Consider the following 72089-nt stretch of genomic DNA (forward strand, 5'->3'; position numbering starts at 1 on the left):
ATAAAAATAAGAGAGATTGGTTTTAACCGCCTCAACCCCAGCATCCGTACTGTGGGGAAAGCTTCCGCAGAAAATAGCAGATTTTCAGCAAAAGCTTTCCCCACAACAAGAGAAAACAGAGAAGACACTAGTACAGAGCCCTGAGGGACTCCACTCAACCACATACACGGGGTTGAAGTGGTTTAACCAGAGGCGTCATTTCAGAGATTTTTGTTTTAAAACATTACAGGGTGGCAAAAAAAGTGACCACGTAAGCCTTGTTTCAAAAATAGTGAAAATTTTAGATAAACTCACAATGTGTCGCGATGTGACATGAGTTGAAACATGAGTCTGTCACATGATGGCACGTGTAGATGGACGGGCTTGGATTGAGATGCATTAAAACAATATATAGGTGGAGAAAATGTTTTGAATTTAACACGTTCAATCCGGGAACACAGCTACAGATGTCTTCTAAATCCTACCAGTTTTCAGAAAACCGTATGTTGCTATAATATCAGTGGTTCTCAAACTTTTTCATGTCAAGGACCATCCAAAATTATATGTATTTGGTCGCGGACCCCCATCTCAAAATATTTTGTTCCAGGGACCCCCCCTCCCCCCAGAAGCAAGGATTTGATTTACAAATGTTCGCTTTAAAATATATATATTCCAAAAACAAATCATGATTTAAAAAAGGTTAAATGCACACACTAGGGGGTCTTCTTCACGTTGCTTGTAAAGAGGACGGCGTGTGCGAGTCAGTGGATAACACACATTCACATTTGCGTCGTGTGCTTGGTTCTTGTACCAAACATCAGCAATTCAAGATTTGAACGTGGTCCATCTCACTCATACAGAGATATTATATGCACTACAATAATCATTGACAGTATAGGGTGTGGATCAAAACGTTTGATCAAAGCATCAAAGCATATTATTATTTGGAGCGCCTACTCTTCAATTCTTAGTAGAGATGTTTTGTCTGAACACAGCATTTGAATTTATTAAACGTATTCCTTCTCTCATCGCTCTCTTCCTTCCTTTGATACATTTCATTTTCGTCTCATGGAGAGATGAATAGAATAGTATGAACAGTCAGTGGTGGAAAGTAACTAAGTACATTTACTTAAGTACTGTACTTAAGTACAATGTTGAGGTATTTGTACTTTACTTGAGTATTTCCAATTTCCAATACTTTTACTTCTACTCCACTACATCTCAGAGACAAATATTGTACTTTTACTCCACTACATTTACTTGAAAACTTACTAGTTGAAAAGTTACTAGTTACTTTTCAGATGTAAATGATGATATAATGAAACATACATTAACCACTTTAGCCCTATTTTATACATAGGCTATTTGAAAATAGCCGACCTACAAGCTCACAACGCGTCGCGATGCGACGCGTTGTGAGCTTGTAGATCTGCTATTTTCAAATATTTAGTACTTTTACTTTTGGTACTTTAAGTACATTTTGATGCCAATACTTTTGTACTTTTACTCAAGTACATTTTTAATTCTGGACTTTTACTTGTAACAGAGTACTTTTATATTGCAGTATTGGTACTTTTACTTAAGTAAATAATTTGAGTACTTTTTCCACCACTGTGAACAGTATTAGTAATATATGGATGAACAGAATAGTATGGACGAACAGGAGGTACTAATGTAAATATACATATAGTACATTATTGTACATTGCCACCCATGCTGCGTTTCGAAGCAGACACTTGAGTGGAAAAGTCAAGACACAGAGAGGAGAGGAAGAGGAAGAGGAAGCTGAATGAAAACATGGCCGGCTGGTCTCGGCTAGACGGCGTCCTCGACCACCACGCTGGCCGTGTGCGCGACGACGTCCTCCGGCTCCGACTTCTTCACCTGCTTGGCAGTGGTCATCACCCGCCAACGCTGTGTGAAACAGGAAGCAGGTCCAGTGGTACTCAAACTTCTTTAATCTCAAGGGCCCCTGAATTAATATGCATTTGGCCGCATAACCCCATCAGAAAATATCTTGTGCCAGGGGGAAATATTCCACATTTTCCCACATCAAATAGCCTATGTGTGTGTAGGGTTTAAAGGAGAATTCCGGACATTTTAAGTGTTATCTTTGATGTCTCGTTACTCACCTACCGACGTAAAAAGTGGCATTGTTTTTTTCCAGAGATTCCCCTGTCGTCATTTTTTCAACCCCCTCCGTTGTCATAATGGGAGCGCGTGGCTTAGGGAAATTCGTCTATTATAACCGATGCAAAGTTATTTTTTTCTCTACTACGACTCATTGTAGAGTCTCATGATAGTCAAACATGCGCTGAAAGTTCCTGAGAGGCTACCGGTAACGCCGAACGATTTAACACTGGTTGCTTGTTTCTTTCCAGAACCTGGCAACTTGGTGTTGCCAGGTAGAGAAACAAGCAACCAGTGTTAAATCTAAGCCACGTTCCCATCTAAGCCACGCTCCCATTATGACAACGGAGGGGGTTGAAAAAATGACGACAGGGGAATCTCTGGAAAAAAACAATGCCACTTTTTACGTCGGTAGGTGAGTAACGAGACATCAAAGATAACACTTAAAATGTCCGGAATTCTCCTTTAAGTGGTTAAACTGATTTTGAAGCTATATTAACTAATATATTGTGCTGGGGATTCCATGGAACTGCCTGAAGGACCCCTGTCCAGGACACTTTGAGAACCATTGTCTTTATAGTCAGTCTGGTGAGACATAGAAGGTGAAACACTGAGGTGAAATATTGTGAAAAGTGGAAGAAGCACTCAGATCCTTTACTTAAAGGTATGGGTAAGTGATTTACTTTGTTTAAAATAAGTGTTAAATATCTCTATATTATGATTAGTACTCATTGCTATAGAGTGCTTGTTCAGTAAAAGGAGTCTCCCATGTCTCTCCAGCTGTTTATTAAACAGAAAATGCATTTTCAGTGCTCTCTCCTGATTGGCTTACATTTTGTCACCTACCTGAAAATGTACTATATTCTGTTTACTTAAGAGCTGGAGAGACCCCTGTGACTGAACAAACACTCTGTAGCAATGATTACTATCAGAATATAGTACTTTAACCTTTTAACAAAAAAAACAAAAAAATATCACTTACCCTACCTTAACTCTTTCACTGCCAAGAGTATTTTCATAAAGTACTCCCCCAGTGCCAGAAATTTGCGTTTTTTTTTATTTTGTAATTTTGTAATTTTTCATTCAAATAAATGATCTGATTGGGGTTTTAAACCCATAATACAGTTCTACCAGTAGAGAGCAACAAATCGACACATTGATGATCTCGCTGGCTCACTCGCCCCCTCCCAAACAGGCTCACGTCATATCCGGTCCTAACCGGATGTTGACATTTTTGACAATCGTTGATCAGGCTAAATTACGATGCGATACACGACTACGATGACTGATCGTCACCCAGACCAAAGAGAGTAGACGTGGACCTCTCCGTTCGTTTTTTATACCGTGTGAAAAAACGTGACTTTCCCTATTCTGGCCGAAAATCACTGGAGAAAAACAACGTGACCCGGAAATGAATTTTTTTTTTTACATCCGGCTCCGGGTGAGTCTGAAGGAGTCAGGAAGCGAAAGTGATCATGAAAAATAATCAGAATAGCGCGACCCCAGTCAAAAGTAAAAACTCGGGATTTCTCGTGCTGGCACTGAGGGTACTCGGGAAAAACTCGGGATATGTCGGGGCGAGTTAAAGGGAAAGACCACTCATGTTCAACATTGAACTATGTCTTTAATACACCTTAGAGCTGTTGTGTGGAAAAGAAAAAAAAGTCCCCCCCCCCTCTATGTTGCCTAGAACTGGATAATTGATTGAGGTCATGTGATCAGTGACATACACAGGGTGTACTTTTGGCTTCTAGGCCCCCTCCTGTTTTGGCGCTACACGAAATATATTCACAGAAGATTGCAAATCTAGCTCATAGATCAGCTATTTCTGCAGAACGTCATAACCCCAATAATCAATTACCTTTGCAGGTGAGTATTGCCGCACTCACCTGCAATTGATCCTTACTTTCTTAGGAAACCAACAAAGGAGCAAAACTAAGTGGAATGTTATTAATCTGGACTTCAGGATTTCTTCTGTGACTGCAGCTACTTTTAACATCGGTCTATGCCGGTTTTCTCTCAAAATGGAAGAGTCACATGGAAGTTTCGTGTTGCGTTTTGAGCTTGTAGATCTGCTATTGTTGCTATGCTTGGAATTTGAATCCTGAAAAGTAACAGTTTTGCACCCAACAGAAACCATTTACTGTACATGAAGTGCAAAAGTAGCAGATCTACAAGCTCGAAACGCGTCGCTTCGCGCCGCGTTTCGAGCTTGCGGATCAGCTACTTTTGATGCTTTCGTGTGACACCGCAGTATGTTCAAGTAGGGCGTCATTTATTTTACGAATAGAAGCATATTGAAATCCAAGGCTGGACGTGATGTGTGTGTACCTGTTTGATGGATCCTCTGGTGGTGCAGAACATGTAGATGACGTAGCCAGGGATCAGCACCATGGAGGACAACGCCATGAGCCAGCCAATCACCTGGCCCCACAGCGGGTACACGTACTTCCCCAAGGTCAGCGGGGTCATCTCTATGGCACTGAAGGTGAACACGCCCTGTAAACCATGATGCATGTGTGTCCAATAAATAACCCATTTAGACCCATGAGGCCGATTCTAAAAAAACGCCTTCGAAATCCTGACCTAAGTTTTCTGAAAAACTTCAAAAAATGTATTCAAAAATTACAACAAATGTATTTCTGACACGAGTTTTGACCTGATGGATTCAATTCATCCCCTGAGCAAGCAAGGGCTCTATTAGCTCAATGGGGGAAAAAAGTTACATTGTGCAGCTTTAATGCACGTTTTCTGCCTTTCAAATGGCTTTGACCCCAAGCTGACCCCAAGTTGCAGCAATTCATTATCGGGCGAGTACACACGCAACGCTACAACTAACTGTCCTTGCTCTCCTCCTCGGGAGGGCGTGGACGAGGCTAAGCTTTACAGTAAATATACTGCCTCTGGCTATTGTGCACGTAATATGTATTATCTTTGCCGCTGCTCAATGTTCACAATGGAATTTTGAGCGACTGCTAGCTCTTTGTTGTTGTCGTAACTTTGCTCCATTCAATCCACAGACATGAGCAAGGGAAGGGAGCATGCTCTTGAGCTTATGCTCAAGGTTGCATTATTGTTTGCACGTGTGAAGATGAAATAATGTAGTAGACAGGTGAATATTATTCTCTCCGCCAGGCCGAAGGCGTGGCCTAGACTATGTTTTGCACCCCGTCCGTCCATCCGTCTGTGAAAAGGTATTCACCACCTAACATTTTTTTATATCACTCCAACAAACCTGGTCCAAACCTCACACAAATCAGTAAACATTATCTCAATGGTCATGTGCTCAAGACGGATCTGTCCGATCTTTCATATTCAATCCTGATTGGTGAATACCGAACATTGCTGGCCCACAATAACCTACCTGACCTGGCGGAGACCTGTGCTCCGAGGAGCACTTTTTCTAGTTGTCTTTATGATAATCTGTGTGCTTTTGTTACATATTCAGAGGTGAATATGATTAAGTCGATCTTAGGCTAGATTTGATTACACTCAGTTGGGCTCGTTTATCAAGAAGATAAACAAGATGTAACAAACATGCCTTGCCTAGTTGCAATTAAAAAAAGTGCCGGGTCTGAACATTGATTTAGTGAGCATTATGAGCAAACATGTTTGCCCTATATTTGATTAGCACCTTTCAGTGCTGCAAAGACACCGAAATATTGATAAACTAGGGCCATTGAACTCTGGCCAATTAGCCAGTAAAACAATAGACTGGGTATAAACTGCAGTCATCATGGCAGAATAGCTATAATAACATTCCAGTGATTCAGCTTCATTTAATGTTAATATCTTTTCAACCGATACGGCTTAAGTAGAAAGGTAAATACATTGGCATTGTAAATCAACTCAAGACAGAGGCAATCAATTCAATCACAACTAATCAACCTCAGCAGCAGGGCCTCCAGATCTGATAGAACTTGGTGGTGGACTCATTAATCTGTCAGCAGTTTATAATTCAGTCATCTTAACTGATCATTGCCCTAAATACCCTCATATCTGACTAACTACTTCTCCAAAGTGAGTGACACTCACAGCCACGATACTAGAAGGAGCGACAACGATCTGGTACCACCCAAATATAGAACAAACACAGGGAAGTTCTCATTCAACTACTCTGCCACCAAAATATGGAATGCCCTGACATCATCAGCTTGTGACTAAATAATAATAACTATACATTTTAACAGGGGGTCCCCTGCAATTTATTTTAATTTAATAAAGTAAAATAATTTTAAACACTTTATATTTGATACGTTTGCTATTCAAAAATAGCAGATATACAAGCTTGCATGTGTTTGTGCTGCGCTGTGAGCTTGTACATCTGCTATTTTTCGAAAATTCTTGAAAGTGTTTGGAAATGTTTTAATAATTTTGAGTATTTTGTTTAACCCAAATCTTCAAAATCTTCACAAAAGATATTTTCAGATCGGGGGGTCCGCGGCAAAATATAATATCAATTTGGGAGTCCTTGACGTGAACAAGTTTGAGAACCACTGCTGTAAACAGTGGCACCACAATCTGTCTTTTGTTCCATATCCTGAAAAGCAATTGTTTTGGACACACAAGAATTTCCACCCGACATCAGCGACGATCTGATGTACTGTACAGGGACGTGCACAGATAGACTCTAGGTGGTGCTAGAGCACCTGCCCTTTGCCCTCTTGACCAGAAGCGCCCTTTTGAACAAAACTTTTTTTTTTTTTACAGCAGGGGTCTTCAACAGGGGTCCGGGACCCCTAGGGGGTCCTCAGAGTTACTATAGGGGGTCCGCCAAATCTTTATGTGATATGATTTTTCTTTTTACCATAACCACTCGAAACCTAGCATCCCTTTTCTGAGGAGAACTTTAGCCAAAAATAGCAGATCTACAAGCCCACAACGCCTCGCGCTGCGAGGCGTTGTGGGCTTGTAGATCGGCTATTTTTGGCAAAGAGGTATAGGTGTAGAGGGGAAAAAGAGCAGACCAAGTAAACAAAAAAAAGAATAATTTACTTGAGCACCTGCCCCTCAAAATGTCTGTGCACGCCACTGGTACTGTAACCTGGAGGACTCATCAATGAATCCGTAAGCGGTTCATACATAAGCCGTCTTGATCGATCGATGTCGAGGTGACTAATGTGCTGTCAAGGCCTAACAGATTGATCTCCATAGAGTGAGACGTGATGCAATGATCTGGCTAAGTGATACAGTCTAGCTGCTATATCAGTCAGGGACGTATAGATGAGAGATGTGATCGCCACAGAGGGTAATTTGATAAGGAGGTTCTATCGACTGGCCAGATGGTCCCATACCCAGTGTTGCCACGTCCGCTTATTACAAGCGACTCTGGGCTTGTTTTTTTCACACTCATAAACACGATGCAGGATAATGTAAAATGTCGTGTAATGTAGGCTAATTGTCCACGTTTCCCCATTTGAAAACCTTTTGTGCCTGGGACACCCGTACCAGATTTGTGTTGTTAAAACGCTTAAAAAACATTTCAAGTCTTTCACTTTTTTCACCAAGACTTTTTTTTAAAACAGCCGATCTACAAGCTCACATATAGATCAGTTATTTTCAAATAGCCCAATGTATAAAGGTTTAAGGTGCTCATGTAGCCTTGTCGCTTCTTTTGGCCTTGTTTTCATAGACCTCGTTGCTTATTTCTCTCACGAAATCTGGCCAACAATGGTCCTATCAGTGGTTCTCAAACTTTTGCATGTCAAGGACCCCCAAAATGATATGTATTTGGTCACGGACCCCCATCTCAAATATTTTTTTCCAGGGACCCCCAGAAGCAAAGATTTGAGTTACAAATGTTTGCATTAAAAACATAATATTCAAAGGTTTGCACAAATTTCAACGATTTAAAAAAAAATCACACCCTGTGTGAAGTGGGCGGTGTCTTGCTAGCTAATCACAATACTGAATGGAGTCAACCAATCATGTACAAAAGATAAATACATTTATTGAAACACTCTTTATGATGGACGAAACCATAACTTGAAAAAAAAGTTTTTTTTTCAAGTTATGGTTTCTTATATAGGGCTATGCACATGTGTCATGTGACACTGGCCAATCACAGTCCTGAATAGATTGTGATTGGCCAATCACGGTGCAGGATAATTGTACAAATTTCCAAACCTCACTTATAGGGGCGGTTTCACAGCGCAGGATATTTGTACATTTTTCCAAACCTCACTTATAGGGGCGGTTTCACCGCCCAAAAATCACACCCAGTGTGAAGTGGGCGGTGTGGTCATCACAGTGGTCATCAAAAAGCTCACTTCAAAAAAATATGGATTTTTTTGAAGTGCATAATCCTATTTATAGGTTATTAATGTCATCATGTGTCTCGCTAGCCAATCACAGTGCTGAATAGAGTCAGCCAATAGAGTCAGCCAATCACAATACAGCTAGGGGTGTACTAATGAGCCAATCACAATACAGCTAATGAGGTGTCCCAACCCCACTTATAGGGGTGGCTACACCGCCCAACTAAATAAAACAATCTACAAGCTCAAGTGCTTTTATATCTGCTATTTTTGAGCCAAAGAATAAAAGGTTAAATTGGTTCAAATTATTGTGATGCTATATTAACACATTTTGCTGGGGACCCCCTGGAACTCCCCCAAGGACCCCTGGGGGTCCCCGGACCCCACTTTGAGAACCAATGCTATACATACCAGGCAGATGAGGGGAGTGAAGTACTTCCAGCACAGCTTCCACCAGGCACAGGGACGATAACCGATCATATCTTCAATGTCGTCATAGAACCTGTCCGCTCCTACAGCACAGGTAGAGAAGAAGGTTCACAAGGAGACGGAGAGGTGAGAAGGGTGAAAGGAAGAGTGAGCAGACACTGGGCACTATAAGGAAGAGTTAAAAATGCTAAAAAGTTAAATATTTGGAAAATGATCTTAAAGGAGTAGTTCACCCAAAAAATGACAGATTTTCTATTGATTACACACCCCGTGAAGCCTTGAATTCATGGAGATTTGTTTTGTTTTTGTCGCATTCCTGAGCCAATAAATTGATGGCCGGCAAATTCTCCGGTAGGAGACTCAATGGAGACTGAAAAATCTAAGTCATTTTTTGGGTGAACTACTCCTTTAAGTAATGTACAGTATATATGATAGAACATGCTTGAACATTCGCCAATTGGGTCTAATATTTCTACTATTGCAACAGTACAAAATTGCTACAAAACCTGTGTATCCAATCATTTTAGATTAAACAAGAAGTTAAAGGGTAAATTTAGGCCTGATAAGGATGTACCGTGCATGTTCAAATCATGGATAGGCTACTTTACATTACTTAACCCCATTTTTACAATATTAAAATAGCTGATCTACAAGCTCACAACGCGTCGCATGGCACTTTTGGTACTTTAAGTATATTTTGATGCCAATACTTTTGTACTTCTCCTCAAGTAACCTTTTGGACACAGGCCTTTTACTTGTAACAGAGTATCTTTATATTGTGGTATTGCTACTTTTACTTAAAGTAATACTAGGTAACTTTAAAACAAAAACTAAAGTTAAATTGTATATCTTTTGTGAGTGGCAAATGTTTCACAACACCCACTCCATGAATTTCACCCCCGAAAGCCTTTTATTTATATATTTTCTGTTGAACGGTGTCGGGGGAGACTCTCCCGCGAAAATGACGTCATCTGGCCGGAAAATGCACCGGTTTCCTGTTTGGCCAGGAACTACCGCACCGGTTTCCTGTTTGGCCAGGAACTACCGCGCTAATAACAAAAAGGAACCTCACGCTGATTTTAAGAGAATGCAGGATTGGAATATCGAAAAACAACAGAAAAAGAAAACACAGCTCATGGTAACTAATGCTCCACTGGCTAAGAGAAACGATCCGCAGATAGTATAAAACAATTAAAAGAACGCTTTATGAAACGCTTCCGGCTTCCGGTGAAAACAAATGGAATTCTGGGTAATCGAGGACATGGAAAATTGTATGCAGTGACGGTAGTGACCAGCAGAGGTTGCTAAAAATCGTTATTTGTGAACCTGCATTGTACAACTTTAAGTAAAATATCTGAGTACTTCTTCCACCACTGGAAATCTGTCATTTTAGACTTTTGCGTTGGCTATTAAAAAACATCAGACATACAAGCTCGTATTTGCTATTTTTGAACATTTAAAAATAAAATGTTGAAGGTGTGAGAACTAGTGATTTAGAAGGCATTTTGTAGAATGGGCCTTATAAATGAAACACAGCAGGTGCACAGGGCAGACATAACGACGACCTTCTCTCTCTCACCGTACAGCCAGGCTATGGCGGTGGTCTCGAAGAACACGAGGTAGAGGAGGCACATCCCGCTGGCGGAGTAGTAATCAAACAGTTTGAACACGTACAGACCACCCTGCCGGGGAGACAACACACAATGTTTATATATCACGGCTCTCTCTCTCTCTCTCTCGTTATGGCCATGAATTATGCATGAATGAAAACACCATGAGATTTTATGGAATCCATTTATCAACATGTAATGAAGCATGGGGAGACTGTTCCCTTGTGCCAGGAAAAGTTGTGTGTGTGTGCGTGCGTGCGCGCGTGTGTGTGCGCGTGTGTGTTTGTTACACCAATCACTTACAGAAGAAAGTATAATTAATCGCGGTGACGCAGAGCAGATGAGCATTGAACATAAAAGCACAGACGCCACGCATTTTAAATGCTTTAACTGAATCCACCCCAAAGATATTGTATAATTTGTGTGTAGAAGTTTATTTTTAAGACACCCAAAATATTGAAGAACGGATTTGGCTAAAGCAGTTCAACACACGTACACGTACACGCACACGCACACGCACACGCACACGCACACGCACACACACACACACACACACACACACGCACACGCACACGCACACACACAGTGGCTAAGAGAGCACAACGTGTTGCAAATTGACGCAGCGCAAACTCAGAACGCATTAAGCTTGTTATGTACTAACAGTACGCATGTAACGATTCACTCAACTCACGATACGATTCGAGTCACGATACTAGGTTGAGGTTCACGATACTAGGTTCACGATACGATTTTTTGCACACAAAATTATTTTCCAGACAAATGACCAAATAATCTTGTTTTGTTTTTTTTCCTCTTACACAAGTATTTTCTTCTCTCTTTTTTTTTTTTTTTACAATAGGCCTACTGTGTTTTCTCTTATCCTCTTTTCAATACAGTAGCAAATGACTGAAAACTATTTTTTTAAACAATTCTCTTACAAAGATCCTGGTATTTTCTTTCTTTTTTTTTACGCGCCCTCTGCTGTTTGCATTGCGATTTTTTAATTAAATCGATTTAAATTGTCACCAGTTTAAATTGATTTTAATCGATTTACAACAAATCACATGCCTAACTAACAGTCCATTATCATTTTCATATTTGAAAGCTGTTTTTTCCTATGGTTTTCTATGCTAACTGTGTTGTTTGTTGGTGTGGAACCACCACGCCTGCAGCACCTAATAGGCTCAACGCACAGCAGCCATATTAGAAAGAAATTGAGCCTCTTCCTTACTTCCTTCACAGGTGTTACCAATGATTCTAATGAAGGCTCTGTTCCATTTAGTGTAGCACAGTGGTTCTCAAACATTACAATTTCAAGGACCCCAATAACTCGAGAGAGTGTACAAATGGAACCAAATGTACCTGCCCTTACGGGGTCCATGTGGTTCCGTTTTGCAAACTCTCAGAGTTACACACCCGTATGGGTCCATTTGGAACCCCCCTCAAGGAACCACTAGGGGTCCCTGGACCACACTTTGAAACCCACTGGTGTAGCAGAGTGTTTCCAGTGAGCCAACATGGAAACACTCTGCACCCTGACTCTGTTTCACCAGAATGGAACAGAGCCTTCATTAGCATCATTAACACCTGTGAAAGAAGTAAAAAAAAAAGAGCCCCAATTTCTTTCCAATATGGCTGTGCACAGTGGTGGAAAGTAACTAAGTACATTTACTTAAGTACTGTACTTAAGTACAATTCTGAGGTATTTGTACTTTACTTGAGTATTTCCAATTTCCAATACTTTTACTTCTACTCCACTACATCTCAGAGGCAAATATTGTACTTTTACTCCACTACATTTACTTGAAAACTTTAGTTACTAGTTACTTTTCAGATATAAATTATGATATAATGAAACATACATTAACCACTTTAAACCTATTTTAAACCTAGGCTATTTGAAAATAGCCGATCTACAAGCTCACAACGCGTCGTGAGCTTGTAGATCTGCTATTTTCAAATATTTAGTACTTTTACTTTTGATACTTTAAGTACATTTTGATGCCAATACTTTTGTACTTTTACTCAAGTAAATTTCTAATTCAGGACTTTTACTTGTAACAGAGTATTTTTATATTGCAGTATTGGTACTTTTACTTAAGTAAAGAATTTGAGTACTTTTTCCACCACTGCCCTGACTCTGTTTCACCAGAATGGAACAGAGCCTTCATTAGCATCATTAACACCTGTGAAAGAAGTAAAAAAAGAGCCCCAATTTCTTTCCAATATGGCTGTGCATAGAGCCTACTGTATATTGCTGGGAAACAAACAGTTCAGTACCGTATGCTTAGCGTCTGTGTCTTGTACTTTTACTTGTCCTGCACTATGCTAGCACTGCTGAGCATAGATACTGTAGTGTTTTTCTTTTCTTTTTGCTACTTTACTGATGGTGTTGACTTGACTGTGATGTCTCTCCATCATGTATCTACTTTTTTCCCCCCTTGCCCTGTAATCTGTATCTAACTGCTGTGCTGTCTTTGGCGCCTGAATCTCCCCAGCAGGATCAATAAAATGTGTTAATTTTATACCACAATTATTTTTATATTGTGGTATTGCTACTTTTACTTAAGTCAAATATCTGAGCACTTCTTCCACCACTGCCAAATACCTGTGTGACGTTGGAGAATCCGATGATGAAAGAGATGAAGCACACCACCAGGATGAAGGACTTCTTCCTCTTCCTCAGCACCAGGGGGAACTCGTCCATCAGAGCCGTGACAAAGCCCTCCACCGTACAGAACTGAAACACATTAAAAAATGTATATTGTTATGTGTGGACCCCAGGAAGATTAGCTGTTGTTATGCACCAGCTAATGGGGATCCTAATGAACTCAATAAACTCAATGCGACAAAAAAAAAAAATCTCTTCTGTGTCACGTGTGTGTCTTGCCTGGCTGTCCAGTCCCAGCATCATCAACATGGAGAAGAAGAGGATGGCCCACAGGGAGGACATGGGCAGCTGGGTGACAGCCTGAGGGTACGCAAGGAACGCCAGCCCAGGACCTGGAGGTCACACACACACACACACACGCACACACACACACACACACACACACACACACACACACACACACACACACACACACACACACACAGCACACACACACACACCCTAAAGTAAAATAATAATATAAAGTCCCCGTACCCTTTCTCAAGGATTAACAATTGTTGCTCACACACATCCACATATTACACCCCACACACACACACACACACACACACACACACACACACACACACACACACACACACACACACACACACACACACACACACACACACACACACACACACACACACACACACACAGGCTCATTTACATCTGAATACAGAGTGGATCATGTTGTATTCATGTACACAAACATTACGTGGTCGAGCGTGTTTCGCACCTGAAGCCGCTAACTCCTGCACAGGCTTCTTTGTGAGGTACGACATGAATCCAATGATGGAGAAAATGACCATCCCTGCAAACATGCTGGTGCACGAGTTGATGCAGCACACAATAATGGAGTCCCTGGTGAGAGGAGGAGAGAGAGGAGGGATAACAGGAAAATAATGCAAAGGAGATGAAACTGCAAGAAAGAAGGGAAGCAAGACTGGTGAAATAATAGATAATAGAAATATGTTTGTTTTACTTGTAAGCACTGTTTTGGTATCTGTTGTTGTTCTTACTTAACATAGCTGTGCTCTGGTGGGAAAAGTACTCAAATGTTTTACTTAAGTAAAAGTATCAATACTGCAATGTAAAAGTACTCTGTTACAAGTATAAGTCCGGAATTCAATTTGTACTTGAGTAAAAGTACAAAAGTATTGGTATCAAAATGTACTTAAAGTACTAAAAGTAAAAGTACTCAAATGTTTGAAAATAGCAGATCTTTGTGTTATGTATGTGTATGTGTACTTACTTACACATCGTTGTGGTATGTGTGTGTGTTGTGTACTTACTTGTACACATCGTTGTGGTATGTGTATGTGTTGTGTACTTACTTGTACACATCGTTGTGGTATGTGTATGTGTTGTGTACTTACTTGTACACATCGTTGTGGTATGTGTGTGTGTTGTGTACTTACTTGTACACTTCGTTGTGGTATGTGTGTGTGTGTTGTGTACTTACTTGTACACATCGTTGTGGTATGTGTATGTGTTGTGTACTTACTTGTACACATCGTTGTGGTATGTGTACTGTATGTGTTGTGTACTTACCTGTACACATCATTGTGGTATGTGTATGTGTTGTGTACTTACTTGTACACATCGTTGTGGTATGTGTGTGTGTTGTGTACTTACTTGTACACTTCGTTGTGGTATGTGTGTGTGTGTTGTGTACTTACTTGTACACATCGTTGTGGTATGTGTATGTGTTGTGTACTTACTTGTACACATCGTTGTGGTATGTGTATGTGTTGTGTACTTACTTGTACACATCGTTGTGGTATGTGTATGTGTTGTGTACTTACCTGTACACATCGTTGTGGTATGTGTTGTAGCTTCCCAGGGCAATCAGAGATCCCAGACCCAGACCGTAGGAGAAGAAGATTTGAGTGGCTGCATCCAGCCACACCTGACAGGACGCAAACACAATGATTTGTCCTAAATCATAACCTGAAAATCCATACAGAAATGAGTTTAAATGTTTCCTTTAATGCAAAGCATCACTCAAACAAAGGTACATTGTTTGTTTGACTGACTGACTGACTGACTGACTGATGACTGACTGCTGTGCTGCATTAAAATATTAATTAAAAAAGTTGTGTGTGTGTGCGTGCGAGTGCGTGCGAGTGCGTGCGTGCGTGCGTGCGTGCGTGCGTGCGTGCGTGCGTGCGTGCGTGCGTGCGTGCGTGCGTGCGTGCGTGCGTGCGTGCGTGCGTGCGTGCGTGCGTGTTTACCTCAGATTTGAGGAGCTTATTGAAGTCTGGTGTGATGTAGAATTTAATGCCGTCTATTGCTCCGGGCAGAGTGACCCCACGGACGAACAGGATAATCAGCATGAAGTAGGGGTAGGTGGCCGAGAAATACACCACCTGACACAAAGACGAGATCCATAGAAACACATTGTTATAACCCGTCTTTACTATGGTTAAAAATATTTCATATTGGGCCTTTAAATGAGTTAATGTTCTCTGCTGAAGTCCTGACGTCACTCCGTTATCCCCTGGGTGACGGAAGTATTGTTTCTATTGAAAATACCATAGGGTCATCTACAATCGCGTCATATAAGAACCAGTGGTGTAAAGTAACTAAGTACATTTACTCAAGTGCTGTACTTAATTACATGTTTGAGGTATTTCTACTTTACTTGAGTATTTCCAATTTTCAATACTTTTACTTCTACTCCACTACATTTCAGAACCAAATATTGTACTTTTACTTCATTACAATTATTTGAAAACTTTAGTTACTAGTTACTTTGCAGATTTTTATTATAATACAAAACATACATTAACCACTTCAGCCCTATATACATTTCAGCTATTTGAAAATAGCAGATCTACAAGCTAACAATGAGCTGCGAGCTGGAGCATTGTGAACGGGCTCATTTGTTTATTTTTGGAACAGAGGTATTATATGACACAATGCTATGTGAGACCATATGGTATTTTCAATGGAAGAAATAATACTGTGACCCAGGTGAGATAGCGGCCTCTAGTGGCAGTGATGTCAGACTTCGGTTCTCTATTACAAGCAATTAAGCTATCTGCCTTAAATCATGAAAAATCCAAGGCACAGGAAAACAATGGTAATTGTTTACCATGTCGCACGAAATGAGTGGAAAAAAAATAAAAAAAACGTCACCAGTTCATAAAATATTTCCACGGCTCCCTTCGCCCTAAAAAGCTTCACAGAGCTTGTTCAGCGTAGCTCCCGGCCTTTGAAGCATAACGATTATATTTAATTGCTAATGTCCATCAAGGCCAGGGCCTTGGGGAATTGTTTTTATTCTCTGCTTTCAGCACACACGTTGAAATCCAATTATCCTCGCCGAAGAATGTACAAATGTGATTCTGCTCACGCATGTCTTGCTTAAACGCGGCTGTAAAAAATAATTTAATCGCCCCAACATATTGATTTTTATATATCTATATTTTGCTCTGCCTTCTGCGCTCAATTCATCACCCATGAGTTGGAGTAAATTTAGTCTAGAATGTATGTTTTTTTCTAGGTGAATACAAATATTAGAGAATGGAAGAATGTAGACAGCATTATGACATATACAGAGAAGCAGAGTACTGGAAAACAAATCTATCAGGAAAACGTATTTCCACCTAATCTTACCAAGGAAAAGTGTTGGTTCTTGGTTCTTGTCCTTCATGCTTCTATATTATTGATGATATATGAATATTCAGATATCTGCAGTTCTAGTAATAATGTTGTCAAGGAATTTAAGCTGATGCATTGGCATGAGTCTCACGGCCTGTCCACACCTTCTATCCGTTATGATAGCAAACAAAGCAAAGATTTGTTTTAAAACTGCTTAAAATGCAACCTGAGGAATATGCAGGGAGGATTAGCGTTGGAGTTCATGCAACATGCAATTAAAACGTGGTGCTGATCGGATCCTGCGTTCCCGATATAAGCTTCGTTTTTAACAAATAGGCTCCTCCCACTAACTTCGGAAGCCAATTACGGCCAAAGACTAGCAAGATGATGCGTTTTCATCACATGGGTCCAGAGATCATGTGTACCAACAATTTGTGAGATTTGGACAAAATCTGTAGAAAGTGGAGCAAAAAGTGTTTAGAAGAAAATTCTAAATGGCGGAAAAAATCTAGCCAGAGATCTCCATGTATGGGCATATGAGTCAGATCGGCCCATATAGGCGTGGCCTATATGGGGAGTTGCGTCATGATCCAAGTTATCCAAGGACATTTTTATTCTACGACCTACGGTTCAAGAGTTAGAGGCAGAAACGTAAAGTGGACTGTTATAGCGCCACCATGAGGCCGACTGGTGTAATCCTGCGTAGGACACTGGACCGCAAACCTCTCTACAAAGTGTGGTAACGTTGACTGTTTGCCAGTAAACTGTAATGTTGCTGCTGCTGCTGCCTGATGCTGTTACTTGCGTCATAGTTTGTTATCAGTGTTGCCAGGTTTTGCGAGAGAAATAACCTAGCCTATTTACATCGGCTATTTGAAAATAGCCGATCTACAAGCTCACAACGCGTTGTGATGCAATGCGTTGTGAGCTTGTAGATCTGCTATTTTCAAAAAGGTCTTGAAGAAAAAGTGGAACATTTTGGGACATTTTACACAAATCTAATATGGGAGTCCTTCTCCTTGACATGACATAGTTTGAGAACCACTGATTTAAACAACATCAGACAGCAAGCCCAAATAAGAACACTTTCGGAAGAAGCCCAAAACTATCAATATTTACAAGCAACTTTACAGAAAAACAAGCCTATAATAGCTTATAATAAGCGGACATGGCAACATAAAGAAGCCCAAAACTATCAATATTTACAAGCAACTTTACAGAAAAACAAGCCTATAATAGCTTATAATAAGCGGACATGGCAACACGGCTACACTGTTATGTGTAGTTGTCTTTTTTTTTACGTGACTGTTCTGTGTTTTTCTTTAGAGGACCACAATGGAAATAAGCCTCAGGGCCATGTGTTTTTATCGTGTGTGCTATATGTTGTGAAAGTTGCTGATGTGCTCTGGAAATTTCCTTTTATCACTGTCATGATTAGACTGACCTTGATCTGCTTGACCCAGTTCATACATATATTGAATTACTACTACTTTATCAGATAGACTGACGTCTGTGCTCAGTGAAAACGAGATGCATGTTTTGTTCTCACGCATTCTGTTCTTTTGTCTCATCTGTTCTTTTTTCTCATATCTTCTGGTGACGTCATGTGTCCAATACTGTATATATATTCTCCATATATATATTCTGATGAAGTTCAGAACTTGTGGTGTGATACTGCCTGGTTTCATCTTGTTCTGCAAGCCTGAAGCATCTGAAGCTGAAACATCACTCATCACCTTTATAGCTTCCCGAACTTTTCAGGCTGCGACCCCCCAAAATAATCATATTTGATCTGGGGACCCCCGGCCCTGACAAGCACTTGGAATTGTAGGAGTTGAGGCATTACATTTAGTTTGACTCGGTTCCACTGATAAATATTGTGAAAATAGCCGAACTACAAGCTCACAAGAGAGAGAGAGAGAGAGAGAGAGAGAGAGAGAGAGAGAGAGAGAGAGAGAGAGAGAGAGAGAGAGAGAGAGAGAAGATGAGAGAGAGAGAGAGAAGCAGTCTGACCTTCCCTGTCCATTCGACTCCCTTCCAGATGGAGAAGTAGACCAGGATCCAGGCCAGGGCCAGTGTCCCGACCAGGGGCCAACGCACCTCGCCGGGCTCCTCCAGACCACTGGACAGCTGGTGCATGTTCCGCCTGGACACACGCACGCATGCACGCACGCGCACACACACACACACACACACACATTTGTATGAATACAAGAACGCTCGCCCCAAAACACGCTCACTCCGGGTCAAATCCGGCGACCTCGGAACGGTCGCCACCAGATATTCCTAAACATAACCTCAGTAATACTCTACTTAAATCTAACCTTATTCCTAAACGTAACTACAGTAAAACTATGCCTAAACCTAGCCTTATTCCTAACCTTATCCTCAGTAAAACTATGCCTAAACCTAACCTTATTCCTGAACGTATTCCTCAGTAAAACTATGTCTAAACCTAGCCTTATTCCTAACCTTATCCTCAGTAAAACTATGCCTAAACCTAACCTTATTCCTGAACGTATTCCTCAGTAAAACTATGTCTAAACCTAGCCTTATTCCTAAACGTAACCTCAGTAAAACTATGCCTAAACCTAGCCTTATTCCTAACCTTATCCTCAGTAAAACTATGCCTAAACCTAGCCTTATTCCTAAACGTAACCTCAGTAAAACTATGCCTAAACCTAGCCTTATTCCTAACCTTATCCTCAGTAAAACTATGCCTAAACCTAGCCTTATTCCTGAACGTATTCCTCAGTAAAACTATGCCTAAACCTAGCCTTATTCCTAACCTTATCCTCAGTAAAACTATGCCTAAACCTAGCCTTATTCCTAAACGTAACCTCAGTAAAACTATGCCTAAACCTAGCCTTATTCCTAACCTTATCCTCAGTAAAACTATGCCTAAACCTAGCCTTATTCCTAACCTTATCCTCAGTAAAACTATGCCTAAACCTAGCCTTATTCCTAAACGTAACCTCAGTAAAACTATGCCTAAACCTAGCCTTATTCCTAAACGTATCCTCAGTAAAACTATGCCTAAACCTAGCCTTATTCCTAAAAGTAACCTCAGTAAAACTATGCCTAAACCTAACCTTATTCCTAAAAGTAACCTCAGTAAAACTATGTCTAAACCTAGCCTTATTCCTAAAAGTAACCTCAGTAAAACTATGTCTAAACCTAGCCTTATTCCTAAAAGTAACCTCAGTAAAACTATGCCTAAACCTAGCCTTATTCCTGAACGTATTCCTCAGTAAAACTATGCCTAAACCTAGCCTTATTCCTAACCTTATCCTCAGTAAAACTATGCCTAAACCTAGCCTTATTCCTAAACGTAACCTCAGTAAAACTATGCCTAAACCTAGCCTTATTCCTAAACGTATCCTCAGTAAAACTATGCCTAAACCTAGCCTTATTCCTAAAAGTAACCTCAGTAAAACTATGTCTAAACCTAGCCTTATTCCTAAAAGTAACCTCAGTAAAACTATGTCTAAACCTAGCCTTATTCCTAAAAGTAACCTCAGTAAAACTATGCCTAAACCTAGCCTTATTCCTAAAAGTAACCTCAGTAAAACTATGCCTAAACCTAGCCTTATTCCTAAACGTAACCTCAGTAAAACTATGCCTAAACCTAGCCTTATTCCTAAACGTAACCTCAGTAAAACTATGCCTAAACCTAACCTTATTCCTAACGTTAACCTAAGTAAAACAAATACAAGAATACAAGAACCACTAGGGGCGAGCGGTCCGCGAACAAAATGGGGGTGAGTGTGTTTTCCGGCGAGCGTTCTGGTTACCATTTGTATTACTATACTTGAGAGGACATCAATGTTTTAGGACGGCGATGTTATGAATACCATTTTCTTTACCATTTTGGGACATTTTCAAACGTAAGCCTAAAGCCGAAAAATATTCTACTATATTCTACGAATTCTACTATACTTGGGGGACATTTGGTCATCACAGTTATACAGACAAACACACACACACTTACTCCCAGAATTCTGTGACAGCGCTGGTCAGGTTGGTGGTGTCTGTCAGACTGTAGTTGCAAAAACATTTCTCTGTGTTCCAGGGGTTATCACAGCTCTGCCACGGTAGTTCCTGGGCAAGGCAAGGCAAGGCAGTTTAATTTGCATTGCACATTTCAACAGCAAGGCAATTCAATTGTGCTTTACGCAGAACATCAAGCAACGGAAACACAATTAGGACATTGGGACGCATAAAAGAAAAGTCGTACAAATTAAGAGATACAGTTACAGTGCAGAAGAGAAAGAAAAAAAGAAAAGTAACTCACGTGCGCACGCATGCATGCACACACGCGCACGCACACACACACACACACACACACACACACACACACACACACACACACACACACACACACACACACACACACACACACACACACACACACACACACACACACACACACACACACACACACTATTTCTATTTCATTACTTGCTTTTATCACCATTGATCCTTCATTCAGAAACAGTCTTTCGTTTAAAGCTACAATCCGTATTATGTCCATTGTCTCTCTACCGACAGAGACAACATGTCCGAACTACAATAAAGATGGCAGTGCATAGTGTCTCGTCCTCTGCTTCAAATAACTTTATTGACATGGTCAATCAGTAGTTGTCCTACCCAGGGTCTTAAAGGAGTAGTTCACCCAAACAATTAATTATTTTCTAGCAATTATGCACCCCATGAACTCAATTGCGACTCAATTGAGTCCGCCAGTCATCAAATTATTGGCTCAGGAATGCGACCAAAACAATCTACATTAATTCAAGGCTTCATATGGGGTGTGTTATTGATAGAAAATATGTATTTTTTGGGTGAACTACTCCTTTAATGTCTCAATGGAAGAGTGGAGAGACTACCTCCAACCACTGCAGATGTACTAGCTATATTATATTGACCTACTCTACTCTACTCTACTCTACTCTACTCTACTCTACTCTACTCTACTCTACTCTACTCTACTCTACTCTACTCTCTATCATCTCGTTTTCAAGAGGGTCCTCAAGCTTAAACCCTAGTAGACCGGAGTCCCCCAGGGGTCAATACTAGGCCCCCTACTTTTCTCCATCAACACTAAAATCTCTTCACCCAAAATAGCTTCAGAACTTTAGAGTAGAACTTGTAGATCAGCTAATTTCACTTAAACCCAGAGAACCGCTGCTTTAAATCTGACTGTGTGTGTCATAGACGAGAAGATCATCAGATCATAAGATCATCAGATGTTTCAAGTGTCTTGTCTGGAGTTCTAAAGAGCTTTCAACTACAGTCATCAAACCCTCAGAGGAGAGAGTCTGTCTGTCTGTCTGTCTGTCTGTCTGTCTGTCTGTCTGTCTGTCTGTCTGTCTGTCTGTCTGTCTGTCTGTCTGTCTGTCTGCCTGTCTGCCTGCCTGCCTGCCTGCCTGCCTGCCTGCCTGCCTGCCTGTCTGTCTGTCTGTCTGTCTGTCTGTCTGCCTGCCTGCCTGCCTGCCTGCCTGCCTGCCTGCCTGTCTGTCTGTCTGTCTGTCTGTCTGTCTGTCTGTCTGTCTGTCTGTCTGTCTGTCTGTCTGCCTGCCTGCCTGCCTGTCTGTCTGTCTGTCTGTCTGTCTGTCTGTCTGTCTGTCTGTCTGTCTGTCTGTCTGTCTGTCTATCTCTGCGACTTCCTCTGCAACATCTCAACCTCGCCTCTCTTGCTTTATCCTCAAACCTAGTATATATCGATATACGCGTATATACTGTTATATAAATGATATAATATATCTTCTCTGTCGGGTGGAAAACATATATTTCCAGAACTGTTACTTTTCAGGATTCAAATTCAAAAACGGAAAAAGTAGCAGATATGCAATAAGCTCCAGATTGTAGATCTGCTACTTTTGATGCTTTTGTGTGACGCTGTAGTATGATCAAGTGGGGCGTTAATTTACAAAAAAAACACAAAAGGTTACAAATGGAGATAAGAGGTTTCTGCCCGACAGCAAAGCAGATATGTAAAATATATGAGTAACTTACCGATGCAAAGGAGTTGAACAGATAGTAAAGCGCCCAGGCGATGATGACAATATAATATATATTCAGCCAAAAGGACAGAATGACCGCCGCCAGGCCGACACCTACAGAGAGAGAGAGAGAGAGACGTCATCAGCCAAAGTGCAGGGTCCCCAGACCGCCAACCTGATAAATAAACAAACAAATAAACCCCTGACAAATAAACAAACAATGACATGGAATCAATGTCATTGTTTGTTTATTTGTTTGTTTAGATCAAGGGTTCCCTTCCTAAACTTTTCAGGCCGTGACCAGAGGATATGAGACATGGAAAAGAACAGAACGAGTGACCACGAAACATTGCATCTCGTATCATTGAGCTGATAAAGTAGCTGATTGTCATGGCGTCAAATGCAGATGAGAGACATGTAATCATGACAATATCGGATTTCTAAACGCGTGTCCCAGTTTGGACAAATTGTACTTCCATACATGTACTGTTTCTCATGTCTTACTAAATAAAGTACATCAATCAATCAATCAATCAATCAGTTTGGACCCTCAGACACGGAAGCCTGATTTATACGTTATCGTATGTCGGCGTTGCTGACTGAAAATAGCAGAGCTACAAGCTCACAATGCATCACAATAATGTGAGGCAATGTCACAAATCATAACAGTGTGGACCCCTAAAGATCTGATCTGAGCCCCAGTTGAGATTTGAACTGGGAACCCCCTACCCTGACAAGCACATGGAATGTACAGTAGGAGAGGCATTCAATTTTGTTTGACATGGTTCCAGAGATATTATTGTGAAAATAGCAGATCTAAAAGCTCACAACGCCTCATAATGCAAGGCGCTGTGAGCTTGTAGATCAGCTATTTTCAAAAGTTGTACCTCTTTCTTATATTATGACAATATAGTATAGTTTGTTGATTACTTTTGATGCAGTAATGGTCTTATCTCTTTTTTTCTTCTTTTTTTTTAGGGATTAAAAAGGTCTTAATCGTCAATTTAAGGAACTTTTAAATGTGGTTGTAAGGGTGTCACACAGCAACCAATACAGAGATGGTCTCCATAGGAGAGTTATTAGCTGTGAGAGGGGGTGACCTCGGAGCTCAATAATTAGCTTCATTTCGCTCCTCACAGGTCCCCCCCACACCCTCTGTAGCAGGTCTATAAATATACAGGAATGCATTCCACCAATAATCCCTCACGTTTTATTGTATTGTTCCAATATTATTTATTGTCACTTTTATTTTGTAATGTTTACTACAAAAGATCATTTTGGGAGCTAATACTTTTATTTTGAAGTCTTCACTTCCTCCTGCAGTGACGTCATGTACCTGCGTTGCAGCCTCTCTCTGTTTGTATGGCAGACTGAGGTGAGGAGAGTTTGTCCTGTGCTCTTGGTAGATGTCTGTTCTAAAAGTTGTTTACATTGTTTATACAATGTTAAACTGTGAAACGAGGTTATAATATCATTCTATGGTGCTAATGTGTTGCTGTGTATTTGTTTTGCAAGGGTTTGAGTGTTTTAGATAACCTTTTAATAAGTTTACTGTTTAGCAGCACTTGTGAGGACTCACACACAGCACCTGCAGCAAGCTTAAAGGGTTAGTTCAGATTTTTTGAGTATTTTCCTTTACCGTTAATGTAGTGGTTGCAAAGGTATTAATTGATTGCCCGAGTCCTGTGGTCAGAGTTATGGTCCGGTTTTGATGAATATGAAGTAGTTCCGGTAGATTAGTAGATTTGGTGGGGGCCGCTCATTAAAAATGTATTAATTTAAAAAACTAGCGTCATTTGTATTGTTGACCTATTTCTACCATATAGAGCAGGTTTCGTTCAATTTCGACCCCTCTGTCACATGGTACTATTTTTTGTGTCATATATTTTGTGCGTGAGTAGGCTGCCGCGGCGCAGTGATTCTGGACACAAACATTAGTACCATGTGACAGAGGGGTCGAAAATACTCAAAAGATCTGAACTAACCCTTTAAATGGTGTCTTTTTACCACTACAGACTGGTGTGTTGCAGACGTCCATGTGTGTTAATGCTGCTGCATTATTGTCTTTATTTCATGCAGGTATGTTTGTTGCTCCCATGTTTTTGGTCTATTGTGTTTTGTACTATGTGTTTATTTTATTGTTTTATTTACATGTCTAAAAAATACTAATTAGCCGGTGGTGTATTAATTTCATGTGTAATTGTAATTGTATATCGTGTATTGTGATCTATTGTGACAGATTTGATATCTGAATGTTTTATAAGGTATACTAGTCCCTCAGTTGTTTGTATGGCAGACTGAGACTGGTGTGTTGCAGACGTCCATGTGTGTTAATGCTGCTGCATTATTGTGTCTTTATTTCATGCAGAGAAATAAATACGCCACCCGTTTCGGCTAAAGACAAAACCCAAGTCCCCTTGTCAATCATCACGCACAACACAACGCAGAGTCGTAGCGAGGGTCTGCTGAAAAGTAGGCCCAGACCGGCTACATATCACCCAGCCAAAGGCATCATTTAATAAAAATAAATAAAACTACAAGTTTATAAAAAGTTCCCACTTTTTGTGGGACCACAAAGTTGTACATCGACTATTCTTGTACTTTTAACAGTTTAGCCTGTAAATGGTAAATGGTGCATTTATATAGCGCTTTCATCCAAAGCGCTCATCGGGAGCAATGAGGGGTTCAGCGTCTTGCTCAAGGACACTTCGACACTAACTCTGGGGGGGAGCCCCCCAGCCCGGGATTGAACTGGGAACCTTGCGGTTTTCCTGTTCACTGTACCCGGCCACTCTACCCCTGAGCCACTGCCGCCCCTCACTGTCCCCTCACTGCCGCCCAGCCACTGCAGCCACCGGCTTCGAGTGCTATCAATGCATTGAATGGGCGAAATAGGCGAGTTTATTAGACCTTTGAATGGGCGAAATAGGCGACCTACTTACCTACCCGCGATTTGTCAGACCATTCATGGGGCGTAATCAGGAGCTACTGACCTACTTGGAGGCGGAGCAGTCCCCACAACAATATTTACGATTCTGTGCCTATCGGTACATAACTCGAACGGCGCTGAGTAGGCACAGGCGAACTGTCACCCCGTGAAGGACCACCGAGGGAGCTAAGGCGACCGAGTTGCCGTCCTGAACTGTGACTGCGCGCCTCCGTCATGGTCCGAAACCAAAACCGAAACTGAACTATTTAAGTCATGTCCGTTGGTAGGTTAGTATGTCTTGATAACACCCAATGAATGGTCTGATAAATCGCGGGTAGGTAAGTAGGTCGCCTATTTCGCCCATTCAAAGGTCTAATAAACTCGCCTATTTCGCCCATTCAATGCATGCAATGCAATGATAGCATTCGAATCAGGTGCTGCAGCCTGTAATGACATGCCCAGATCACTGTAGGTAGGGAGGAGGCCAGTATTAAAGTGATTAATGAATGTATGGTTGCAGGGGGGGGGGGGGGGAAGTGTCTGCGTCGATCTGAAATCTGATCATTCTGCAAAAAAAACATTCAGTGGTGGAGGAAATAAAAGCATAGAACAGAATTTGAGGTTAAATGTGAACGCTAGGGCAGTGTTCCCAATGGGGATTTTGGGGGGTCCCCAGATGATTAGCTTAATGTCCAACATTGTTTTCTCAACAGTAAACAAACCAACATACAGTATAAGTATATCTGCACATTTCTAAAGTAAAAATGTAAAAGTACTTTTGGGCAGTGGTATAAAGTAACCACGTACATTTACTCAGGTCCTGTACGTAAGTACAATTTTGACGTATTTTCACTTTACTTGAGTATTTCCAGTTTTCAGTACTTTTACTTCTACTCCACTACATCTCAGAGGCAAATATAGTACTTTTACTCCACCTCAATTATTTGACAACTTTAGTTACTTTTCAGATATAAATTATGATATAATGAAAATAGCCGATCTACAAGCTCACAACGCGTCGCAAAGCAACGCGTTGTGAGCTTGCAGATCAGCTATTTTCAAACACGTTAGTACTTTTGGTATAAAGTATATTTTGATGCCAATACAATAATTTAGTACTTTTACTAAAGTAACATTTTGAACACAGGCCTTTTACTTGTAACAGAGTATTTCTACATTTCAGTATTGATACTTTTACTTAAGTAGAACATGCGGGTACTTTTTCCACCGCTGCTTTTGGGTCGCGGCCTGAAAAGTTTGGGAACCCTTGCACTAGGGGGGGGTGGCAACTTGTGTATGTAACCCACTCTCACCTTTCATCATAGGCAGGAGCCTCCACACCCCCAGACCCCCCACCGAGGTGAACTGTCCCAGGGAGGTCTCCAGCAGGAAGAGAGGGATCCCGGCAAACACCAGGGTCAGGAAGTACGGGATCAGGAACGCCCCTGTTCACGTGACCAGAGACGGAAGGAACAGTTTGGTAAGTCTGTGAGCATGCATAGATATAGAAACCATAGACATATAAAGGTAAGACGCCTCCTCCGGCTCTGAGGCTTCTGTATTTCGGGGCGCCATTTTGGAGAAGGCAAGCTTCCTGACTGCTGGCCAATCACAGCGCGTCTTTTACGGGACTTGGCAGAATCTAGTCGTATAAAAATATAACGGGATATTTTTACACAATTCTGACAGGTCGCTCCAGTGAACTGCAGAGGTTAATGAGGTATCTAGGTTTCTATATCTATGAATCTGTGTATGGATATAGAAACCTAGATACCTCATTGGTATGAGGTATTGAAATGATGATGATGATGATAATAATTATAATAATGATAATAATGATAATAATGATAATAATAAATCTTTATTTATATTGTCGCTTTCGGGCAGAAACATCCTATCTCCATATTTAAACTTTTTGAGCATCAAAAGCAGCAGATCTGCGATGCGGCTCGAAACGCGTCGTTTCGTGCCGCATTGCAGATCTGCTGCTTTTTATACGTTTTGAATTCGAATCCTGAAAAGTAACAGTTCTGGACCATATGAGGTTCCCACCCGACAGAGACGATATAGAACCTTTCTTAACAATGTCACAAAGTGCTTTACAAGAATAAAAACAATTAACAAAGAAGCAATTTGTGCAACAACTTGAAAATTTGTTGCACGAATTGGTCAGTACACGAGACAGTGACAACAAATTAGGCCAACGTCATCACCGTTGCACCAAATTATTGCCATTAACCCATTGAGACCTGAAGCCGATTCTACATGTCTCCTAAATCCCAACAGTTTTCTGAAAAACGTATGTTTCTATATCAGTGGTGCTCAATCTTTTTCATGTCAAGGACCCCCAAAATTATATGTATTTGGCTGCGGACCCCCATCAAAATATCTTGTTCCAGGGACCCCCCAGAAGCAAAGATTTGAGTTAAAAATGTTTGCTTTAAAAATATATATATTCAAAGATTTGCACCCATTTTCACGATTTTTCGAAAATAGCAGATCTACAAGCTCATAGCGCGGCACTCGGTGCCGCGCTATGAGCTTGTATATCTGCTATTGTTGAATAGCCCAAAGTGTGAAATAATGCTTTTTAGCTCAAATCTAAAAATGACACAGTTCTAGGTCTTAATGGGTTAAAAAGGCTTTCCTATAGAAATAGTTTTTTTAAAAAGAGTTTTTATGAAAAGTAGTTAAGCTAGCCTGAGGTCAAATGGCAGGCTGTTGATGGCAGAGGCCCGGTGACCCTTGGTCTGGTCAACCAACCTTGACTTAGGAACAACTAGAAGAGCCGAGTCAGAGGACCTCAGGCTACGGACAGGATTATAAGGGTTTCAGCATCTCTACAAGGTAGCCAGGTGCCAGATCAATGGAGAGCTTTAAATGTTGACAATAAAATCTTCAAATACATTCTAAAAAATGACTGGCAGCCAGTGTAGATCAGCTTAAAACTGGGGTTATTTGTTTCCGAGCCGACCTCTAGTGTACCAGTAATGAGTCTGGCAGCTGCATTCTGCACTAACTGCAAGCATAAGCGTTGTATGGAGCCTTTACTGAGACATGAGACATAAGCGTTGTATGGAGCCTTTACTGAGACATGAGACATGAGACATAAGCGTTGTATGGAGCCTTTACTGAGACATGAGAGAGCGTTATAATAATCTAGGCGGGATGAAATGAGGGCATTAAGCCATGAAGACCGGGAACGCATCTGTGTGTCATTTTAAGATTTCTTGGGCTATTGAAAAATAGCAGATATACAAGATATGTAATACAAGCTCATAGCGCGGCACCGAGTGCTGCGCTACGAGCTTGTAGATCTGCTGTTTTGGAAAAATCTTGAAAATGTGTGCAAATCTTTGAATAAATGTATTTTTTAAAAGCGAACATTTGTAACTCGAATCTTTGCTTCTGGGGGGTCCCTGGAACATGTTGCGATGGGGGTCCACGGCCAAATACATATCTGAAAATGTTTCCTAAATCCTAACAGTATGTCGCTATATCAGTGGTGCTCCAACGTTTCCATGTCAAGGACCCCCAAAATTATATGTATTTGGCCACGGACCCCCATCTAAAACTATGTTGTTCTAGGGACCCCCAGAAGCACAGATCAAAGTAAAAAAAAAATCACTTTGAACATAGCCAAATAAATTTAAAATGACACAGATGCGTTCCCGGTCTTAATGAATTAACAACTCTAGGTTTTGAATGTAATCGAATGATGTAAATGTTGCGCACGATGGAAGAAACAAACCTGTTTGAACAACACTTCTCACTTTGCGTCTCAAGACACACATAGGTCAGAGTCCAGCAGATTTCTTTGCAACCGGTTTTACATTTGCTGACATTGAGTCAAGACTGTCATGTCGGTGGGATCTGTGGCCCCGATTCACTAAGAAATTTACGACCATATTTTGATCTTACCGGCATTTAAGACAACATTTTGAAGAAAATTGTCTTAAATGCCGGTAAGAATATAATATGGTCGGAAATTGCTTAGTGAATTGGGGCCATTCACTCTTAAAGGGATAGTTCACCCAAAAAAAATCGATTAGTCACCCTGCCGGTCATCAAATTATTGGCTTAGGAATGTGACAAAAACAAAAACATATCCATGAATTCGAGTCTCCATGGGTGGGGTGACTAATCAATAGGAATTGTTTGGGGGGGGAACCATCCCTTTAAGCACTACTCCCTGCACTCACTATCTGTGTAATGGGTGTGTATGGGGCGGACGCACGCTGCACCCAAATGTGTGAATAATACGCAGGGGTCTTGCCAAAACATTTATTTTTGGTGACATGAGCGTGACAACGTGGTCCTCCCTTAAGGCAATTTTAATATAGGATTTGTATGTAGATTTGTATGTAGTATAAACCGGGCTTTATGGACCCTTTTCACAGCGGATATTGTGATGTTGTGGCGCGGCAAGGTCATCTGGAGCAAACCAACAGATCATGTTATTGGTTTTCCAATCTATAATATATAATGTTCTTATGCAGTATGGAGTCAGTGCATGGGACAGCTGTGTGTCTGTTTGTCTGTGCCTGTGTCTATGTTTGGGTTCTTTTGCCCTCAAACAGAATAACAGTCCAACAGACTGGATCAGGGGTCTTTAGGACCCCTTAGCTGAGAGAGAGATGAAGCTAAGGTTGAGAGCAGTGGTGTAAAGTAACTAAGTACATTTACTCAAGTACTGTACTTAAGTACAATTTTGAGGTACTTTTACTTTACTGGAGTATTTCCAGTTGTCTATACTTTTACTTCTACTCCACTACATCTCAGAGGCAAATATTGTACTTTTACTCCACTACAATTATTTGAAAACTTTAGTTACTAGTTACTTTTCAGATATAAATTATTACATTATAAAACACACATTAACCACTTTAGCCCTATTTCATACATAGGCTATTTGAAAATAGCAGATCTACAAGCTCCCAACGCGTCGCATCGCGACGCGTTGGGAGCTTGTAGATCGGCTATTTTCAAATATTTAGTACTTTTACTTTTGGTACTTTAAGTACATTTTGATGCCAATACTTTTGTACTTTTACTCAAGTAAATTTTTAATTCTGGACTTTTACTTGTAACAGAGTATTTTTATATTGCAGTATTGGTACTTTTACTTAAGTAAAGAATTTGAGTACTTTTTCCACCACTGGTTGAGAGTTGAAGCTCTACATGTTGTATAACATTGTGTTGCTTTTTTCATAGATTTCATAGATAACTTCATAGACTTGTTTGACAGCACTATCATCAGTGTTGGATTCATGTTAATGTGTATTTTCAGACATTTAACCACTTAAACCCTCAATGCCTAGTAAACTTGACCTTTGGTCTGCTCTTTTGTCCCTGTACACCAACCTCTTCCCTATTTTCGGCTATTGTTCCCCTCAGAATGGGGATGCTACAGGGTTCAAAGGACGACTTCACCCATTTTCAACCTATCTTCATATAATTGGTGAAGAAATACTCATGATAAAAATGGTAAAAAAAAACTTCAGAAACCTGCCTACCAGTGACATCATCATTAGGCATTTTCTTTCTTTTTTTAAACATTTTTTTGGATTTTTATTAACGTGTGAACAATGGCTTCCATTATAGCACGCTAACTTTCCAGGGATAGAAAGCCTGCCGTTTCTATTAGCTTGGATTCCCCATCGATGATGTCACTGGTAGGCAGGTTTCTGAAACATCCACAGCCCTCCTCTGAGACACAGACAGGGCAGACACAAATGGTGCCATCTCATAATGAGCGTTATAGTAGAGCGGATAGTAGGAACAATCGTTCACTTTGTGATACAAGCGTGAAAATTGGCATGAACATTCCTTTAGGTCAACTCTTTGACTTTTTTAATCGAGCCACTCAAAAATCCAAGATGGCGGCCATTTTTCAAGATGGCCGATACCTTAGTGGGCAGTTAAGTGATATGATGGTTTATTTGGTGATACAAGCATGAAAATTGGCATGAGCAGTCTCTGTGGGTCACTTGACAATAGGCCACCCACAGCTACTTGAAATTTCAAGATGGCGGCCATTTTTCAAGATGGCCAACACTTTAGTGGAGCATTTAAGTTATATAATGGTTCATTTGGTGATACAAGCATGAAAATTGGCATGAGCAGTCTCTGTGGGTCACTTGACAATAGGCCACCCACAGCTACTTGAAATTTCAAGATGGCGGCCATTTTTCAAGATGGCCAACACTTTAGTGGAGCATTTAAGTTATATAATGGTTCATTTGGTGATACAAGCATGAAAATTGGCATGAGCAGTCTCTGTGGGTCACTTGACAATAAGCCACCCACAGCTACTTGAAATGTCAAGATGGCGGCCATTTTTCAAGATGGCCACCACCTTAGTGGACTAGTTAAGCTTAAGAAATCATTTAGTTGGTGATACAAGCATGAAAATTGCCATGAGCCGTCTCAAAAGGTCATTTGACAAGAAACCGCCCACAGCCACTTGAAATTTCAAGATGTCAATCTTTAAATGATACCTTTTCTCATAGAAATGTATTGGGTTCCTCAAAAAGCTCTGTCAAGAGAGGTTGTTTGACTGTGTTTTGTCTGACTCCTCGCCCACGACCTGTCCAGTTTGGTAAGACCTGTCAGGAGTTGCCTCCCACCGGCATAGCTCTCAGGGTTCACTGAGGTAGGCCTAAACAAGCTCCCTTACCACGACAAGGTAACAGTCACAAGGGAGGATATAAACTACTAACTTTTTTAAACTAACAGCCATTACATGTGTCAAATAAATACTAAGGGGTGGGGAAACAAAAAATAAGATGAATAAATTAGCACAGTTGTGGTGCTGATAAGCACAGTTGTGGTGCTGAACGGACAGTGCTCCAAAATTATGAGTAATGGCTAATACTGAATGGCAATAGCCACGGAACCATGACAAACGATACTAAGGAACTAAACTGAAAATGTGCTTCACTGTTAGATATGGCAGTGGAAGGCAGTGGAAGCAATGTTACAAAGTAACAACTGAAAATTACACAGTAATAGACTAGATAAAAAGTAAAACATGATGCGTCGATGTGACGAGGGGAAGCCGAGCCATAGGCCTCCACTTGAAAACACAGAGGACAACAGGGAATAATAAAAATAAAATAAACATGCAAATAGGTTCTAGCAGGGGCAACTACATAGGCATGTGAAACTGAGTCCATATCTGAAGCAGTTACACCTTCCAGTACATGCCTTGGAGCACCCACATTTGGTCAACTCCCAACAACTCTCCGCAATAGGTGGAAGTGGAGTCCAGAAGACTTTCCACTTCTCGTCCTGTTCCACCCATCCCCAGTCAGATGGGCTCGGCATTTGTGGATGTCGCTTCAATGCCTGTCCCCACACGTATCCAGCCTCATAAGAAGCATGTTTGGCATGCTCTTTGAGTGCTGCTTGAGTTGGTGGGATCAAGTCATATTGTCTTTGCTTTCTGGCAAAGAGATCAAGCCTGGCCTCGTTCACAGTTGTGACATCGCTGGACCGGTCATACATTAGATCTTCTTGGCCTCTTGACATGGATATCTTTGGTATCTTCAGTGTCTTCAGCAGATGTAGATGCTCTCTTTTGGGCCCTTTCCAGCTCTGTGTTGTTAAACCTAAGTTTACAGCTTGAATTATATTTTGCTCTGTTTCTTGTCGATGTGCTTTCTATGCCATCACCTTCATCTAGTCGGGTTGGACTAAGTAAGATAGGCAGAGCATTGATCTTATGAAATAATGGAACATTTCTTGCAATGGTATCATAACCAGTACGATCGTGCTCTCTGTTGAATAAACTCGGCTGAATGAGTTTTTCCTTGGTGACCTGCTGACAAATTAAACATCTGTCCCAGTTAGTTTTCACAACTGTTATGATGGCTTCTGCCATGTCTGCAGCATAGGCCGAGGGTTTATCCTTTTACCACCTTTTACCAAGCACTTTGATGTATGGGATACAACTAAGTTCGTGCCTTAACCCTACACTTAGTTCGATCGTTCATCCAATGCCATTTAAATCCTGAGCGATCTGTACACCATCCGGTTAACTAAAACCCCATTAACCTTGGCTCGGCTCTCCCGTGCTGGCACAACCTGTCAATTCAGGTGCGGCTATCTAACTGTTTTGGGGTAAATTAGACAGCATTTGGGATACCAACTTTCAATTAGCTGACATTGAACCCCACTCTGAGTTTAACAGCAGTGATATATCACCAGTGTGCCCTGATAGTGCAGATATTCACTCTTATCTAATCTATCTATGATCAACAAATCAACACAACTATATTGTGATGTGTTAAAAGTTGTTCTTTAGCATAATAATAATAATCGTATAATCGTCCTTAATGAAAAAAAAACATACATTTCTATGAGAAAATGTATCTTTTGAGGATCCAGGGGGCGGCCATCTTGAAAATAGAAATGTAAAGTGGCTGGGAGTGTTTTCTTGTCAAGCAACCCTTAGAGACTGCTCATGCCAAATTTAATGTTTGTATCACCAAATAAACCATTATATAACTTAATTGCTCCACTAAAGTGTTGGCCATCTTGAAAAATGGCCGCCATCTTGAAATTTCAAGTAGCTGTGGGTGGCCTATTGTCAAGTGACCCACAGAGACTGCTCATGCCAATGTTCATGCTTGTATCACCAAATAAACCATTATATAACTTAATTGCTCCACTAAAGTGTTGGCCATCTTGAAAAATGGCCGCCATCTTGAAATTTCAAGTAGCTGTGGGTGGCCTATTGTCAAGTGACCCACAGAGACTGCTCATGCCAATTTTCATGCTTGTATCACCAAATAAACCATCATATCACTTAACTGCCCACTAAGATGTCGGCCATCTTGAAAAATGGCCGCCATCTTTGATTTTCAAGTGGCTCGATTAAAAAAATCGATAAATGACCTCTAAAGATGATCTGTACCAAGTTTCACGCTTGTATCACCAAGTGAACGATTCTCCCAAAATATTGCTTTTATCCGCTCTACTATTAGTAAGGCTGAGGACCTATTATATGAAGATGGGTTGAAAATGGGTGGAGTCGTGCTTTAATGTAAACAAAACGTTGGGGATCCCTTAGGGATCCCGGACCCCCTGTTGAAGACCCCTGGGCTGGACTGAACTCTTGTTCCTCATTCTGACAAACTGTTCAATCAGAGTTTGGGTTCTAAGATCTGGTGGCTTTAATCACTGAATGTTAATTAACCACATTGATAACCCTGACATGCCTGTTATGGACATGTCATCATAGGTGTAAATGTCATGTATTTTATTGTCTTTGATAATACATTATTATTTATACATAATGTATATTGTCTCTGTCGGGTGGAAACCTCCTAAGTCCAAAACTGTTACTTTTCAGGATTCAAATTTAAAAGTAGCAAAAGTAGCAGATCTACAAGTTCAAGCACTTTTCGAGCTTGCAGATCTGCTACTTTTGGTGATTTTGTGTGACACTAGTATGATCAAGTAGGGCGTTAACTTTACGGAAAACAAACAGTTAGAACACACACACACATACACACATACACACATACATACATACATACATACATACATACATACATACATACATACATACATAAATATTTTTGTCTTTTATTCTTTTCCTTCTAATTTCCTTTCCAATTGGGCCGAAACGTGGGCCGGTGTTTTGCCCACGTGAGTGTGATTTTGAGGTTAGGTTTAGGCATAGTTTCTGTGAGGTTAAGGTTAGGTTTAGCCATAGTTTTAGTGAGGTTAAGGTTAGGTTTAAGGTTAGGTTTAGGCATAGTTTTAGTGAGGTTAGGGTTAGGTATAGTTTTTGTGAGGTTAAGTTTAGGGTTAGGGTTAGATTTTGGCATATAGTTTTAGTGAGGTTGTGGTATTTACCGGGTGTTAAGTGGTTAACTAGGGACTAGTTGATTGATTGAATTTATTTGGTGATAAAAGGAAAGAGCACGTCATCACTTCCACACATGCAGCAGGCACCATATCACAGACGATACAAACACCATAAAGCCCTTAGGGCCCTATCTAAAACATTTTTGTGGGTTACGGATAGGAATATAACCACGCCCACTTGGGTGAAACACCAAAGAAAGAGGTAGTCCCCCAACCAAGGAGAAGAAACCCCCCTTCCGTTCACTTACCTCCACCATTCTTCCCACACAGGTAGGGGAACCTCCACACGTTTCCTAACCCGATGGCGTATCCCACACACGACAGCAGGAAGTCGAACTTGCCCTTCCAGGCACCTCGGTCCGGAGGCTCCTCTTTTTTCTCCTTACTCTCGTCTGCAGGGGGCGCCACCGCTACCGGATCCTCGACGGGAACCGCTCGTTTAGCCTCCCTGACCGCGGGAGAGTTCATAGCCACGGCGTTCTGTCCCGTCTTCTTACCCATCGCGAGGCCGCCGTCGTCGACCTCGACCACCGGGAGACCGTCACGACCTCCGGAGGGTTATGACGAACCGTGTCGGGCTGCTGGGGCCACTTCCCCCCCCCCCCCCCTGAGTCTGGTTCTTTACCGGACACTGGAACTCACAGCGATGGACGGGTACTGGATACGATGTGGGGAAGCTGCAGGTTAGAAGACAGAATTGTCGCAGTTTAGTACGTGTGGGGCAGGAGTGTTTATAGAGCACCGAACGTCTGACGTCACTAGAGGGCGCTGTTCCCGTGGGTCACAGCGTTATGTTTTGTATTGGATTTCCGATAGGGGAATCTTAGATCACGTCAACTGTATTAACCCATTAAGACCTGAGGCGATTCTTAAACATTTTCTAAATCCTAAAAGTTTTTTGAAAAAATAGCAGATCTACAAGCTCATAGCGCGGCACTCGGTGCCGCGCTATGAGCTTGTATATCTGCTATTTTTTAATAGCCAAAGAAACCTAAAGTGACACAGATGCGTTCCAGGTCTAAATGGGTTTAAAAAATTATTTTAAAAAAAACAGCGATACTCAAATGGATATGAAGCATCAAAAACTATTAATTTATCCAAAGAAGAAAGAACATTCTTTTTTTGGGGGGGAATTCCAATACAAAAAAATAACGCCATGACCCAGGCGTAGTGGGTGTGACTTCAGTACTCTATTTGCATGCTTCATACCTAAAGAATGTTTTTTTTTACCATGAATCACCATTCATCCCCTTAGACCAGTAGTTCTCAAACTTTTACATTTCAAGGACACCCCTTATTTGTATACTGTCTGAGCTACAGACTTGTCCATTTAGAACCCCTTCAAGGAACCCTGAGAGTCCCTGGACCCCACTTTGAGAACCACTGCCGAAGACAATGACTGTCACAATATTCCCAGCTCTAGACAGTTTCTCTACAGAGCAGTTCCAAGTTTTGGACTCAAGGATCCCAAATTGATATTTGGCCGTATTTGGCCGCAGACCCACATTTGAAAATATTTTGTTGATTTCTGTCGTTAAAGGACGACTTCACCCGTTTTCAACCAATCTGACATCATTGTTAGGCATTGTTTTTTTCCATTTTAAAAACATATTTATATTTTTATTAACACAAGAACAATATGGCTTCCATTATAGCATGCTAACTTTCCTGCAGTTCATATTAGCTTGGATTCTCAATCGATGATGTCACTAGTAGCCGTAGGTGGGTTTCTGAACTGTCCACAGCCTCTGAGACACAGACTGAGTAGACAAAAATGGTACCATTATTATAATGAGCATTAGTGAGGACCAATTATATGAAGATAAGTTGGGAAATGGGTGAAGTCTTCCTTTAACATTTTTTCAAAATTGTGTGTGTGTGTGTGTGTGTGTGTGTGTGTGTGTGTGTGTGTGTGTGTGTGTGTGTGTGTGTGTGTGTGTGTGTGTGTGTGTGTGTGTGTGTGTGTGTGTGTGTGTGTGTGTGTGTGTGTGTGTGTGTGTGTGTGTGTGTGTGTGTGTGTGTGTGTGTGTGTGTGTAGTAGCTTTAAAGTGGTTAAACTGATTTTAATGCTATATTAAAGGCAGACTAGGTAGCTTTTCAGATGTGTGTGTACTGTACACTCCCCCCTCCCCTCTCTGACAGGTATCACAGTGATTGCTGTCCTTGATGTGTTCATTGATTAGAGAGAGCAGTAACGAGTTTGACACTTCTATGGCCCAATCAATCAACTCGGTGCACAACCCCTTTGAAGTTCAAAGGGATCAATTAAGAGCTCTAGCCGAGCCCCCCCCCTCTCCCCCCAAAGACTTTTCAGTCCCTGCAAGGGATGAATGGCAATATAAACAGTGGAATGTCAACATAAACAGTGGAACAAAACCAAAATACAGCCAGAGGGATGTATCTATCTGCAGAAAAACACACCAGCATTATTATATAGTGGCTGAAAAAAATGCAAAATAAATATATATGTATATTTTTTTAATTTAGGCTCAAAGTTAACGAGTCTGCTTTTAAAAAATGTTTTCCACAAGACCCAGTTTTTGGGAAACAGTGATTTAGTGGAACACAATGGAAATATGCCTAAACTTTATAGGCATTTTTTTTTTTATTGTTTTGAAAAACATTTTAAAATAGTTCAAATAGCCGATCTACAAGCTCACATGATGTCGATGTAGATCGGCTATTTTCACTATTTTAAAATGCCTATACAGTTTAGGCATAAGGGGTAAAGGCGGCGCACAAGATAGGGCCCTTAGGGTTTATTGTGTTTGTATCGTCTGTGATATCGTGCCTGCTGCATGTGTGGAAGTGATGACGTGCTCTTTCCTTTTATCACCAAATAAATTCAATCAATCAATCAGTCCCTGGTTAACCCATTAACACCCGGTAAATACTTGGTTGACCGGGGTCAGCCAGGGGTCTGTTCTTGGTCCCCTCCTTTTTCACCAAAACTCTTCACCGAAAATATCTACAAGCCCACAACGCGCCGCGTGTTCAGCCATTTTTTTTTCATGAACATAGGTTTTTACCCATGTACACCCATTTTCCCCCGAAATGTTCGGCTTTTATGACATGGCCAGAATAGGGTTGATACGATGGCTATAATGAATGTCCCTGGCTTGCAGTGGTAGAAAGTAGCTAAGTACATTTACTCAAGGACAATACTTAAGTACAATTTTGAGGTATTTTTACTTTACTGGAGTACTTCCAATTTTCTTTACTTTTACTTCTACTCCGCTACATCTCAGAATCAATATTGTACTTTTACTCCACTACAAAACATTTTGAAAACTTACTAATTACTTTGTAGATTTTAATCATTATTACAAAACCACTTCCGAGAAGTTCAGACCTATATACTTTGGCAATTTGAAAATAGGCAATCTACAAGCTCACAACGCTTTTCAAAGGATTTTTATACATTTGAAAACTTGTGAAATGGGACCTTCTGCATAATGAGTACTTTTACTTTTGTACTATTAAGTACATTTGCAATCCAATACTTTTGTACTTTTACTCAAGTAAAATGTGAATACAGAACTTTTACTTGTAACAGAGTATTTCTATATAGTGGTATTGGTGTACTTTCACTAAGTACAAAGTGTCAGTACTTCTTCCACCACTGCTGGTTTGATTCTGACTGGAGACCTGCATGTGTTGTTTTTCTTTTATAACACAACTAAAGACCTTTATCTTGCCACTGCCTTTGATTGAGGTACTTTTCTTTTCAATCTTCTTTGTTTTTTTCTCTCTTCAGCCCTGTAACTGTAAAGCAATTAATTGCCTTGTTTTTGAAATGCACTATACAAATAAAAACAGCCTGGCCTTGCCTTTCCTTGAAGTTCATTCAGAATCAGAACATTACTGACTGACTGATCCAAGTTTCAAAACAAAAATAATTGAAACATTTATTTCCCAAACATTTGGCGCTAAAATAACTCAAATTCCTTTGCAGGTTCCCTTACAGTAGTGTCTGTGTATACAGGCCATGGCTTAGACTGTACAGGTTAAAGGAGAATTCCGGACAAATTAAGTGTTATCTTTGATGTCTCGTTACTCACCTACCGATGTGAAAAGTAGCGTTCTTTTTTTTCATATATTCCCCTGTCGTCATTTTTTAAACCCCCTCCGTTGTTATAATGGGAGCCGCTGGGTTAGTGAAGTTCGTCTATTATAACCGACGCAAAGTTGTTTTTTTCACTACTAGTATTCATAGTAGAGTCTCATGATAGTCAAACATGCGTTGAAACTATCTGCGAGGCTGCCGTCAATGGCGAACGATTTAACACTGGTTGCTTGTTTCCAGATTCTGGCAACACGAGTTGCCAGGTTCTGGAAGAAACAAGCAACCAGTGTTAAATCGTTCGCCATTAACGGCAGGCTCGCAGGAATTTTCAGCGCATGTTTGACTATCATGAGACTCTACAATGAATCGTAGTAGAGAAAAAAATAACATTGCATCGGTTATAATAGACGAACTTCACTAACCCAGCGGCTCCCATTATAACAACGGAGGGTGTTTAAAAAATGACGACAGGGGAATATATGAAAAAAAAGAACGCTACTTTTCACATCGGTAGGTGAGTAACGAGACATCAAAGATAACACTTAATTTGTCCGGAATTCTCCTTTAAGCACATTCAATCTAAATTGAAGCAGAATATTTTGAATTGTTTTCCCTCTGCACCAAACCTCCACCAAATATTGTCGATCTACCAGCTCACAACGTGTCGCGAGCTTGTAAAATTGACTATTTTCCCCCAAATGTTCACCCCAGAATATAGGGATGCCAGGCTCATGTGATTAACTCATATAGTGCCAATGACGTCTTTTGACGGCCGTTTCAAAATAAAATTTTTAATTTTTTTTTTTTTTTTTTGGTTATTTTTTTTCCTTTTTTATCTCAAAGGAACTAGGAGAAAACGATTTTCAAAAAGTTAATTCTCCATCCACTTCAATGTTAAAAATTAAACGGAGAATTTTTTTTCTCCGTTTGATCCATAATGCCTTTGGCATATGGATCAACAAGCTTGAAATAAGCCTGGCAGTGAATGAGTTAAGACGGATGTTAGATCGAGTTTACTTCCAGGACCACTACATGTCTGATTCCTTGAATAGTTACAGTTTATAGCTATTTACAGGGAAGGAGGGAATGCTAAGGCCATCCCAATGTTAAAATTCTGAAATGTGTGCCAAAAAGGGAGAGCTGTCCTTTGTTGTTGAGGGGTTTGGGGATAGGGTTAAGGTTAGGCTATGCATTAAAGCTGTGATATGTAACATTCCTCTTCTACCCCAGATTTGAACGCTGTTTCCTGCACAAGTGCTGACATTTTTACCATTGAGCTAAAATAGAGCCTATATCTGCTTGCTCAGAGGATAAATTGAATCTTGACCATCAGGTCAAAATTTGAGCCAGATCCTGTGTCTAGGTGACACATGACCTTTGACACAATCTAAATGTCTCAATAGAAGAGCAGGGAGACCAAATACAACCACCCCCATTGTATACGTTATATAGTATTAACATACTCTACCATACAGATTAAAAAAAAATACATTTTATTCATTACAAAAAAAGTTACATAGTGAGGATTTAAGGGTTAGGCTTTGCATTGAGGTTAGGCTTTGGGTTTTTAAGTTTCGGTTTAGGATTAAGAATACGATAAGCAATACTTCCATCAAAAGACATTGCCACTCAGTTAATAAAGCCACTGTGGTCCAGGACAGTCCAATCACTGTTTTCACACATGATCCTGAATGCAGAAACTTTGGGTTCAAATTAAAGGAATTTTTAAGGACATCTGCGTAATTTGTAAACAACAAAGGCTTGCACACTGAAAAATTAATTTTGCACTTTTGTAAGTGAAGGAACATATTTTTGCATTCAAAAAGCCTCAATGTTAATTTTTCGGTGATGTACTTTACTTACTTTATTTGTTTATTTAGACAGGACAGAGCATATTAATGAACGTCACATGAACGTAAATACACCGGATTTAGCAAAGATGCTAATTTTCATCCGCAGTCCTCACACAAAACATAAAATCAGAAAAACATAACATTAGAAAACAGACAAACGGTGAAATACATTTACATAACATTACATAGCCTAAAAATAAACCTAAAATATGATCACAAATGGTTGCAGCTGATATGTAGAGGAAGGCCATTCCATGCTACACAACCCTGTACTGAGAGGACATTTTGACCGAAGGTTGTTTGCCGGTGCGGCACTTCACAATCTCCTCGAGTGGTTGCTCTGGTACTGATTCCTCTTTCAGGCTTTCTTTTAATGAATTCCCTTAGGGGGGGCTAGCATTTTTGCTAGCATTTTTGTTGTTTATGGACTTTAATACTGGCCTCTCATGCCCGTCTTCAGCCTATAGTAAGGCTTGAGTTTAGAGCGCAAACTTCCCTACCTCTTTCATCTGTGTAATTTGTGACTACCTCTCTTATGTCCCTTTAGGGGTCATCCCTATGTTCCCCAGGTTCTATGTTTCCCGGGTTCTATGTTCCCCACTTACCTTAGGGTTTAGGGCATATACGTGCGCTGCAACGCGTTTTGAGCTTGTAGATCGGCTATTTTTCTCTACTTTTGTGTGACATAGAATGGCGATTAATTTAAGAAAAAGTTTAAAATACAGAGATGAGAGTTGTCTGCCCGACAGTATATGCAATGTGTCCCTCTGGAGTGAGTGTGGAAATATAGTGGCCCTCCCCATCATCAAAGTTGCCCAACCCCTGGTTTAGGGTATAGGGTTAAGATCACAGCCTACCTGTAAAGTTATGTCTCCAGGCACCCGGTAAGGTCATTGGTGTCCTCACGTCCTCCACACCGGCACCTCAAATGTCCTGAAAAGTCCGGTATTCATCCAGTAGTAAAAAAAAAAAGTATAATTTAACCTCAAACAGCAGTGAAAAAGCTTTGCTGCCACAGTATCCCTAGTTCCTCGCCCAAAGGGAACTAACTGTCACAATATTCCCAGCTATACCGGATAACAGTTTTGATTTTTTTGTTCCTTTTTTTTCGTCCCTTCCCTTTCTCTCGGGGCTGCCAGCGTCGTTTCCGTTTTGTGCTGCCCGTGGGGGTGGCGGTGGCGGTGGATCCTAATGCTGTTATTGAGTGGGCTGATAATAACGTTTCGACCTGCTTTGATTATATACTGCCCACAGTGAGGGCCTCCAGGCCGTGGGACCACAAGTCAATCACACATACTTCTGACGGCCGTGTGTGTGTGTGTGTGTGTGTGTGTGTGTGTGTGTGTGTGTGTGTGTGTGTGTGTGTGTGTGTGTGTGTGTGTGTGTGTGTGTGTGTGTGTGTGTGTGTGTGTGTGTGTGTGTGTGTGTGTGTGTGTGTGTGTGTGTGTGTGTGTGTGTGTGTGTGTGTGTGTGTGTGTGTGTATCGAGGTGGTGGGATGAAGGGGGGGGATCTTAGCCAGTACTGTTGCCATGGCGCCCACGCAGTGAAAGAGCTCATGGAGTTTTGTAAAATGAAGCGGGCAGCGCCACATGCAGTGCCCGCTGGCACCGCTCCTGGAAATGTAGGACCCCCGCAACAACACACACAGCCATGACTTAACCACATCACTTAACCCATCAAGACCGGTGTGTCATTTTTACATTCCTTTGGCTAAAAAATAGCAAAGATTTGAGTTACAAATGTTCGCTTTAAAATAAAAAAATAAAAAATATATATATATATATATAAAAATAAAAAAATAGCAGATCTACGAGTGCCGCACTACGAGCTTGTATATCTATTTTTTTTTTATAGCCTAAGAAATCTTAACATGACACCGATGCGTTCCCGGTCTTACTGGGTTAACGTGACCTCACGATATTCGACATTCACATTCAGCACACATTCGTACGCTGGTGAAAGGGAATGCAGGATCTGTTCAAAGATGGCGAGCTTTCTTGGAGAGACAGACGCACAACGAGGGCCAGAACGATCCTCCAATGCCACCCGCCTGTCGCTGACACAGCGGCGACGCACCTTTCAGCCAACAGCTCATCACGATGAGGTGCTGCTCCATGCACACAACGTTTTTTTTTTTTTAGGCACTCTTTCGTTCCGGCTGCCATCCGGGGTTGGCACCCTAAAATGGCCTGTGAGATGCGATTGTTTTCGATAATTGTGTTGATTTGTTTTTTTGTTTTGTTTTTACTTAAGTACTTTCACCCTTTACCGTTCAGCAAAATAACATTTGGCAAAATTAGAGATCTACAAGCTCACAACGTGTTGTTGTGAGCTTGTAGATCTTCTATTTTCTTGGAAGATATTTAGTGTAGTGGGAAAACATGAGGGGGCCTAGGATAGAGCCCTGAGAGGCTCCAGTCAACTAGGTAAGGTTTTTAACGACCCTATATATAGTTAACCGGAGTCCCCCAGGGCTATACACTGGGTCCGCTCCTTTCCCCCCCCCCTCCCCAGCATCACATCTCTTCGCCGAATTAGTGTGCGTGCGTGAGAGAGTGTATGTTTTCCTGCCATCTTAAGCCTGGGTCATTCATGGCAGTGTGTTCTGTCTTCTAGCTGCTGCCAACTGGAGCGCTGACCCAGCACTGCACTCAAGGCTCACTCGCACGCACACACACACACACACACACACACACACACACACACACACACACACACACACACACACACACACACACACACACACACACACACACTCTTAAGCCTTCGCCTGCTCAGACTCATAGTTAAGAATGAGAGAGAGAGAGCGTCAGTCAGTTCATTGTGAGAAGAATCCATACAGTATCTCAGCTGTCATTGTGTCACTAAATGCTGCACAATTCTGGCTGCTGTGTTGCACAACATTATACTGACTGTACTCCTGTCAGGCTTGTCTCTAATTATGTGGTGAATGCTGCCATTCAAATTGAACTATAGCTCAGTGGTTCCCAAATTATTTTGGGGGGTCCCCAGATGATTAGCTTAATGTGCAACATTGTTTTCTCACTCAACAGTAAACAAACCAAGATGCAGTATAAGTGTATTCAAGGTATCTGCACATTTATAAAGTGACAATTTAATGACTTGTAAATACCTTTTTAATACCGAATTGGCCAAATTGTCAAATATTACGTAAGAAAGAGGCAAACATTGTGAAAATAGCCGATTTACAAGCTCACAATAGCCTGGTAAACCCTCCCTCCGGAAATCTCATTTCCATTTGATTTCAGGAGTGAGTCTGGCCTGATCGCCCATTCTGAAATATTGGCTGTGGGCTGGAGTTGGGCGGGAGTAATACCGTTGACTGACAACCCCTTCAGCCAATGATCGTTTTCCCCTTCAGCCAATTGCAGTGCATTTTTACCACCTCCGTGACTAATGTGACGCAACAGGACTTTTGAGATGGCCATGCCCAAAATAGGTTGCCTTATTCGGATACATGCGTGTCACATCCCGCCCCTGCCGGTTCTCAGAATTTTTATTTTTAAATAGGCTCTGTCATGATTGATTGACCACATATATGAAGTTAAACAACTACATTCTATCCAAACGATATCTTATTAAGTAAATTACGTGCCTCAAAAAAGAAGTTTGAGAGCGTTTTATAAACGAAAGTAAGAAGTGAAGGCACTCGCACAAACAACAATGGCTGCCGTTCGTCTTTTGTCGGCTGCACTCAGGCTGCACTCGGCTTCATTCAGGCTCACTCGAATTCGCCACCTGATTGGCCAACTGTCGCTGTCAATCACAGAACGATGAGCGACGACGCTGATAGGCTCGTCCATTTGGTGAACGGGCTAGAAACGCCCAGACAAGCCTTCAGGCTAGACTCACTTCTGAAATCAAAAGGAAATGAGATTTCCGGAGGGAGGGTTTACCAGGCTAAGCTCACAACGCCTCACGCTATTTTCAAAATATTTGTCTAACTAAAGTCAAACTAAATGCAACACCTACAATTCCCAGTGCTTGTCAGGGTGGGGGATCCCCAGTTCAAATATGATTATTTTGGGGGGTCATGGCCTGAAAAGTTAACGCTCATCTATGGTGTGTCCTCCTCAAATGATGGGTAGGTTCTTTCACATGCTGAGACAGTTCAAAACTGAGGGGTATCACAAAAGTGTCTCGATATTTCAAAGGTTGTGATGACATGACCTTTTCCTTATCTGATCATTTATGTGTTTCTTTAAATACATTTATATATTATAAGTAATAATATATTACATTATAATTACATGGTTTAAAGAGGAAGCACATACGTGAGACTAGTCTGGCTAGTCTCACGTGTAGCCAGACTTTCAGAGATCTCCGCCTACTGATAAGTCTGTCTGGTAATGTTCTTTCTTTTCTAAATCTTTTTATTCAGTTTTTAGACAAAGCCCAGGGGCAAGCTAACATAGCATCTTAATATTCAATATATCACAAATATATCCCACATTCCCCTATCCCACCCTCAATCCCCAGGACAGTTGTAAGGCACAATCTCAAAATGTTAATAGAAAATAAAAGGGGGGATCATGAAAAATAATCAGAGCAGATAAAATAAAGATTTTTAGGTTTGTTGTAGTTTGGTGTTACAGTCAAAGCAAAAGTATACCACACTATGTCGTTTGTGTGTTGTGGTAGAATGTCATAAACAGACCCCAGGTCTTAACTATATTTTTTTGAGAACCGCAACATCTCCAGTTTAAAACAGGCAGGACAGGACATTATATCAGGAAGCCACTGACTGAGCACGGCCGGGGCAGCATCCTTCCACTTGAGCAGAACAACACGTTTAGCAGGCAATAAGGCAAAGTCAACCATACGACACTCTGTACGCGTCAAAGGAAGATCCTCCCCTTCAGCAGTGCCGAGCAGCGCTATTGGTCTGGGTTTAGATTTTGCTGTAAAATATTAGATAGGGTATAGAGCACATTTTCCCAAAATGGTTGTAATTGCAGACACATCCAGTATTGATGAATGAGGGTTGCATTGTTATTCTTGCACTTGTCGCTGGTATAGGGGTTATGTTAGGGTATATACTCGCAAGGTTGGCCTTAGACATGTGAGCTCTGTGAACTACTTTAAACTACAATAAGCAATTTCTTGCACAGAGTGACGACTTATGTATGGAGGAGCCCCAAATCATGTTTCCAGTCAGCCTTTACAGTAACTTATCCAAGGGCGCAGATCTCAAATTGTAAATGATGTCGTATAATATTGATATAGCGCCATCGGGTCAAAAGAGAGAAAGTGATCGAGATAGGATTAGTATTGGGCTCTTTAGGGAAGCGAGGTAACATAGAGCGCACGTAATGTCTGGCCTGCAAATATCTGTAGAAGTGTGATCAAGGTAAATTGCATTTTCTTGAAATAAATCAAAAGAGGCAAAACACCCATCTACAAATACATCTTTAAACCATTTAATGCCTTTCCCGTGCTAGGTTCTGAGTGTCTGGTGGTGTTCTAATTCTGTGTGGGCTAGAGGTGGTAAAAAAATAAAATAAATAACTGCAATGCAGAACCAGTGCGAAGGGAATAGATTTGAAATTGCACATGGGCATTGACCATTGGCATATAATTACACAGGGAGTGAGGAAGTACCATTAGCATTTCTGTGAACTCTCACTCAATAGGCTCTATACATTAAAATTGCCTAAAGGGTGGGTCAACGGTGGACGGTGGATGTCACAAACGTAACATGCAGACTTGCGAGGGGCACCATTGCTCCAATCTGCACCAAACTTGGTACCAACACTGGTCAGCGGTCAAACACCCTCGCCCCTGGTCTAATCCGGTGACCTCAATCCTCGGGAAAAAATGGGCGAGTGTGTTTTAGGACGAGCGTTCCGGTTTCCACCCGGAATGTTTTTTTTCCCTCAGTTTTGTTTATTTCAGGATTCAGAAGTATATATGTTACAGTATGATTGGAGAACCAGTACGATTGAAGAAAGCGCGCTCGTTTTTACCACCCACCCAGCACTAGAGGGAGCCACAAGCCAGGCTTGTGCACAAACATATATGGCCACACACACACACACACAGTCTCACACACACACACACACACACACACACACACACACACACACACACACACACACACGCACACACGCGCACGCGCTCATGCTTTTTTTGGTTTATTGAAAGCAGGACTGTTTAGATACTTTTATTGTGTTCTGGCTTTTGTTTTACTTTCTCCCTGACACACACACACACACACACACACACACACACACACACACACACACACACACACACACACACACACACACACACACACACACACACACACACACACACACAGTGATCCATGAAAAGAACTATTCTGTCCCTATCGGTTTACAAATCAAACGGCGCTGAGTCGACTAGTGGAGCGTCGGCCGGTCAGCGCGGGCACTCGCGCCTCGAGGCGCGAGGGCGCGCTTCCTCGGCCTCAAGCTCCACTAAATCGGCGCGCCTCCGTCATGGACAAGCGTGTGCGTGTGAACGCGTGTTCAGCGTTCCCCTCATAGATATTATGGTTCCCCTAGCTTAGCTTCCTGGTTGCTATGTGGGGGGGAACAACAAAAGACAGGTCCGCTCGGCGCATCAAAGCCCCGCCTCTCCGCGTTCTCCTTCTCCTCCTCCTCGGAGGAGGAGAAGGAGAGAAGGAGAGGACGGGACGGTTTATTACGCGAGGAGGAGGAGGAGGAGGAGGAGGAGGCTCCTCTTCCTCGCGAGCCTCGCGTAATAAACCCACGCCTCGCAGCGCCGCATCCTCCTTCTCCTCCTCGCGAGCCTCGCTAATAAACCCTGTCTCGAAAAGCCCCGCCTCCCCCCGAAGGAGCCCCGTGCCTAAAAACGAGCGCTCTGTCTTCAATCGTACTGGTTCTCCAAACGTACTGTGACATATATATGAATACTATTATGGTGATTTAATCCTATAGGCTACATAATATATTGGGGGTTGGCGAAAGGGCCTACTCTGTGTGGAGTTTGCATGTTCTCCCTGTGTCTCCCAGGGTAGTTAACACCCTCACAAAAACATGTAGTAATCCTGGTCGCTATACCGCCTCCCCCATGACAGCTGGGGCGCCTGATGGAGGGGAAGGGAACTGGTTGGAATAACGTGTTCTTTCCACGCGCTACGTCCAACCGGGGAAACTCCCCCCTGTCAGGTGACAAGAAGGTCAGTTGGCTCTCATGCATTGAAGGAGGCATGAGCTCGGCTCTGGGCTCCCTAGGCTGGCGGGGGGAGTGTAGCGCCCAGGATCACTTAGAAAATTGTCACCGGGTGAAAAAGGGTTACAAGAATCATGGGATAAAATACATTTAAAAAAAAAAAAGACATGTGAGCTCTGTCAACTATACTTTAAACTGCAATAAGTAATGTCTTGCACAGATTGAGGACTTATATGGAGGAGAAAATGGAGTCCCACTTTTCAGCAGACAGCGTGAGCCCCAAACCATGATCCCAGTCAGCCTTTAACTTATCCAAGGGCGCAGATCTCAAATTGTAAATCATGTCATATAGTATTGATATAGCGCCCTTGGCCATCGGGTCAAAAGAGAGGAAGTGATCGATAGGATTAGTATTGGGCTCTTCAGGGAAGCGAGGTAACATAGAGCGCACGTAATGTCTGGCCTGCAAATATCTGTAGAAGTGTGATCAAGGTAAGTTGATCAAAGGAGGCAAAACACCCATCTACAAATACATCTTTAAACCATGTAATGCCTTTCCCGTGCCAGGTTCTGAAAGGTGAAGTGTCTGGTGATGTTCTAATTCTGTGTGGGCTAGGTGGTGGTAAAAAAAATTTATAAATAAATAACTGCAATGCTGAACCAGTGCGAAGGGAATAGATTTGAAATTGCACATGGGCATTGACCATTGGCATATAATTAAACAGGGAGTGAGGAAGCACCATTAGCATTTCTGTGAACTCTCACTCAATAGGCTCTATATATTAAAATTGCCTAGAGGGTGGGTCAACGGTGGTCGGTGGATGTCACAAACGTAACATGCAGACTTGCGAGGGGCACCATTGCTCCAATCCGCACCAAACTTGGTACCAACACTGGTCAGCGGTCAAACACCCTCGCCCCTGGTCTAATCCGGTGACCTCGATCTTCGTAAGAAATAGGCCGCGTGTGTTTTAGGACGAGCGTTCCAGTTTCCACCCGGAATGTTTTTTTTCCCTCAGTTTTATTTCAGGATTCAGAAATATATATATATGAATACTATTATGGTGATATAATCCTATAGGCTACATAATATATTGGAAATGACAACAATAAATATAATAGCAGATGCCTTTACTGTGTAATATGGGCGGCTATTTTTATTCATTAAAAACATAAATTAATACATTTAAATTAATTAGTGCATCCCCTCCTGGAGGTTCCCCTTGCGTGGCAGTCCTGTGTATGGGTTCTCATTACCCAGCAACACTAGGAAAATGCTTGGACGCCACTGCTTGGAGATCAGATATTTTGGGGAGCAGCTTGTCTCTTTGGTCCTTTCAATGTGAGCTTTGCTCTCACCGCTTAACACACAGATAGTAGCACTGCGTCTTGCGCTGAACTTAAAGGGTATGGCAGCGGGTACTCTGATTGGATTGATTAAAGTAACACCCAAACACACCCATGACTAATTCAGGGCAGTTTGACCGCATAGCACCTTGGTGCAGAGCGCACATTACTGCACCCATTATAGTAAAATGGCATTGGTCACGCCTCCACTTCTTAAATTAAACTCATATGACTAGTTCTTACCTTTGAAACACAAAATAGGGCTCTTGCAGTGGTGGAAAAAGTACTCAAATGTTTTGCTTAAAGGGATATTTCACTTTCAAAAATACGTTTGACTTCCTATACAAACCCATTGTAACTTCAAACTCCATTTTAACCATGTTACATTCATCAAAAACACCCGTCCTTGGTTCTGGTGACTCATACCGCCACCCTAATACGTGAGGGGCCGTGTTTTTTCAATACATTTTTTATATTTATTTTGGAAAATGAAAAAAAAAAAATCAATACAAATAAAATTAAATAAATGGAGAAAAAAAAAATCGAAAAAAACACGGCCCCCTCACGCATTAGGAGGGCAGGGTGAGTCACCAGAACCAAGGACGGGTGTTTTTGATGAATCTAACATGGTTAAAATGGAGTTTGAAGTTATAGTGGGTTTGTATAGGAAGGGGGCGTGTCTGATAAAATTAATATCAAATATCTAAATACTGAATCGAGCAACTTAAAAACTGTCTGGGGGGCCTGAGTAGACGAAAAAATACAAAACGTTTTTTTGAAAGTGAAATAAGTAAAAGTAGCAATACCAGAATATAAATATACTCTGTTACAAGTAAAAGGCCTGTGTTAAAAATGTTACTTGAGTAAAAGTACAAAGGTATTGGCATCAAAATATACTTAAAGTACCAAAAGAAAAAAATTGTAATTTTTTTTTTTTGAAAACAGCAGATCTACAAGCTTGTGACGCGTTTTGAGCTTGTAGATCGGCTATTTTCAAATAGCCTATGAAGTGGTTAATGTACTGTATGTTTTATAGTAAAAGTACAACATTTGCCTCTAAGATGTAGTGGAGTAGAAGTAAAAGTACTGAAAATTGGAAATACTCCAGTACAGTAAAAAAAAATACCCCAAAATTGTACATAAGTACAGTACTTGAGTAAATGTACTTAGTTACTTTACACCACTGGAGACTTGTATACAGTCATGTGGCCATTGCATTTTCTTCATCAGTGTGTTGGTACAGTTTAGGCTATCAATCTGAAACTGATTGAAGCAGATTTTTCACTTTCCCGGAATGTGTACTGTTTATTAGACTTGGTTTATGGGATCAGTAGTAACGGTTACGGTCCCATGTCTCAAGTTTGGGATGTGCTTCCCGTATGGACTAGTTGGGGTTAAAGCTATATCTAGTCAACAAAAAGCACAGTGGAGAAATGCTGGAAAAAGCCAGGAAAGAAAACTGATAGCAAATTGAGAAAAGAAACTGCTACGAGAGAGTTCACATTTGCAGCTTGGAAGTGAGAGACTCTTTTGACATCTTTAATAAAAAAATATGAATAATACATGCGACCTATAATACTTGTTTCCAATAAATTGTGAAATTGTACCGGAGAAAGAGCTAGAAAGAGTCTATTTTCTCACTATGTATCCGTGGAACAGAGTCAAACTAAATGTAATGCCTCAACTCCTATACACTTCCAATTGCTTGTCAGGGTGGGGGGTCCCCAGATCAAATATGATTTGTTTTTGGGGGGGGGGGGGGGGGGGGGGTTGAGAACCAGTGGTTTAGAGCATTATCTCTGACTTGCTTTTACATTAAAGGATGACTTCACCCATTTTCAACCTATCTATATATAATTGGTCCTCACTAATGATCATTATAATATGGTGCCATTTTTGTCTACTTGGTCTGTGTCTCAGTGGAAGGCTGTGTACAGTTCAGAAACCTGCCTACCAGTGACACCATCGATGGGTAATCCAAGCTAATAGAAACTGCAGGCTTTCTATTCCTTGAAAGTTAGCATGCTATAGTGGAAGCCATTGATCTCGCGTTAATAACTATCTAAATAAAAAATAAAAAATCCTGCAAAATGATGATGTCACTGGTAGGCGGGTTTCTGAAGTGTTCCACAGCCCTCCTATGAGACACAGAGTCCCATTCTATCATGAGCATTAGTGAGGACCAATTATAATACATTAAATCCCCCCAAAAAGTGTTCTCCACTGTATTTAAACCTTTTATTTAACCACATGAACCCTATAGCCTCCCTATTCTGTTGGGTGAACATTCGGTTAAAATAACTGCTCACAACGTGTCAGAAGCAGACATATTGTGAGCTTGTAGATCTGCTGTTTTCAGGGAAGATATTTGGTATAGAGGGGTAAAATGTAGAGGACATGGTATACACCCCTAGGGGACACCGGTAGGTTTTACGTGGTTAATACTGGTTCATATTTATTTAAATGCATTTTATGTCTCTGAATCCCTTTTGTAAAGTACCTTGAAGTACCTTGAATTGTCAAGTTCACAACACAACACAACCAGATTCTTAGGTAATATTTGACAATTTGTCAATTTGGTATTAAAAAGTATTGAAAGTCATTAAATTGTCACTTTAAAGTAATACTAGGTAACGTTAAAACAAAAACTAAAGTTAAATTGTATATCTTTTGTGAGTGGCAAAAGTTTCACAACACCCACTCCATGAATTTCACCCCCGGAAGCCTTTTATTTATATATTTTGTATTGAACGGTGTTGGGGGGGACTTTCCCGGGAAAATGACGTCATCTGGCCGGAAAACGGAGGCGGAAATGCACTGGTTTCCTGTTTGGCCAGGAAATACCGCAACGGTTTCCTGTTTGGCCAGGAACTACCGCGCTAATAACAAAAAGGAACCTCACGCTGATTTTAAGAGAATGTAGGATTGGAAGATCGAAAAAGAACAGAAAAAGAAAGCACAGCTCATGGTAACTAATGCTCCACTGGCTAAGAGAAACGATCCGCAGATAGTATAAAACAATTAAAAGAGCGCTTTTTGAAACGCTTCCGGCTTCCGGTGAAAACAAATGGAATTCTGGGTAATCGAGGACTACGGAAATTGTATGCAGTGACGGTAGTGACCAGCAGAGGTTGCTAAAAATCGTTATTTGTGAATCTGCATTGTACAACTTTAAAAATGTGCTACCCTATAATACACTTATACCGTATGTTGGTTTGTACTGTTGAGTGAGAAAACAATGTTTCACAGTATTGTCTTTGTGTATGAAATACATGCAATACGCTAGTTTATACAGTACATACACTATACACACTATAAGTTTACACTATAAACCTGCCTACTCCTATGGAATATGAAAGGACATTTTGTACAAATACAAGTGTACAGTATAAGTGAGCTTGTGTTTATGGACATACTACTTGCATATGGATTTAGAATAACTATGTGTGCTGTTCTGTATATAAATTCTACCCCCAGCAAAAACAATGTCCTTATTAATAATGAAAGATGAGGAACAGTCGTCTCTGGGCGTCATCCTGGCTGATAGCCTTCACTTTAATATCTTCTCCCCACACCAGCCCATTAAAATGACTAATGAACATTCCCTCATTGCATTGTGGCAGAGGTTGGAGAGGGTGGCCAAAAGCCTATTTGTTTGCTGGTGGGTGGGTGGGTGGGTAGGGTATGGCCGGGCGATATGGGGCATCGAAAAATAATTTAGAAATCATATTAGAAGTATAATTACACCCCTGGCGAGTCTGCACTGTCTAGAGCAGATTAGACGTGATCTTTGGCAGGGTTTGTTGTCCCCGCCGCGCCCAGCGGCCAGCTGAATTACACTTGTCAAAGTTGGTTTTCATCAATCTGTGCACATCGCCCACCAATCGATAGAGAATAATTACAATTCCAGCACGTCCAACTCCAGAAGTAATGGCAAACAATTAAGCAAGTGACAGAGACCAAATGACAGAATGAGGGATGAAATATCATAAAATGAAAATCCACTTTGCTACAGTTCAAATAACAACCACATCAGCTTGACATGAGTGAACCTGGCATCATGGAATGGAATGGACTGCAGCTTTACAGTGAGTGAAATGATAGACAGCCTCTTCAAGTCATTTGCTGTCTCTGCCTGGCTTGAATTCCTGCTGTATACTGATGTGTTGATATTGTACACAAGCATTAGAGGTAATTTGTTGCCTGTTATGTGAGTCGGACTGAAACATGTCTTTTGGTCGAGCAACACTAGTGTCCAAAAGCAGTGGTGTAAAGTAACTAAGTACATTTACTCAAGTACTGTACAATTTTGAGGTACTTTTACTTTACTGGAGTATTTCCTATTTTCAATACTTCTACTTTTACTCCACTACATCTCAGAGGCAAATATTGTACTTTTACTCCGCTACAGTTATTTGAAAACTTTAGTTACTAGTTACTTTTCAGATATAAATTATTATGTTATAAAACATACATTAACCAATTCAGCCCTATTTTACACATAGGCTATTTGAAAATACGCGTCGCGAAGCGTTGTGAGCTTGTAGATGTGCTATTTTCAAACATTTTTGGTACTTTAAGTACATTTTGATACCAATACCTTTGTACTTTTACTCAAGTTAATTTTGAATTCCGGACTTTTACTTGTAACAGTGTATTTCTACAATGCAGTATTGATACTTTTACTTAAGTAAGAAATGTGAGTACTTTTTCCACCACTGTCCAAAAGGTCATGATACTATTGATTAAATTAATATTTATATGTATTTTAAAGTAGCAGTTCGGAACTTAATTTAATGAATAAAACATGTTAGCACAAGTTAATACAATATTACTAGTACATCTGCAATGGTTGCAGGTGGTCCCCTATACTCTTCCATTAGACCCTGGTGTTCAGAGGGACTGGTTGACAAGTAGCACTGTCAATCCATCATAGATGTATTTGATCTAGTCTGACTTTTACTTTCGTATCTATGATAGTCTTGGTCTCTACCCCCTAAAAATCACTAGACTTCCGCGCGCAAAGCCCGTACTTCTCCGTACATGTACAAAAAAACCCATATAATGCGCTGACCCTGTAGCCACGGATGTTAACTCGACATTCGGAACCCTTGTCCACTGTATTAGTCCGTATGGTTCAATAGATATGTGTTTTAACCCCGTCTGTGCCTGAATGCCATTTTATTTCCCCGTTTACATCCTGTTTGCATCGAGTGTAATCAAGCTTTCCCCCGGAAGCGCCCCGCCACTACCACCCATTGACGAACAGACGGGAGATAGATACATTTTTATTAAAGCTGCAATGCACAGCTAAACTACAACTAAATGAACTCAACTGTCTACAACTGTCCTCAACTGATCTGCAGTACATGCGACAGCGCCAGATCTTACTTGTCCCGAGGGGCTTTGACCCCATCGGTGACCCTGTGGTTCCCTTCCACATCATGGATACGATGAACTTGATTGATCACCAAAGGGGAAACTGGTTTGTCGCCGTACACATTCAAATCCATAGTGCTCATTCACCAAATGGACCCACATTTGATTCCATTTATACACTCTCAGAGTTAACTTCACACTGAGGACTTTACTGTGTAGACACAACATCCAATATACACTATCACACACGATCGTTGAAGAATAGGTACACATAGTTCCATTGCAACAACAATAAAACAGTCAATGACAGCCTACAGTCAATGCGTTCTATAAAAACATAGGCCTACTGTACAAATAAAACACTGAATGAAGTCAGAAAAGTAGTAATATGCAATGTGCAACCAATATGCAAATGGTATGCAGTCAGCTCCAATGCCACACTCATTAGTATGCATATAGGAAATGGCCACATACAATGAATAAATACTAGAGAGAACATGACATCAACAGCGTTCATGCTGCAGAACAAAACAACTTCCTGAACCTTTCAGTGGAGCATTTTGGCATCATCTTTAAAGTACCAGCTCAGTGGCCTTGCGTTTAGAGTGTCCGCCCTGAGATTATGGGAGGTCGGGGTTCGATCTTTGGACGGGTCATACCAAATACTCACACTGAAAATGGGACCCATTGCCTCCCTGCTTGGCATTCAGCATCAAGGGTTGGATTGGGGGTTTAAGTCCCTGCGACATAGTTTGCGTCATGACCAGGGGGTGTACTTGTACATGAAGCTGCCTCACTGCCCTATGGGCCTCATGACTCGGCACTACTACCATAGGTGACTTTAGGCTCCGTCAGGAGGGGGGTCAAGATTTTGTCGAGGTGGGGGGGACAAGAACTATGGAACTCTGACTAGTATTATTTTACACTATGGAAATGATACCAGTCATAAGGTCCTTACACACCGGGGCGAATTCTTCATGCGAATAAATACGTTTTTTTTTTAAACCTTATAAAGTCAATGCAAGCGTCCACATCAGTTTCGCGAAGCGAAAAAGGGTCTTTTAATTATTCGGAACGAGTCCGAATTTTGCGTATATTCGCATATTCGCCGGTGTGTTAGAATCCTTTACACCAGAGAGTTGCATAAGGAACTGAGTCAAGCATAGGTTGCGGTTAAGGAAGCAGTTATATATATATAAATAGCAGGTGTGCTGGGCTCACAGATCAACACATTGTCTAGAGACAACTATTATTAACCCTTTAAAGGTCACACCAAGAAAAAAGCAGTGGAATTTTATTTTTTTTACATTTTGTATTTATTTGGGGCAATAGTAACAACAATCAATTATATATTTTTTAGTAGACCCAAAAGTTTTCTAAATATAGGCCTCTACCAAACGGTTGAGATGTCACTTTATGGTAATGGAAAAAGTTTCATGCATTTACATTGATTTATATGTATTTACTGAGAAATATAGATATTTCTATTCATACATATCTCTGTCTATGAACATGACTATGTATACAATTTGGAAATGTAAATAATCAACAAAAACTAAATACATTATCATAGCGAATATATCAGAATACAAATGCAAATAAATGAAGAAAAAGTCAAAATAAAGTTCAAGCCTACGTAGAAATAAACCAGTGTGGTGTGGGTGGTGGCTCATTTAGGCAATCACACCTGGCCTGAGTCCAAACTAATAGGCTCTATGCACAGCAGCCATGTTGGAAAGAACTTGGGCCTCTTCCTTACTTCCTTCACAGGCATTACCAATGATGCTAATCAAGGCTCTGCTCCATTTAGTGTAGCACAGTGGTTCTCAAACTTTTTCACGAATAAATGTACCCTTATCTGTACACTCTCGGTGTTACACACCTTTAACGGGCCATTTGGAACCCTCTCGATAAACCATGAGGAGTCCCAGGACCACACTCTGAGACCCACTGGTGTAACAGAGTGTTTCCAGTGAGCCAACGTGCACAATATCAGCACCCTGACTCTGTTGGACCAGAATGGAACAGAGCCTTCATTAGTATCTTTGGAATGGGGCTGCTGTGCTGTGCTGTGCTGTGCTGTACATAGACCATATTCACACAGCGGCCATATTGCCATTAAGTTAATGAAATGCCACCCTGGTTTCCAAGGCAACGGGGTGGCATTTTCAATGTTAAATTCCAAAATGGCCGCCGTGTGAATATGGTCTATAGAGCTAATTGGGCACCTGCAGTCACACCCAGCTACACTGTCTTGTCTGGTGGTACGCTACGAAAGCATTTCCATTTTGGATTCAAACACAGGAAAACCATGCACTTCTGGCACCTTCATCTGGACACACCCTTTGGACAGAGTATGCGTTGTCCCTGCTAGTCACAGCTAAAGTGGTCAATGTCCACAGTTACAGATGTTGGCTTTAAAAAAGATTTGCACACATTTTCATGATTTTTTTCTCCAAAAATAGCAGAACTGCAAGCTCATAGCGCGGCACTCTGAGCCATGCTATGAGCTTGTATATTTGCTATTTTGTTAATAGCCAAATAAATCAAAACAAATTACACAGATGCGTTTCCGGATTGAATGGGTTAAAGTAAAAATGAAATCTCACGACTGAAAAATGTCGTTAGGCTAAGTCCTAATGTGCGATTTGTGAAACCCCCCCACCCCACACACACACACACACACACATCGCGATGCGTTGTGAGCTTGTAGATCCTAGGTATAAAATAAGGCTAAAGTGGTTAATGTATGTTTTATAATATAATAATTTATATCTGAAAAGTAACTAGTAACTAAAGTTTTCAAACAATTGTAATGGATTAAAAGTACAATATTTGCCCCTGAGATGTAGTGGAGTAGAAGTCAGTTACTTTACACCACTGGTCGTGGCGACTGAGAACTTGAGTCCATGCCTCTCAGCACATGTTGCACACCTGTCTGCTCTGGGTGGGGGGTCCCCTCTTTTGCAAGCCTTCCCAGGGGGTCCTTCCTTTATTTTACGGTCAAAGGTTTTCTTCTTGGACGTTTTTCTCCTTGGCCCGGTTGAGGCTCAAAGTGACCTTTTGATGTGTGTGTGTGTGTGTGTGTGTGTGTGTGTGTGTGTGTGTGTGTGTGTGTGTGTGTGTGTGTGTGTGTGTGTGTGTGTGTGTGTGTGTGTGTGTGTGTGTGTGTGTGTGTGTGTGTGTGTGTTTCCTGTAAATCTCTTTGATACTCTTTAACAGTAATTAAAGGCTATACAAATAAAGTTCAGTTGAGTTGAGTTGAAAGAGAAATTGGCTAACAAATGAACTCACAGACTGTATGTGGAATAAGACCCAAGAGCAGTGGTGTAAAGTAACTAAGTAAATGTACTCAAGTACTGTACTTAAGTATAATTTTGAGGTATTTTTACTTTACTGGAGTATTTCCAATGTTCATAAATTTGTACAAATATTGTACTTTTACTCCACTACAATTATTTTAAAACTTTAGTTACGAGTTACTTTGCAGATATAAATTATTACATTATAAAACATACATTATACACTTCAGCCCTATTTTATACATAGGCTATTTGAAAATAGCCGATCTACAAGCGATGCGACGCGTTGTGAGGTTGTAGATCTGCTACAACTACTTTTACAAGTACTTTTACTTTTTGTACTTTAAGTATACTTTTGTACTTTTACTCAAGTAACATTTTGAACACAGGCCTTGTACTTGTAACAGAGTACATTGTGGTATTGATACTTTTACGTAAATAAAAAATGGTAGTACTTTTTCCAACACTGCCCAAGAGGCAAGAGCACTGTGTAACAAACACAAGTCATATTACTCACCCACGGGTTGAAATTGCTGTAAGACTGTATTATTTTTGTTCAAACAAAAGTGTTCTGACTGACACTGTTGTTCTGGGCTCTCAATGGAAGTGAAAATTATTTTAAAAAATGATAAATTATCAAATTTACTTCATGTGGAAGTTTCTAAAAAGTTTAAATGCTATGTATTTTTAATTGGGATTATAGGTGGTTAAAGGGATATTTCACTTTCATGTTTCGGGTCATTTTAACATTTACTATTTGCTTTTGTGAGCACCCCAGACAGTTTATAAGTTGCTTCATTCAATATTTAGATATTTGATATTCATTTAATCAGACACGCCCTTTTCCTATACAAACCCATTGTAACTTCAAACTCCATTTTAACCATGATAGATTCATCCATCACACACGTCCTTGGTTCTGGTGACTGATATTGTCCTTCTGTTTCAATATTCTTATTAAACAAAAAGGTAGACGATACACCACGACGATATTGTCCTTATGTGAGGGGGCCGTGTTTTTTCAATTGTTTTTTAATTTTCACAAAAATATATAAAAAAATAAATGAACAAATATTGAAAAGGCCGCGACCCCCAAAAATAATCATACTTGAACTGGGGACCCCCCACCCTGAAAAGCACTTAGAATTGTAGGCATTACATTTAGTTTGACTCGGTTTCACGGATAAATATTGTGAAAATAGCCAAACTACAAGCTCACAACGTTGCACATTAAGCTAATCATCTGGGGACCCCCCCCTCCCAAAATCATTTGGGGACCCCCCTTGTATAGTGGGAATAGTGGGAACCACTATACTGTATATAGGGCTTTATAGATACATTGTTAACAGCACAGCTGTCACCTCTAGCAAAGATTTGTTCAAAGTTATGTCTTTCATCTCTCCTTGTGGGCTGCAGCAGGGTGTGATTCTGTACACGTGTCCTGTCCATGAATCAATGCTGGCGGAGGTTAATATTGTACACAGAGGGACACCTGCAGGGGCCTTGCATGCATAGATAGGAAGCTAATGTTGCCAGGTCTTTCATCCATTATTACAGGGGACGACACATGAGGCATACATTCACAGGTTGCCAGGTCTGCTTATTATAAGCGACTCTGTGCTTGTTTTTTATGTTAGGTCGCTTGTAAATATTGCGGGTTGCATGTTTTTTTGGGCTTGTTTGTAAAGTGTAGGCCTAGTTGCTTATTTTGGCCATGTCAAGGATCCCCAAATGTATAAGTATTTGTCGGACCCCCCCCCCCCCCCTATTTTTTTTTAATAGCCGATTAAATAGCTCAAAAGGAAGATTGACAATTTTCAAATAGCCCAAAAATTGTCAATCAGCCTATATGCCTATATGTTTCAAGTGCTCATGTGACCTATTATAGTCACTTCTTTTGGGCTTGTTTGCATAGACCTGGTTGCTTGTTTCTCTCACAAAATCTGGCAACACTGTCCAAGTGACACTTCAAGTTCAGAGGGAGGGTGACTGGACTGATGTGTGATGTGTCACAGTAGTGCAGGGGAGAAAGGATTAGATCAAACGGTAGTAGTTGGGAGAGAAAATAGTCACAGAAAAGACACTGGTGGGAGGGAGGGGTGACTTGTTGTGTTTGTGGAGATGTAATCTCTCAAGAACAGATTCTGCACTGCGTTGGAATCTGTCGTGAAGGCTCGTCATAACATGTACACACTGGCCTACAAGTGGGCGTGCCTTCAGATCAGGAAGCAGGCCGCGCTTTACCCAATCAAATGTAGAGGGCGGGATTCACATGTCCGTCGATCTTTCCCCCTCGAAACAAACCCAAACTAATTTAACAATAGCGTCCGCGGAGCAGACAAAACCACGGAAAGATATTCACATTTTAACTTACTCTTTCATCATAGAAACAAGTGGGCTTATAACCAAAACGATCCATGTTCTCTGGGAGAAGTGGTGTTAGTGTTCCGTGTAGAAATATTGTTAGTGGGAATGAAAACATAGTGGCACCCACCGGAAGTGAAAGCTGAAGGCAGACCTAAACCCCCGGTTTCCTTGTGCACTGGCGTTACGTTTTCTTCCGCCCAGAGCCAACAGACATAGAACAAACAGCAGAGGTCGCTGTTTTTCATTTTCAGTTGGCGATGGGTTCCCAGATTGGTGGAGATGTTAAAGGGATAGTTCACCCCAAAAAGTACTCTTTTTCTATCAGAGAGAGAGAGAGAGAGAGAGAGAGAGAGAGAGAGAGAGAGAGAGAGAGAGAGAGAGAGAGAGAGAGAGAGAGAGAGAGAGAGAGAGAGAGAGAGAGAGAGAGAGAGAGAGAGAGAGAGAGAGAGAGAGAGAGAGAGAGAGAGAGAGAGAGAGAGAGAGAGAGAGAGAGAGAGAGAGAGAGAGAGAGAGAGAGAGAGAGAGAGAGAGAGAGAGAGAGAGAGAGAGAGAATATTGAGAGGTGGTTCAGCCCCTGTGGGGGTTCGGTCTAGGGGTGGTATCTCTAGTCTACAGGATGTGTCATCCCATCCATCCCCAGCAAACCTTTTATGTCCACGACGTGGGGCTTATTCTCTACCATATTCAGCCTTTATTCCATTAAGACCCCAGTCACGACCGCCATAGTATCACCCCAAGCGTATCCCATCCTTATGAGCTTCCTACTACATGCACAGTCATACTGTAGCTCTTCAAGTCGGATTGATACTTCCTCATACAGTGAAAATAGCAGACCTACATCTGAACATGTTTTGTGCCAGTGACCCCCCAGAAGAGATGATTTATGTAAAAAAAAACTAAAAAAAAACACTTTCAATATTTTTCAAAAATGTTCAAAAATAGTAGATGTACAAGCTCACAGCGCGGCACGAAGTGACGCACTGTGAGCTTATCTGCTATTTTTGAGAACCACTGTTCTAAATCCTAGGAGTTTTCTGAAAAACGTGTGTTGCTATTATATTATATAGCTAAAATCTAAAATTACACAGATGCTTGATTGATTGATTGATTGATTGATTGAATACTTTATTAACCGTTTGCAAGAAAAAAGCACAGAAAGTACAATTTGATACAAATACAATGCTAAAAGGATAGAGCCAAAGAAATCCCTGTGGCTTGTTTCCTTTGGGGTCCTGTGTATTCAATTCATAGAATTGCACAGCTTTCCCGGCTTTAATGGGGTAGATTCTTTATATTCCATTCCTCAGACCCAACGCTTGCTTCATTTCCTTGAACAGGGGATCAAACGAACCACATAGGTCAGACGCGTCTCGCGTATTCAAGTCCCCCTCCTCCTCCTCCTACTCCCCTCCTATTCTTTCTTGCCTCAAATGGGAGATAGTTGCTGAGCGCAGCAAACAATGGCCGACCTCCATCATGGCTCTGATGATGAAGACGTCTAATATCGTCACTGTCGGCACAGAAACCTCTTATCTCCATAATTTAAAATGTTCTGGTGTCTGGCATTTTGTTTTATAATGCAATGGGTGGGATGGCCGACTTGGAAGTATATATTAACATTTTATGTTGTTTGGTAAATAAGCGCTCTTCTTCGTCAGTCATACAAAGTAGCAAACCAATGAATCCTTTTGGACATGTGAGGTTTCGACCTGACAGCAAAAATATGTGTGCTGCAGTTGACGTCTGCATGGCTGACCACAGAGCGATCACTGTCAGTGTTGCCAGGTCTGCTTATATCAAGCAAATTTGGGTTTGTTTTTCTGTAAAGTCACTTGTAAATATTAGTAGTTGCGGGTTGCGGTTTCTTTGGGCTTGTTTCTAAAGTGTAGTTGCTTATTTGAGGCTTGCTTGTCGTTTAAACCAGTGGTTCTCAAACATTTTCATGTCAAGGACCTTCGAATTAATATGTATTTGTCCTCCGCCCATCTAAACATATATTGTGCCAGGGACCCCATACCAGGTTTGACTTGCTAAAATGTTTCAAAAGATATTCAAAATGTTTTTAAATAGCCAATGTATTATGTTTAAAGTGCTCATGTGGCCTAGTTGCTTCTTTTGGGCTTCATAGACATAATACAGTCAAATACTATAATGTCATTAATTGCACAAGTACAGCATAAGGATTCTAAAACCCAAATCCATTGGGGTGATGTGTATCAGTGGTGGGAAAAGTACTCACATTTTCTACTTAAGTAAAAGTATCAATACTGGATGTAGAAACACTCTGTTACAAGTGTTCAAAATGTTACTTGAGTAAAAGTACAAAAGTATTAAGTACCAAAAGTAAAAGTGTACTAAAATGTTTGAAAATGGCAGATCTACAAGCTCACAACGCGTAGCAATGCAAAGCTTGTAGATCGGTTATTTTCAAATAGCCTATAAAACAGGGCTAAAGTGGTTAATGCATGTTTTATAATATAATCATTTATATCTGCAAAGTAACTAGAAACTAAAGTTTTCAAATAATTGTAGTGGAGTAAAAGTACAATATTTTCCTCAGAAATGTAGTGGAGTAGAAGTAAAAGTATTGAAAATTGTAAATACTCCACTTAAGTATAAATACCTCACAATTGTACTTAAGTACAGTACTTGTACTAGTAAATGTACGTAGGTACTTTACACCACTGCTGTGTATTCAATTCATCGAGAAATGTATGCTGTCTTTTATGCATGCAGGGCCATGGGGTTGTATCACATCATTAATATTAGAACAATGTGTTCCACATTTTCAGCCACACAATCGCCCAAACCGGCATCTATTTTCCCTCCTGCAGTGAAACCAACAGAAGCCAATTCCCACGAGCCTTGAAATAATATCACTTTATATGGTGTCTCACAGCTACTCTACGTCTTATATCCGTGTTCGTGTCCAACCGAGAGCTGGAAACTCACCTTTTGTCTGAAAAATGATAAAAGAGAAATCTGATTATTTGGGAGAGATCCAGACTTGTGTGAGTGAGGTGAATAATGCTGTTAGAAGTCGATATACAGTAATAACTCGACAAACTTTGAAATGCTAGCTCATGGTTAGTTCCCCCGCATTAAGCCAAAATATTTGTTTAGGCAAAATTACATATTGCATGAACCTTGAACATCATCGAACAACCAGTCTTTTCTCGGGCATCCAGCACCAGTGGTGCAAAAAGTACTCAAATGATTTACTTAAGTAAAAGTATCAATACTGCAATGTAGAAGTACTCTGTTACAAGTAAAAGTCCAGAATTGAAAAATTCACTTGAGTAAAAGTACAAAAGTATTGGCATCAAAATGTACTTAAAGTACCAAAAGTAAAAGTACTAAATATTTGAAAATAGCCGATCTACAAGCTCACAACGCGTCGCATCGCGACGCGTTGTGAGCTTGTAGATCTGCTATTTTCAAATAGCCTATGTATAAAATAGGGCTAAAGTGGTTAATGTATGTTTCATTATATTATAATTTACATCTGAAAAGTAACTAGTAACTAAAGTTTTCAAATAAATGTAATGGAGTAAAAGTACAATATTTGCCTCCGAGATGTAGTGGAGTAGAAGTAAAAATACCTCAAAATAGTACAGTACTTAAGTAAATGTACTTAGTTACTTTCCACCACTGTCCAGCACCAAGTACTGTAATGCAAAGACACCTCTACTGTACTCAACTCAGTCTAATGTACTGTACGCTTTACAGAAACAGAATAAAAACTGATTAGGTAGGAATGCGAGTCTGAGAAGGTGGGTTTTGAGTGTGGTTTTAACGGGATGAGAGTGGGGGGGGGCAGCCTTGATGTGAGCTGGGTGTGAGTTCCATTAATGAGGGGGCGGGGCCACCACGAAGGCCCTGTCACCCCAGGTTAGTTTCTTTGTCTTGGTGTGAATTGTGTGAATTCTCCTTCAAGTGTTCTCTCATTGACTCCATTATTATGTTTGTTAAAGGGATAGTTCACCCTTCAAAATGACTTTTTTTCTATCGATTAGTCATCCCATGGAGACTTGAATTCATGGAGATTTTTTGGTTTTGTTGCATTCCTAAGCCAATAATTTTATGACCGACGGCAGTCTCCGGTAGGAGACTCGTCAACTTTGAGTTTTCTACCGGAGACATTAGCATCTTTCCGCCGGTCATCAAATTATTGGCTTTGGAATGCGACAAAAACTGAAAAATCGCCATGAATTCAAGGCTTCATTGGGTGTGTTAATTGATAGAAAATAAGTATTTTTTTTTGGGTGAACTATCCCTTTAAGTCAGCAGGATTGCTTATTGCATCTGTAACTAACTGGACCCATTTAGAAGCGTTGTTTGTTTACCAAGACCTTTCCTTCTCCCACTACAACTTCAGGTACTGTATAAATACTGTAAGCATAGTACCACATTAGCCTGGAAACCAGACGAAAATGCCAGTGCCAAAAAAGAGAAATGAAAATGCCGTCGGCAGATTTGGTCTGGCCCCGCTTGGTTGTGATATGGATTTCGCTTCCCCCGAAGTTGTGGGGCGGGTTCCCCACACAGAGATTCCAGATTAATATCTACGCAGTGATATTAGTCTGGCCATGCCAGGTTAGTATCACACAACCCAGTAACTGTATATTGTTGTCCTGAATTAAGCTCTTTTCTAAAACACCTTTACTGGATACATATACGTTTTCTTAAAAACGGGGTGCCGTGATTTTCAGTGATCCCCCCCCCCCCCCCCCCTTAAAACATAATCATCAGGTATTATGGTTATACTAGGAGGAAGATTTTTTTCAAAAAAGTGTACAGAAAGTGTTAAAATTATGTTTTTATGTGGACACGCCTCCAGTTCATTAAGTATACCTGGTTCTCACCTTAGCTCCTCCTCCACCACCTTAGCACCACCCACCTGTCCTAGTCCCTCCTCCTCCTCATGCCCACACCTGTTGTGTTATGATAATGAGGGGGAGGGTATAATTTTACTGTGTCATTAAAGTGCTGTTTTTCTATTGGCACGTTTGACCCTCAAGGTTTCAGCCTCCAGGTAGACACTCAAAATAGTCAGAGAAGACATAAAACACCATAAAAACACCACCAGGGGGCTTAATGAAGTTCTATCAACCTCATAGACACATGAAAAACAGAACAAGTTTAAAACCATGGCACCACCTCTTTAAGCCCTATAGGCGCTGGGGGCGTGTCTTCTCCTCCGCGTCATCAGTGCCCATACCCTAGGTGGGGTTGGCGAAAGGGCCTACTCTGTGTGGAGTTTGCATGTTCTCCCCGTGTCTCCTAGGGTAGTTAATACCCCTAGGGTAGTTAATACCCTCACAAAAACATGTTGTAATCCTGGTCGCTATACTGCCTCCCCATGACAGTATATAGTGTTCCAGTTCCAATTGTGTCTGCTCATTTCTTTGTGTCATCACTTCCAATTTCACTTGTATCCTGACTGAGTTCTCTATCCTAATTGGATAAAATTGGTATCCAGATCTGATCATGCATTTTCTGTATAAAGAGCTGAAGAGACATGGATACTCCTGTTACTGAACAAACACTCTATAGCAATGAGTATAGAGCTAGTTAACACTTATTTTAACCAAAGAAAATCATGTACCCTATCTATTTAAAGTGAGTAGAATTATTATGATTAACTCATTTTGCTGGGGAGCCCCTGGAATCTGGAATCACCTCAAGGACCCCCGGTGGTCCCCGGACCCCACTTTGAGAAGCACTGCACTACAACTACAGTAGTCGGAGGATAACTATGTCAATATTGATGATGCCGAAAGGTCATGGAACTGCCTGACCCATGGTTCTGTATTATGCCTATAGCTCCAGGCAACAGCCAGTCGCTACATAAGAATCAATACAAACACTGTCGGGTAGAAACCTTGTATCTCCATATTTAAAAAAAGGTTATGCTTTTTTCATAAATTAATGCCCATCTTCTTCATATTACAGTGTCACACAAGAGTAGCAAAAATAGCCGATGTACAAGCTCAGTCATAATTATTATTATTATTATTAGTATTAAAGGTAGGGTAAGTGATTTTCTTTGGTTAAAATAAGCTGTTAAATAGCACTATATTCTGATAGTACTCATTGCTATAGAGTGTTTGTTCAGTAAAAGGAGTCTCCTTGTCTCTCCAGCTCTTTATTAAACACAAAATACATTTGTTTCAGTTTCAGTTTCATTTCCAATTTTATCCAATCAGGATAGAGAACTCAATCAGGATATAGATTAAACAAGTGAAATTTGAAGTGATGACACAGAGAAATGAGCAAAATTGGTACTTTCTCCTGATTGGCTGAAATTTTTACACCTACCGAAATTTTTTTTTTCTGTTTATTAAAGAGCTGGAGAGACAGGGTCCTTTTAACAAAATACTTTTTGTTTTAACCAAAAAATATCACTTATCCTACCTTTAATTAGTACCAAAAGTAAAAGCACTCATTATGCATTGCAGAACTTCCAATTTCAAGTTTTCAAATGTAAACAAATTATTTGAAAATAGCAGATCTACAAGCTCATTGTGAGCTTGTAGATGCTATTTTCAAATGGCTGAAATGTATATAGGGCTGAAGTGGTTAATGTATATTTTGTAATAATAATCCAAATCTACAAAGTAACTAAAGTTTTCAAATGATAATAATAATAATAAATAAAAATAAAGTATAATATTTTCCTCTGAGATGTAGTGGAGTAGAGGTAAAAGTACTGAAAATTAGGCACTACTACATTTCAGATTGGGGTCTGCGGCCAAATTCATATCAATTTGCGGGTCCTTGACATGAAAATGTTTGAGAACCACTGTATTGTTTGAAGGGGCAGCCAGCTCTACCCCAGCCGAATGACAAGCAGACGGTAACATGTTCAACTCCCACCCTCACCAGGGTTAAAAACTTTATATTTGAAATCCGAACGTTTATGTAGATCATGTAGGGTCAAAAATGAAGAAAGTGCAAACACCAGGTTGAAGTTCATCCATGATGGCCATGACAGATCCAGACTGCACTAACGGTTTGTTTACATTCGACCGCATGGCTCATTTGCATAAGACGTTACCATTTTATCCCACTGTTGAGGGTTAGGGTTATTTTTGACCCTACATCTACATAAACGTTCGGGTTTCAAATATAACGTTTTTAACCCTGGCGAGGGTGGGAGTTGAACTATGGCTGCCCCTTCAAACAATACAGTGGTTCTCAAATATTTTCATGTCAAGGACCCGCAAATTGATATGAATTTGCCCGCAGATCTGAAATGTAGTAGTGCCTAACTTTCAGTACTTTTACTTCTACTCCACTACATCTCAGAGGCAAATATTATACTTGTACTCCACTACAATTATTTGATAACTTTAGTTACTATTTACTTTGTAGATTTGGATTATTATTACAAAATACATTAACCACTTCAGCCCTAATTACATTTCAGCCATTTGAAAATAGCAGATCTACAAGCTCACAATGAGCTTGTAGATCTGCTATTTTCTGTTATTTTTTGTTTACATTTGAAAACTTGAAATGGGAAGTTCTGCAATGCATGATGAGTGCTTGTACTTTTGGTACTAATTAATACTAATAATAATAATAATCAATTATTATTATTATTACAAGGAGTGGAGCAGTCCAAATGTCCCATAGCCTATTTATATGGTATGTGTATGTCCCACTCCCAGCCACCCCGACCATAGCAAAACTAGCAGATCGACAAAAATAGCTGCGTGGTTAGTGAGCCCGCCTAGGGAGCCAGAGGCCCTGGTTGCCCCAGGTACGATTCCAGGCCAGGCCAGCAAATGTGTCGATGAAATGAAATATGTCCCTGAGCAAGACTCTTAACCCCTAATTGCTCACAGGCCCTCATTGGAAACAAGACCGCAAGGACTTTCATGAACGGACCTGTTAAAGGAATTATCCTTATCCTTAAGACACACCATCTCCGGTTCACTTCCTGTATCTGCGGACGCCAACCCGCTTCCGGTCTCCTAAAAAGACGCCCGCCCACTTCACGCAGATATAGCTACGCGAGACTATGCAGTGTGGACACGAATAAAGTGTGTGTGTGTGTGTGTGTGTGTGTGTGTGTGTGTGTGTGTGTGTGTGTGTGTGTGTGTGTGTGTGTGTGTGTGTGTGTGTGTGTGTGTGTGTGTGTGTGTGTGTGTGTGTGTGTGTGTGTGTGTGTGTGTGTGTGTGTGTGTGTGTGTGTGCGCGTGTGCGTGTGTGTGCGCGCACGATGCACATGCTGGGGGGGGTGGGGGTTGCCAGTTAATTGAATGCCGGTTTGGATTACACAGATGACTGAGTTGTACCAGGCCTGATTGCTTTGCATTCATGGTGCACATACAGTACAGAACAGTACAGTGTGTATGCAGTACAACCTGCTAGGTCATACATGTGCTGTACACTGTGTCGACATGAAAGGTTCATATGACCTCTAGGGGCGTAAGGTTTGCTCTTTGCTGTGAGGTAAGAATATAAAGGAGGGAGAAGGAGATGTCTTTATAACAGTGGTTTTCAACCTTTCTTATGCCAAGGACCCGTAGATTGATAAACATTTGGCCGTGGACCCCCATCTGAAAATGTTTTGTGCCAGGGACCCCCAGAAGCAAAGATTTTGAGTTAAAAATGTTCTCTTAAAATAAATACATTCAAAGATATGCACACATTTTCGAGATTTTTCAAAAATAGCAGATCTACAAGCTCATAGCGCGGCACTCGGTGCCGCGCTATGAGCTTGTAGATCTGCTATTTTTGAATAGCCAAAGCTAAGTGGTTAAAATGATTGTGACGCTATGTTAACTAATTTTGCTGGGGACCCCCTGGTGCTCCCTCAAGGACCACTGGTGGTCCCCGGACCACTGGTTGAAAACCACTGCTTTATAACATATCGTTGCTGTCGGGCAGAAACCTCTTATCTCCACATTCCGAACTTTTGGTGTTTTTTCGTAAATTAACGCGCGACTTGATCATACCACAGCGTCACACAAAAGGCATCAAAAGTATCAGATCTAACGAGCGCGAAATGACACGTTTTGAGCTTGTAGATCTGCTACTTTTACCGTTTTTGAATTTGAATCCAGAAAAGTTACCGTTTTGGAGATATGAGGTTTCCACCCGGCAGAGACGATATGCAGTTTTAAAACCCTGAATTGTAATGTAACTCTGAGTGTAAAAATGGTACGTACAGGTCCATTTGGTTCCATTTGTATACACTCAGAGTTACAGACCCATAAGGGTCCATTCGGTTCCCCTTGTATACTCTTTTTACTTTATGCTCACTGGACTAGTAAGTAAGCTGAAAAGATGGAAAAGTGTACAGTAATGTTTAATAAGATGTACAGTACACTGTATTATAGGTCATTGTGATGATTTGATACGTTTATTTGTCATTGTTTACATACAGTGCACACCAACAACCGATGCCATGTAAATAATGACAGGATAAGGACATTACCCGCATATTATCAAACATAAATAATACGATTCACATCCCTGGGGGGCTTTTTCATTATAACTAGATTGAGTATTTATATTGATAATAACCTTGCTGAATGAGATAAGCTGCACCGTTAGCAGTCGGTTTACTCCCTGTGCACATCTGAATGATACATTCAGGGACATTAAGGCTTAATTAATGTACCAGATGTGTGATGAATTTCCTCTTAATATGTAAATGTTAAAGCCAATATAATTAATTTGTAATTGCAATTGCCAATTTATGGTAATATGACATGTGCTTGTTGCAGGACGTTAGAGAGGTAATTCTAGTTTGTACACGATGCCCTGGTAGCTAACAAACTAGTACAGTGGTCCTGTAACCAGTTTGATACTGATTTGATACTGGTTTGAATACTGTCAAAATGTTCAAATGGTTCCTTATTTCCCTGACTCTCTTCTGTAAGGAATTACGCAGTTTGCAACGATGTCGTCCAGCTCTCAGAGCTAAATTTAACACTGAGCATTTTACTGTGACACAGTCCTGTCATGAATGCAATAGAAATCCCCAAAAATTCGTAGAAACACCATTGGATAAAGCAATCATTGGGAAAAACAACACAAAGCCAAAGATTAATGTACAAACGTATAGAACAAATATAAAAAAAAGGAAGTTCTCCCTGAATAGATGAATGAATGTAAACAGCTCTAACAATTTACATGGGAAGATTGTTATTAGTATTACTTATTTCATTGTCACAGACAGTGGTGGAAAGTAACTACTGTAAGTACATTTACTTAAGTGCTGTACTTAAGTACAATTTGGAGTTATTTGTACTTTACTTGAGTAATTCCAATTTCCAATACTTTTACTTCCACTCCACGACATCTCGGATCCAAATATTGTACTTTTACTCCATTACATTTATTTTAGTTACTAGTTACTTTGTAGATTTTGATTATTATTACAAAACATACATTAACAACTTCAGCTCTAAATACATATACGGCCATTTGAAAATAGCAGATCTACAAGCTCACAATGCGTCGCATCGCGACGCATTGTGAGCTTGTAGATCTGCTATTTTCAAAAGATTTGTATACATTTGAAAACTTGAAATGGGATATTCTGCATAATGAGTACTTTAATTTTGGTACTTTAAGTACATTTTGATGCCAATACTTTTGTACTTTTACTCAAGTACATTTTATATTCCGGAATTTTACTTGTACCAGAGTATTTCTATATTGATACTTTTACTTAAGTAAGAATGTTGAGTACTTATTTCCACCACTGGTCCCAGACTGGTGAAAGTCATCAATCCAGTGACATTAACCAGCACCCGCACAGCACCTTGATTGGTCAAGGTTCTCCATGTGATGTCATCACCTGGTCATCGACTGTCGCCTCCCACGATGTTCAAATGTTTCCGTCTTACAGTCTGGAAACGGAAGCTCTGAGAATGATCAGAGGATATAAAGCGGATGTGACGTCTAGTCCTCAGAGTCCTCGCCGTCTCCGTTTCGTGCGCAAATGTGTCCTAATATAAATGGAAATGATCTAAGCTTGCAGTACATCTTGCTGCTTTGCCGAAATAAAAATTCTAAAATAAAATGTAAAGATATTCAAAAGTATATTTTCGTGAACGGAAATGACGAGCAGATGACAACTTCCGTTCTCCGATC

General features: G+C 40.8%; 1 protein-coding gene and 1 pseudogene across 2 annotated transcripts in view; both read right to left on the reverse strand.

Moving 5' to 3' along the window:
- Nucleotides 1–1794: 1794 nt before the first annotated feature.
- slc6a1l (solute carrier family 6 member 1, like) lies at nt 1795–35978 on the reverse strand (the record flags this gene model as incomplete). Its single annotated transcript, XM_080420592.1, has 14 exons — nt 1795–1893; nt 4441–4608; nt 8778–8878; nt 10375–10477; nt 13014–13145; nt 13296–13408; nt 13795–13919; nt 14864–14967; nt 15293–15427; nt 18678–18810; nt 20656–20765; nt 22683–22783; nt 26912–27043; nt 35726–35978. 14 exons carry the CDS (start codon nt 35976–35978, stop codon nt 1795–1797), a joined length of 1809 nt encoding a protein of 602 aa, XP_080276718.1.
- A 35513-nt stretch (nt 35979–71491) lies between these two features.
- The window catches only part of LOC308079216 (sodium- and chloride-dependent betaine transporter-like), a 23799-nt pseudogene continuing 23201 nt past the window's right edge, over nt 71492–72089 (reverse strand). Inside the window, exon 10 of the transcript XR_013935045.1 lies at nt 71492–72089. This exon is cut by the window's right edge and continues 762 nt beyond it. The product of XR_013935045.1 is annotated as a sodium- and chloride-dependent betaine transporter-like (transcript).

Source organism: Gymnoscopelus braueri (genome assembly GCF_963280865.1).
Source record: "Gymnoscopelus braueri genome assembly, chromosome: 23".
In the NCBI taxonomy this organism is placed as follows: domain Eukaryota; kingdom Metazoa; phylum Chordata; class Actinopteri; order Myctophiformes; family Myctophidae; genus Gymnoscopelus; species Gymnoscopelus braueri.